This window comes from Carassius carassius, chromosome 4 (genome assembly GCF_963082965.1).
Source record: "Carassius carassius chromosome 4, fCarCar2.1, whole genome shotgun sequence".
NCBI classification, from domain to species: domain Eukaryota; kingdom Metazoa; phylum Chordata; class Actinopteri; order Cypriniformes; family Cyprinidae; genus Carassius; species Carassius carassius.
In genome coordinates this window covers 18,288,020-18,360,108 of record NC_081758.1, presented here as the reverse complement: position 1 = coordinate 18,360,108, position 72,089 = coordinate 18,288,020, and the positions used below count along the sequence as shown (strand labels likewise).

The 72,089-nt window shown below is 39.9% G+C and overlaps 2 protein-coding genes and 2 pseudogenes across 2 annotated transcripts; all 4 read right to left on the bottom strand.

The window, feature by feature from the left end:
* Positions 1-36,547: 36,547 nt before the first annotated feature.
* LOC132138886 (arrestin domain-containing protein 3-like) lies at positions 36,548-44,803 on the bottom strand. The gene is made up of 8 exons (XM_059547712.1): positions 44,321-44,803; positions 41,864-41,945; positions 41,617-41,764; positions 41,421-41,523; positions 40,603-40,859; positions 39,470-39,632; positions 39,057-39,199; positions 36,548-38,947 (listed from the first exon to the last, which is right to left on the bottom strand). The coding sequence occupies exons 1-8, from the start codon at positions 44,598-44,600 to the stop codon at positions 38,879-38,881; spliced, it is 1,245 nt and encodes a 414-aa protein (XP_059403695.1). The 5' UTR covers positions 44,601-44,803; the 3' UTR covers positions 36,548-38,878.
* A 4,420-nt stretch (positions 44,804-49,223) lies between these two features.
* On the bottom strand, positions 49,224-56,786 carry LOC132130465 (arrestin domain-containing protein 3-like). Its single transcript, XM_059542181.1, has 7 exons — positions 56,119-56,786; positions 55,985-56,026; positions 55,467-55,527; positions 54,866-55,013; positions 54,315-54,411; positions 53,738-53,994; positions 49,224-49,532 (listed from the first exon to the last, which is right to left on the bottom strand). Exons 1-7 carry the CDS (start codon positions 56,378-56,380, stop codon positions 49,224-49,226), a joined length of 1,176 nt encoding a protein of 391 aa, XP_059398164.1. The 5' UTR covers positions 56,381-56,786.
* Positions 56,787-59,098: 2,312 nt separating this feature from the next.
* On the bottom strand, positions 59,099-61,965 carry LOC132130422 (arrestin domain-containing protein 3-like; annotated as a pseudogene).
* A 1,132-nt stretch (positions 61,966-63,097) lies between these two features.
* On the bottom strand, positions 63,098-66,078 carry LOC132130366 (arrestin domain-containing protein 3-like; annotated as a pseudogene).
* Between the last annotated feature and the right edge of the window lie 6,011 nt (positions 66,079-72,089).

Below are 72,089 nucleotides of genomic sequence, written 5' to 3'. Positions count from 1 at the left end.
CTGCGCTCTACCCCTCCCCGTCCCTCCGGGGGGGACCGCTCACGGGGACCTGCGGGAACCTGGGGGGTAGGACAGACGAGGCGAGAGAAAAAGAGATGGAAGGAGGAGCGACAGAGACGAGAGAGGGGAGAGAAAAAAAAAAATAATAATAAAATTCAAAGACGCACTGCTGCTCGGCCCTCCACCGGCTGGGCAATCTCCTCCGCGGTGCCTGGCGGTGGCACTGGACGGCCCTCGGCGGACGGCACGACACTCCTCCGCCGCCCGGTGGACGGCGACGGCTCCTCCGGTTTTGGGCAGCCGGCAGGAGTCCCCCGTTCCCTGCTCCTCCCCGTTCAAGCGGACGGCAGCAGGCTCCGGCTCTCTGGCGAACGGCGCCGACTCCTTCGCTCCCTCACGGACGGCAGCCGCCCCTCCATATCGTCCCCGGCAACTCGCTCCAGCCCACCGCCTCGAGCGTCCATGGCGGCATCCTCCTCGCCTGTTCTGTGGCACCGCGGATTCCCCACAGTGGCGAGGGATCTTCAGCAGCGCGTCCCTCCTTCTCCCGGGTTTCGGCAACACTGTAATGAATTAAAACTTCCTATTCATCCGGAAGAAGGAGGCGGGAGCCGGCGGACAATCAAAGGACATTTTAATAATACAAATTAAAGACAAAACAGCAAAATACAAACACAAAATAAAAACACAACTAAAAGCCCTGGCCTGGTCCTCTCTCGTCCTTCACTGTCGTCGCTCCAGTTTTATATCCTTCCATCTCCTACGTGGGACTCGAGACCGGCGGTGGGCCGCAGGTGCCACTGATTTGCCCAATCATTGCCGGCCTCACTCCTTGTTCCCACGTCCCTCGGCCCCGCCCCACTCGCCACACTAAGGCTTTTTGAAGAAAATTAAGACTATCTGAGAACAATAAGATGTCCTTAGTCAAATGAATAGTATCTTGGAACCGATTAAGGGAGAAAGTTTTGATAGTAAACAAAAGGACAGAACTAATTTCTTTTATGCTGTTGTGCATGGAACCAGATTGATTGTGGGTCTTACAGTCCTATTTTCTTTTTTCTTTTTTTCTTTTTTGTGAACAAAACGGTCAGAATGGAAGACTTAATATGCTTTCAGTGTTGCGACTCACTGTTTTCTCTGCATTTGCTTAGTAATGACTTGCAATGCTGACACTTGATCCCTAGGTCATGCATATTCACCACAATTCATGATTACATCAAATGTTTACTGCCTTCAGAGACGTAGAAGCAGGGTAATAGAGTCTTAATTACTGTTCATCACTATCCTATTCCAGCTGCTTCTAAATACATGCTCCTGGTGTATTTACAGGAGGATTTCACCCTCCTTTATCTCTTATCTCTATGAACTTGCTTAATTGCTTATATCACAACCACTATACTACTGTTCCATAATGTTCCCAGGATGTGACCTAAAGTCTAGAGTCTGGACCCATTTGTTCTGTTGAAAACAATCATCATAAATTGCCCCGCTTTGTTGAAACAAGTGTGACTTATTTGGAAACTGAGCTTAGCTGAATTATTTTTTTTAGGCAGTACATATACTTCTCATTTAACTTGTGAAAAAGACTTTATAAAATGAAAAGATTTATAAAATGCATTTATGTTATGCATAGCAACCTATTGCTTTATTTGATATACAATATTTAAAAATATTGTTTTTTTATCTTTAAATTATCTTGTGTGTAGAATTTTAAACACAGGCAAATCTCATATTTACTGTATTGTGAACTCACCTCTGTTTGAATAGTCGCTGGAACTGAGTCTGTCCAATCTCTTTTTTTATGCCAAACACTATTCATTTTCCCTGGAGAGGTCTCAGTTCTCGGAGAACACGCTGTATTGAATGTCTGGTCAGAATGTTGGCGTGAGGCCAGACACGCTCCCCACACCCACAGTTCAGAGGAAGGAGCAGGATGTCCAAATGTCACCCACAAGCACACGTACACACACAAAAGAATATCAAGTGTTTGATTCCAGAGAGCATGTTGATATAGTACTTCCATCTAAAGCCTTTGTTTGTTCTTCTCTCAACGTTGTTGGACACCTCTGGTGTTCCAACAGATTTACTGGAAGATTTCAGCTGTTCCCGCTCCTTAATTATTTCATCTCGTTACCAAGATCCCCTTCTTCAACCACCCATTTTTCTCTGAGTTGGGGATTTTTTTCCTTATCATTGAAGCTGTTGGCCGGGCAGATGTTAGCTCACTCAAGAAGGAGACAGAGGAAGGTCTTTCATCCTCTGAGCTGAACCACGGCTGAATGTTGTGGCAGCTGCTTTGGCATCTTACACAGGAGCCAGAGTGCTGTCTCACATTTGGTCCCTGCTGTTTTTCACTCCAGTGGTCCTTAGTGCTTGCCCTCCTATGCAGAGAAACTTATTTTTTTCTTAGTTGTCTGTTATGTATGTCATTATATACTGTATGTTAACGGATACCACTTTATCATTTCATGACTTCAGTCTAAATGCCCTGTGTTGTGTATTTATCTCTTGGACCACTATCAGCATTTAACATCACCATTGCAGAAATCTAGATTCTAATTGGTTGACAGGTTTTAATAGATTTTTTCTTTCTGTACATGCACAGCTAGAAAGTAGTTTCTGGCCTATTTACTGTTGGGCATTAACTTTGTTTATTGCTTTGCCACATTCTATTCACGGTATAGATTACTATTTAAGTCTAACAGAAAATATATAAGTGTAGGGGTCAGTGAGAGTTTTTTTTTTCTTTTTTTCAACATTATAATATAAGAAATGTTTCTTGAGCAGCAAATCAGCATATTAGAATGATTTCTGAAGGATCATGTGACACTGAAGACTGGAGTAATGGCTGCTGGAAATTCAGCTGTAATCACAGGAATAAATTACACTTTAAAATACATACTTGTAATAATATTTCACAAGATTACTGTTTCTGACTATATTGTTGAACACTGGTGTATGTAAAATAGACAGTAAAGTAAAAAAATGTTGAAACTTTTAAAGAAAACCTTGTTTAGAAAACCCTTAGAAATTACTTTCATTGGTATAAACTGATGCAGTGAGGTTAATTCAGTCAAATTAAACTTATTTTCTGAGTCACTTCAGTTGTTAAAATATGAGTGGAAACATCAGAGGTATTGTACATCACTTTGTGTTTAAGCCATGGCCTCATGAGAGCCTGGTTTTCATTGAGAGAGGAAGTGCTCTAGCCAGTTTCATTCCAACAGAGCAGTGGTTCCTCAGGGTTTGGGAACCTGCTGCTTCAGAGGCAGCCAGGCCCAGACCACAGGCTGGAATGTGCTTACAGAGATGGAAAGCAATGGCATTCAGGGAGAGGAGAGAGAGAACAGCGCATACAAAGTGAACAATAAACTAAAAAAGAGATCAAAGAAATTCTGAATGGAAGTAAAGTTTATAAAAATGAAAAAGTGTACCAGTACATCAGTTTACATTACATGCAAAAATAATTAATTACAGTAACAATACAATGTTTATTTGGGTAATTAACATGAAATAGATTGACATGTCCTGTGTTAAAATGTGCTATACCTACTCTTAAATGATTTTAAACAGCATTTTCCTATTTTATTATATATATAATTACTCTATGCCTTTTTTCACAGCATGTCATATAAGTACTTTTAAATAAATATATAATTTTGAATTTTTCATTATTTAAATTAACAAATTAAGATAAAAATGTGCATACAAATGATAAATAAAATGACAACCAGTTACAGGATCTACACTTTCTATTGTACATCCATATAGTTTTTATGTAATTATTGACAATATAATATTTAGAGGTTTCTCTCTCTGTATTGGATGGTTACCGTCTGACTTGTATCCAGTTACACTGTAACATGAACACTGTAAAATTGACCAAAGTTTCTATGGCAATAGCATCAGTTAATGTAAATAGCAACCAAAACATCATTAAAGTAAATTTAAGATAAACTCAAACTGCAGGTAAATTTAGACAGGTGGAAGCAACGACCATGGCATTTTTGTGCTAATCTGGTGTTAAACTTTGGCCCTGTGCCATGTGTTGTCTATGAGATGAGGAATGTGTGGCCTACTTTTCATAGCCATGTCTTTCATAATGTTTGCCTGCTTCTGCTAGCAAGTCTTCTGCTGGCTCACCGCAGAGATGTGTCCGTCATGTATGACCTATGACTCTGCTCGTCTTTGTACTCATTGTGTCATCAGAGCCATATAAACATCAAAGCACCAGCAGAACAGATGTTGAAACTCAATGGTGAAACTCCCCGGGACGGCACTGACACTGAAGGCACAGGAGTCCGTGTTCTCAAACAGCAAGTCTGGTCCCTAAAGGAAGCTCGATATTGGGTTGGACTGATTCTCTTCACCCTCATTCACTCTAATGAAAGCCAATTATAATCTCATTTGCTGTATTTTGTTATGCATGCATGGATATCAGCAATGATGCTTGTATTTGAGGATTATTTGAAATATCTCCCTTGAACTTGCAAGGTGTTTGCTTGGCTTAATTTGATTACACGCTAGCATGTCCAAACAAGGCTGCAGGTGCATGCATAATCGTCTAACATCATCAGGGATGCAGTAAGCGCTCCCAGGGAAGCGCCGTGTTGTGGAGGTTAAACCGATGAATATTCTTTTTTCCTAGATGTGGGTTCTGCACATCTGATGCTTCATCTAATATGTTTCAATCATGTGCTAAAACAAATAGAGCTAATATGTTGTCTAATTTCAGCCTCTAATTGTTCCATTTGTTCACTAATTGTCCTGGTCGCCTCAGTGAACGGATGCATGAGTTGTAAATCAAATAACCGCCGAATGGCTTTATTAAAAAAGCTAATTCAGGTCTTCTGCCATTGTTTGGAGCACTCGAAATGCCGGGCTGAGCTCACGTCCATGTTTATGTAATGAAAGGAGAGCATGATGGATGAGTCAGCCTGTTCTCTATTCTGGAGTCGTACTTGTTTGTTCTCTCATTAAATGTACGAATTATAAAACAGGGTTCTCAGAGGGTCGAGGAGGTGAGTGGATGCAAATAAGGCCTGTTGAAAGAAACAATGACACAGACAGTCTCTACCTCTCACTAATTATCAGCAGCAGTTTTGCCTGATTGTGTACTATGGCCGACAGAAATCATATTGCCAGTGGGCGAGAGGTGTTAGTAGAGCCAAAGGAAGTGGTTTTAGGTAGAGCCCGACCGATATATCGGCCGGCCGATATTATCGGCCGATATAAGCTAATTGCATTTAAATCGGCATCGGCATTTATAACGGCCGATGAAACATGAGAAACAGAGTCTCATGCTTCACTCATGTTATGAGTGTTGCATAGTGTGCCCACCAGAGGGAGCTCTGCAGCTCCAGAGTTAACAACAGCGCCAGAAGTCCACTACAGAAGAAAGCGATCAACTGTTTTGACGGTGAGTCTGTCGTTCGTCATGTGAAATGATTGTAGATTTAGTTCATACCCTGTATATAAAAACTGTGTGGTAGTTCTAGCTAACGGTCCTATCATTTTCACTTCTAAATATTCTGTAACATCACTTACAGCCGCTAATGCATTGCTATATTAGATTAGCCACAAAGCTAATACCATGTTTATCAGTGGAAGAGCGCGAACGTTAATAGGAGGTCAAACTATAACGTTAGCGTTTAACTTATTCTTATTCTATTGCGGTGTGTTTCCCACATAATGACCGCGTAATTGGGCCTTTCACACGGTACGCGGTATGCACGGCGCTTGCCGCTGGGCTCAGCGTTGCCCTTCAGATACAACGCGATTTGCGCTGCGCTATGGCATAGGCGGAGTTTTAAAAACGTTTAGCGGGAGCTCTTTCATAGTCTGTTCCTCCACCTTTCGGTCAGAAGCAAACATGTATCTGTCCCGTTGTAAGAAGCGAGCGATAGCGCTAGTCCTGCTGATGAGAATTAAGAGAGAAGCAAGGAAGAAGAGGCTATCCTCAGGTCCAGAGAACAATTTGGTGAATTCAGGCTGGTTACGTTACTCTAACGCTAATAGCCTCCTTTTTAGCAGGCCCCTTAAATGCTTGCTATTAACTTGTTTGAAGGTGGTTCTTCTCAAAATTGACAGCGGTGTGTTCATGACACTAACTTTAACCATTCAACTTCGAATTGATTCCGTAATCTTCCGGTAATAGTAGGCAAGACGATGTTTTGATTCAGACTGCACAAAGAGAAGAGGAGAAGATATACGGGTCTGTTGTGAATGTGTCTGTGAGAGCAAATATAGTGTAGTTACAGTAACTACAGTAGGTGCGTCAGAAATGATTAAACCAGAGGGGACATGTAAATAAATGTGAGCTGAATAAGCGCTTTTTTTTTTTTTTACATATTGTTTCAAAGCAGCTTTACAGACATAACAGGAAAATGTTGAAATAATATTGTTAAATATAAGTAGGTAATACCTATTGCTTGACAAATAAAAAAAATATATATATTTCTCATTTTTACCTATGTAGGAGATCCCAGTTTATTATTATTATAATTCTAATTATGACATGAGTAATGATACATGGTGATATTATTAATACACATGCTTATTCTTTCTCCGTCTCTCTTTCTGCCTACAGATGGCTGAAAAAGGTGAATGCTGTAGCAGCAAAGTGTGGGACTACTTCTGCAAATACTTTAACTTTAGTATTATAATTTATTTACAGTAAACACACAGACTGTTAAAACCAGCTTCAACTGGAAGAAAGTAAAAGTGTTAAATGTTTAAAACCAGACTGTTTTTTGATCATTAAAAAATATATACTTTTGATGTGCAATTGTTTAGTCATTGAGACTGTAATCTAAGGCTTTTTTTTAACATAGTCCATTCTGGAAAATGGTTTATACAGCCCACATACATAGAACAGGCAGATATTTTGCTATTGAATGTTGTGTAAATGCAGTTTATAGGAAATGGGTCTAATATCCAGATTATTTTTCAAATCAAAATATCGGCTTATAAATCTGCTCTTTTCGAGTTAAAATCGGCATCGGCATCGGCCCCCAAAAATCCATATCGGTCGGGCTCTAGTTTTAGGTATAACATACAAAATGATCAAAATGCAAAACCCCAGTTTTTATGTTCATAATGCCATGGCTTTAAGTAAATGATTATTTTACGTTGATGCTAGAATGAACTATCGTGTTTGCAACATTCCCATTTTCTCAAGCTGAATGAATGTTTCAGCAGTTAAACTGTTGTAATGACTGTGACCTGCTTAATGAGACAACTCATTATATTCAACATCTTCTGTTGTTTTGGTTTGTTTGTTTTTGTTGGCAGCCATCTTGTACTCCTGCCCCAGGTCAATAAACGTGGCCACACAGCTCTCATGCCAGAGTGAGATCGGCTCAAAGAGCTCCAGCTGCATGTGAAAAGCTTGTCTGAACTATGGAAAAACTGAAGCATGCCTGGCCAGCTGTCTCTGGAACTGAAAACAGCACCCATGTCTGCTGGCACCGGTGCATGTAGCGTAGATAAAACGGCACAGTCAGCATCCATTCATCTGAAAACTGATGAGAAAGCGTTTGTAATGTTTCTTTTTTTTTCTTTTTTCAAATAGGCCTATTTGATCATGCAAACTCAACTGAAGTTTAACTCAATTTCTTTCTGTTTGTTCTTCAGAGGTGCCCATGATGTTGTGTCTGTTTACCCTGGTCCCTCTGGTCTGTCTTTGGGCTGGGCTGCACATGGCCTACAGACACCTGTGGATGCTGATCTTCCTTGTTATCTTCAACATCTTTGTGGTAAGAACATACAAACAGTATGATGTAACTTTTATTAAAGGTCTATCTTCCTTTTTAAAGCCCTTTCATGTATATATTTAAGTTCGAGTTTATACTAGCTAGTAAGTTCATCAAAGAATCATGTAGAAAATGTGTCACGTTTTCATGAAAATATTAAGCAGCACAACATTTCTAAAGGATCATGTGACACTGAAGACCGGGGTTCTGCCCTTACATGAATAAACTACATTTTAAAATATATTAAAATAGAAAATGGATATTGTAAATGGATTTTATATTTCACAATATTACTGTTCTATATATATATTAATTAAAGGGGACATCAGATGCCCATTTTCCAAGTTGGTATGATTGTTACCTTTTTTTATTTTTATTTTTTAAAATAAATAAATAAATAAAAAGCTAAAAAATGTAACGTTTCATCCAATGTCCCTTTTAATAAATGCAGCCTTGGTGAGCACAAATGGCTTCTTTCAAAAATGTAACGAAGACCTTTTTGAATGGTAGTTTATTCATTTAGTTAGTTATGGAAATGCGATTATCGATGATGCTTTTTACAAAACAGAGCAAGTTGTGACTGATTAATTTATCAATGCGCTCAATCTAATCTTATCTCTATAGTTTTTGTCTCTGAACTCTGTGTGAAAGTGATAAGGTTGTGACCCCCAGAATCACAGTCATTTAGATTTAATGGTCCACAGAATAAAACCATTAAGTCCTAATCCTGAAGATTGATCGGTACAGGTAATCTTCCCATTTGAGGGCCCAGTGGGATCTTGGAACCTGCAAACAGCTGTTTTATCTCTGAATACAAATGTATTATTCTCACAATCACCTTGCTATCACTGCAAAAATGTGGAGCTTCGAGCTGCGTCAAGCGCTTTGGGGAACGTCCCTGACGAGACCGACTCTGAATTTCATGTGCAATCTTTCCAATGGAAGGGTGTGACATCACTGGCGGGTGACGTAGCGACCAGGAAGCTATAAAGGCACCTGCCACGCAGCTGGCTTCAGCTTCTTGTCCTTCAGCAAGCGCTTTGTGTGTGCATATCTTTCTGTCTTGTCAGTCTTATTTATTGTCTGGGCCAGTGACTTCTCAGCCTAATCCGAATCCGATGGAGCGTACTTCAGTCTGGGAGGTCCACGGCCAAGAAGTCATGACGCATTTCGGTCACGACTACAGAGGGCGGCCCCTACTGGGGTAGAGCGGTGTCCACCTCATTACACAGTGCCCATCTCACCTCAGTGCCCTCAGGAGGTGGGTCTGCCAACCCTGCCAGAGTTTCAGGGTGCAGCGGCTGTATGTGTAGATGCGGCTCTGGTATCCTTCCATATGCAGGGCATCCGCATTCTGAACTATATCAACGATTGGTTGATTTTAGCTCAATCAGAGCAAATGGCGGTTCGACATGTCGTTCTCGCACATATGGGGGAGCTGGGTTTGAGACTAAACGCCAAGAAGAGTGTACTTTCTCCAGTTCAGAGAACCACCTATCTAGGCGTAGTGTGGGATTCGACCACGATGCAGGCACGTCTGTCTCCTGCTCGGATCGACTCGATCCTCACATCAGTCGAGAGTCAAAGAAGGCCAGTCACTCACTGTCAAACAGTTTCAGAGACTGTTAGGGCTTATGGCAGCTGTGTCCAACGTGATACCTTTTGGCCTCCTGCACATGAGACCCCTACAGTGGTGGCTCAAGACCAAGGGATTTTCCCCGAGGGGGAATCCATTACGAACTATCAAGGTCACGCGGCGATGCCTTCATGCCTTAAACATGTGGAAGAAACCTTGGTTCTTGAATCAGGGCCCGGTGCTGGGAGCTCTTGGTCGCCGTGTAACGCTAGTGACAGACGCGTCCCTCACCGGTTGGGGTGCGGTCATGAGTGGCCACCCTTCCCGCGGTCTGTGGAGCGGTCGCCATCTGACATGGCATACCAGTTGTCTAGAGATGCGAGCGGTGCATCGAGCATTGAAATATTTCCTCCCACACCTGAGAGGTCACCATGTGTTAGTGCGGACCGACAACACATTGGCAATTTCTTATATCAGTCACCAGAGAGATCTGCATTCGCGCCCCTTGTACAAGCTGGCACACCAGATCCTTCTGTGGTCCCAGTCAAACTCCTCTCATTCGGAGCAGTATATTCCTGGGAGATTGACTGTGGGAGCAGACATACTGTCGAGACAGGGGCCGAGGCCCGGGGGGCTTAGCCCCAAGGTGGTGAAGTAGATATGGAGAGTTTTTGGCTCTCCGTGGGAGATTCCGATCAGGACAGATCTACTCTCTCAGGCGCAGGGCAAAATAATTCACCCTCGCCCGGAGTTGTGGAAGTTGGGTGTGGCCCCTGAGGGGGCACAGTTCATAGCTTCCGGTCTCTCAACCGAGGTTGTTGAGACCCTCCTCCAATCCAGAGCTCCCTCTACGAGGAAACTGTACGCCCTGAGGTGGAAGCTCTTCACCTAATGGTGCAGGGACCGCCAGCTTGACCCTGTTAACTGCCCAGTTGGTACAGTTCTTGAGTTTCTCCAAGTGGGTAGACATCCCCTAGTTACACGTTTCCTCCGTGGTGCACTGAGGCTGAGACCTCCAGTACGGTCCCGTATTCCCCCGTGGGACTTGGTTGTGGTGTTATAAGCTCTCTGTAAAGCTCCATTCAAGCCAATTCAAGATATATCAGATAGACATCTGACCCTTAAGACTGCCCTGTTACTGGCTATTACTTCCCTAAAGAGAGTTGGAGATCTTCAGGCCCCCTCGGTGGCCCCTACCAACTTAGACTTTGCCCCTGGTATGGCCAAAGCATTCTTATACCCTCGAGCGGGTAATGTTCCTAAAGTTCCCTCTGTTACTCCACAACCCATAGTACTGCAGGCCTTCTGCCCTCCTCCCTTTCGGGAGCCAGACCATGAGAAGCTAAACTGTATGTGTCCAGTTCGAGCGCTGGACGCATACGTCCACAGAGCTGCCCTGTGGAGAAAATCTGACCAATTGCTTGTTTGCTACGGTCTTCCTAAAAAGGGCTTTCCTGCCTCTAAGCAGACCCTTAGTCGTTGGAAAGTCGAGGCTATCAACGTATCCTACGAGTCCTCTGGTCTTCCCCTTCCTTTGGGAGCCAAGGCTCACTCCACTCAGGGTATGGCTGCCTCTAAGGCCTCTCTAGCAGGTGTGTCCCTCTTGGACATCTGCAACGCTGCGGGATGATCCACGCCCTCTACATTTGCCAGATTTTATGACCTTGATATGCGAGCCACTCCAGGCTCTTCTGTTCTCTCGTCTTTGCTGTGCTCTTCGGATACACACTAGGCAGGGATTTGGAAGTCTGGCAGCATGGGCACATCGTTCCCCAAAGCGCTTGACGCAGCTCGAGTTCCTGAAAAGGAACGTCTCAAGGTTACGAATGTAACCCTGGTTCCTTGAAGGAACGAGACGCTGCGTCGCAGAACCATACTCCCGGCATCCCTGCCGGCGCTTGCTTCCCTACTCGAAGCTGAAGCCAGCTGTGTGGCAGGTGCCTTTATAGCTTCCTGGTCGCTACGTCACCACGCCCGTGACGTCACACCCTTCCATTGGAAAGATTGCACATGATATTCAGAGTCGGTCTCGTCAGGGACGTTCCCCAAAGGGCTTGACGCAGCGTCTCGTTCCTTCAAGGAACCAGGGTTACATTCGTAACCTTGAGACGTTTCTTTCCAGCTCTAGATTGATCAAATAGATAGTTACTGTTGCCCATTGTTTCCTAAAGGCTCTGTACCTCTTGCATAACATCTTAAAGATATTGGCCAGGCTCTTAAATGGAGGTGGTCAGGGTCATTGTATGATGATGAGAGTCTGTTTATCTGTTGACTAGATGAGTGAAGTCCTCCACGGTCAATAAAGCTGGATAGAGTAATCACTTGACCAACTGCAAATGATGGTTTCTCTCAAAAACTCTTTAACATCAGGGTTGTGTTACAAGGAAGAAGAAAGTTTGAACTTTTTTTGAATTTTTGTTAAAATGTTACATAACATAAGCAACATTTTGCAGGCAAAAACAGGTTGGGAAACAGTGTAGCGAAGCTTGAAGCACAGCGTACAAAGAAACTATTTCAAACCAAGCAGATTTCTCTTGGTCAGTGTTGAGTTTGCAAGGGGAAAATGCATTTTCGCTCTCATGCTAAAGTCCTGATCGCACAGGTTCCTATTGAAATGGCTTGAAATCACTGATGAAGTTTTGCCGAGTGATGGTGAATGTGAATGCATCTTTATGCTGATGACCCTTTTCTGCTTATGAACTTAACACTTTTTAGTCTTTTCTTCCTTGAACAGATACAGGTTTTTATGAAATTCATGTTCTATTGGTACTCTCTTATTTTGTACTCAGTATTTTTTTATATTTATGTAAAAAAGATAAAACTGCATCATATAGAACTGCAGTAGAAATAGATGATTGATATATTAAACATAGCAAACAAAATATGGCTTATAACATCAAAATTTACATGGCCTTGTTCAGGTTTCTCTGCACCAAGTTTGAGTAACAAGTAACATTTTAACAGTCCTAAAATACTTCCTATCAGCAGAAAAGATAAAAAACATTCATAACACTGCTTCCTGCCTTTAATATTTCATCACTGTTACAGTTAGTGTAAACAACAAATAAACACACAGTTGATATGGTTGAGTATATTTGTTCTGTTTCTGTGTTGCTTGTCCTACATTAAAGACTGACTAATAGCAGGTCAGAGAAGCTGTTGTTGTTTCTGACATAGTCAAAACGTGACAGGGTTGGACATGATGCCCTTCACCTAGAAAGAGCATAAATAGCATGGAAATTTGTTTTGACTATGTTAGTCAAACTCTAACATAGAAATGTCTGCAGTGCCTACAACAAAACATGATCTCCTCCTAGGGAAAATATTCACAAACATGTTTGTGAGGCCAGTACAGACATCAGTGGACATGCTGATATATGCTTTATACTAGTTTTTCTATTCTCTTATTTCCTGCAAACGCTTCAGTCTGTTTTCAATAACCAATCCTTGAGCGTCTGTTTTTATGGGTGCTGTTTTTTCCTTGATGCAAATTTTCCATGCAAGTCCTCTTTTTTTTTTTTTTTTTCAGTGGCTGTTGCCATAAAAGCAGTTAAGCTGCAGTAATGTAATTTAAATGGTGCTAGTTCCTGTCTGATTTGGAAGCCTGTAAACAGCTTCATTTTAACCTCTGCTGATTTCAGGATGTAAGGATATGTACCATAAAGAAGGTGAAAAAGCTATAAAGATATATGTCTGCTTATGTGTATGCAAAAAGAAGGTCTTCTTTTAGATGCATTAAAAAATAAATCTCATGTACCAAAAACTGTTGAACGGTATTATGCATGATTTCTATTTCAGATGTGAAGTGATTTTGAAACATGACATCTTCAAGCTACTCCCCTTCACCTTTACCAGTGAATATGTTCATATTCGTTTTGTTCATATTACATTGAGTTGTATATACACATTATTTGAATTAAATTAATTTGACAGACAGCATTCTGTCAACATCAGACAGCTGATGTTGACCAAGCTAGCGCCAACCAACGTAACCAGAGCTGCCAACTCTCAAGCATTCACCGTGAGACACACGCAATTGACTCTTTTCACACGCTTTCACGCCACACATCAATTTTCTCACATACAGAAAAACCACGAAGCAAAGAGGACACGGAGACCAACAGACTAGACAGAGCAGGTTACTTATGATATAAAAAAATGGGTAAGTTATAGCTAGCTAATTATCAAATGCAGCTACGGTTAGCCATCGCTAACATTAGCACGTTTATAGAACAGCCTTCGATACATTTCTATGTTATAACTTCCCGAAAAAAAAAATACACAAACATATAAAACAAACTTCTAGCGAAATACTAACAGCATCTAACTTACCAATCCAAAAGAAATGTTGCAAGTTCGGTGTCGAACCTCATTTCTTTCAGGTCCATCAGTTGTCTCCAGCGATTGAAAGCAGTGCCGATGTTTACTCTGGTTCGGCTCCTTTTCTTATCGGATTTGTGATTCCGAGCGCGGTTGTTTCCCTGTAGCGGGTGGTGGTCTCTTGCCAAGGGCTTAAGTCATCCTTGCGCTCTCTTCCCTGAACTGAAATGAAGTAGTGGGCTGTACTTTCCACATGATTGACATCAGGTTCAGGTACGCCCACAAGCCGTGTGAGTTATTCATGTATTGCAGGTTGGCTGGTGGTTATGTTGCCCGCATACTGCCTCCCATGGCCGAAACTGGTATTACGACACCTGTCGGGCCGGGGCTAGTAATGCTACTGCTAATTAAGGTTGATATCTCTGCAGCACTATAACTTTACATTTTTTTAATGACATCATCGCCCTTATTTCTTCTCATACTTTTGATGCGTGTAGGTCATTTTTTGTATATTTTTTACCTCAATTTTTGCACATGGCACCTTTAAGGTGGACTATTCATTTAAGGGCAATCCTTTAATCAGTGGTCTCTCTCTGTTTTTTTCCACACCATTTCTCGCATGGTGCATCATGTCAGCTCATTTCCCTTATATCAAAGGTAGTAAAAACCACACCTGTCTATTCAGAACTGAGAACAGTTATGTAATTAGCAGAAGTAAATGAGCGTATTGCTCTGGTCTGTCAGGAATCAGTGATAAAGATGCCCAGTGAAGCAAGGGCTGTCCTCTTAAAGTCTATAAATAAGACCTGAAATAAATACTCTATTTCTATGAGTGGTATGTGTGTGCATTTATATCCACTATTTTCTTTACCTTTCACTGATGCTGAGCCACAGTGGTTTCAGTGAGGGCTGAATTAAGGTCATTTGGATGAATTTCAACTAAAGTAAATCTAGTCCCTAAAACATATATGTTATTATATGTTATCTGCATTCTCTTCTCTCCAGATATTTTCCACACTGTTTAAATCATTAATATAATGCAAGAACCCATATCACATCATTCACTGTCTCTATTCTTCAGAAACATTCTCTATATTTCTCTGTATTTCCAGCTCAGCACTTTTCCCCTCATTTTAGTTTCACCTGCAGTCTGTCACCCATATGTTCCATTTGTTATGACATTTCTGGTATTCATGAGATATTTGGCACAAGTGTGTGTACAGCAATATTCGGTTGGGTGCTGCTGGCCAATATAAATCGTGGTTGGTCAGACCCTCATTGACAATGATGTCAGAGAGAGGGAAATTATATCATGCTGTCACAAAATCTGGATTTTGAGACCAAATGATTAATTGGTGATATTTGTTATTTTTGTTTAGTTTGCACAAACACATTTAGAATGTCAACCAAAAGTTCACTTTAGATCACTTTGTCACTTCCTTACTCAGTTTGAAATGTTACTCCCGAAAGAATTTTAAATGAGACTTTAATGATTTCTTTAAACACTATGTATATATATATATATATATAGAATAATTATGTTCCAAAATGCTGAAACATAAATCAAATATAGTTCAATCAATGCTAAAATGCAAAATATATATTACATTTTCTCATTTAAAAATCAGTAGGGTCTCACATAACTTACTGTTTAAGTATCAGATCTATTGACTAGCATCATATGGCATATAGCACCCTGCACTTCTATGACTCTATTCATCTGCAGTGTCAGTATGCTCTGCTCATCTAACTTGTGATTCATCTTTTTCAGGGTCTGTATGTGTTTTCTGTCTATCTCATCATGCATAATCAGCACTTCTGGCCTGCTAAGGCAACCTACACCATGTACCAGGGCACTGGTGCTGCTACTGTCGGTAGAGGGGAAATCAGCAAGTCCAAACAGAACCTCATCAGTGCCATGGAAAAGGTGTGTCTGTCACTGCTTGATATAGCAGTGGTATATAACAGCATTTAATACCACACATGTACTGTATTTGTAAGATTACATTGATAGCCTTTAGATTTATATGTGTTTGCATAACCACATATTTATCATTCTCCAGCCAAGATAGAGGACTTTGTTCACTGATTCAGCTCATGCACACACATACTGTAAAAGTGTTATGTAATAAAGAGGCCTGGTGTAGAAGCTCACATTCCTCTGAGCCCTCAATGTAAACTATTCACAGATCCGGGAAAGAGGGTGTACGGGAGGTTAGGAGGGGAAACGTGGGACTGTGAAGTGAGCAAAGGCTGCCTGGGAAAGATGGGTAGAGATCAAGAAAGGCTTTTAGAGGAGATATTCCTTCGGTCTGCAACTTTAATGCTGAGCTGTTCTCAAGACACTATACTTTATTAATTTAAAAGTATACTACTGCAGAAGCTTTACATTGAGTAGAATGTATATAGATTTATATATTTTTCAATCATGAATAGAAATAGGAATAGAACAGATATATATGTGTGTGTGTGTGTGTGTGTGTGTGTGTGTGTGTGTGTGTGTGTGTGTGTATATACTATTTATTATTATTTTTTTATTTTTCTCAGAATAGTTTTAACATGTTAATGGATATGACAGTGTTAATGTATTTGGTCTTGGTGGACTGGTAAAGTTGTATTATCATGAAACTTAAAGGATGAAAGTAAAAACCCTTTAGAAGTGCTTTATTAAACCTTTACATATTTCACCTTACTTCTTTGTACTTTGTTTTTGTGCCATCAGAGTGCTAATGATGAGACTTGGGTTAAGTCTCCAATCAATCCAAAAATTGAATAAAGTTTATATAGGCTAAAGGAGAAAAAATCCATACAAAGTGGCTTGAAATTGTTCGTAATATATTGATTTATTCAGGTAAAGTCAATTTATTCCTCAAACCCCTGTCGATTCTATAGTTTTCCACTCATATTGAGTTTTGATTTGAAAATACAGCATGAGTGTACAAATCCATAAGATTGTGGCTTGACTCTAGTTTTAGGGACACTGACCTCCAAGTGCAGATTTGTCCATGAGAGCACTGACTCCTAGCTTAAAGCAGCTCGTAGGGTCCCATGTGGCCTCGAGACAAGAGACAGTTAGACTCGGAGGAGGTGACTGTGAAGAGAGGAAAGAAAACAGTGCTCTGGAGGGGTGGCCGTCTCCTCAGGCTCTTCAAACATGACATGACTAGGTGCCTGGTGGTGCTCAGTTCATCCGCTGTACATTCTGTTCTGATAACAGGACTGTTGATGGACTATTGTATCAGAATGAGGTGCCTGGGACATGGGGGACTGGAGTGGCCTCTCTCTCCATCCTCCTGGGAAAAAGCACCCAGCCAAAGGAAATGTTGTGTTTAATGGGGTTAATTATTCTTTACTTTCATGACTGAAATGAGTGAAAGAGTAGGTTTATATCACAGGATAGAGTCAGAAGGTTACTGTGATGAGTATCACTGCCATACTGTAAGTGAGCAGTTTCTGCGGTATTTAGTTTTGTATGTCTCTCAAGTGTGAGATTGTTAGAAATGTGTCAGCTGGTAAAGAGTTTCTTATGCCATTTATATTACGATTCTGCATGACCACTAGTGGGATAACAACAAAATAACAGGCAAACATGTGAAAATATAAATCGACCTGTCTCAAATCAGCCGTGTTGTTGTTAAGTTATTAAAGGGTGTTTGTGTAGCAGAGATAGTTGGCTGTCTAGTTTGTTGCATAATGTAATTTAAATTATGTGAGTGTGCATTTACTGTAACTTGAGGTGTTGTTGAGGTGATAATGTGAGACGTATCATTCATTGATTAGGAGTAATTACAGTCTATTAGGGGTTGTTCAAGTATAGAAATAAAAAAAAACATACTGGAATAAACCTCTTTTGTATATATATATATATATATGTATATGTTCAAATTAACTTAATTAAAAAAAAAAAGAAAAAAAGTGTTGTAGCATTATAAACTTTCCTCACATATAAATCTCATCCCCAGTTAAACCACAATTCATTACGAAACGTCTGAATGCTTGTGAATGCTGACTCACCCCCACAGACTCATCTTTATAGACATCCAAGCCTTCTAAAACTCTGACTGACCCCTGCACCAGACACACCGGTGAATGGCTGATTTGCGTGGCTCCTTTCATCTCAGACTGAGTGCACAAACTAGATCAACAACAAAAGGCATTTTAATTTGGTGAAGCTTTGAAAATTGGTAGTTATTTGCTTTTTATTGTGACATTTAAAGATCTTTTTTGTAATGTTTTGCAGATCTCTGCAGACTGGGAGAGAGCTTCACTGAGGCCCAGCAGTCAGCCTAGCAGTGTTTTCAAAGAGATTCCTCAGGACGAGACCTCCTTCATCAACATTAATCTGGTGCAGGACGAGGAGTAACAGGAGGTTGATGACCTCATATTTGCCTTAAAACCGGTAAGTCCCTCTCTCTAAAAAAAATGCACCTAAATCCTTACAGATCTATTCCTGTGAATTTTTTGGGAGAATACGAGTTAAGATTTGTTTTTTCCTATCGCAGACACACATCTTTAACCTCACTATTTTTTGTACTGAAAATTGTAAAAAGAAACCAATAGTATTTTTTTGTTTTTACTGTTTCTTCATTTGCACTAAATCTTGTTGCCGTTTAAGTTGTCTTTTTATATGTGAATTTAATTATATATATGTGTGTGTGTGTGTATGTGTGTGTGAATATAATTATCACAAAATTAATTTGTGGAGGTTTTAGTATTGTTTTGAATGGAAATGTCTTGCAGATTGAGTGGCAGTCTGTCCAGTGAGTCCCATAATTCTGCTGTTATGTGTAACACAAATAATAAATGATTCAACCACCATTCGATGTGTAATGACTGGATATTTATCCCACTGATGTACTTTATAATAAACAATGAAAATATCTTCCTGGCATTAAAATTATAGTACATTTTCAGAACTGATTAAGGTATGTAAACTGGTTTTTGTGTGTGCACATATCGTATCAGTCTGGAGCTTGACAAACCAGTTCTACAAATTTGCCAAGTGAAACTGAAAGTTGTTTATATCATAATATGTCAAACTAGGCATTTATAGTTTTATATATATATATATATATTTTTTTTTTTTTGATGTTTTTGTTTGAATTAAACATTTATAATAAAAACAGTAATAGTAGAGGATCAGCACCTCACTTTGTGTGAAAAACAACCTGTTTTGATTGTGATTGTAGCACATCAGCTGCACATTTGAACAGACCAGCAGTTGTTTTATATTCAGTCACAGTGTGGTATATTGAAGAAAAAAGTCATTCTGACTGCTCAGTTTCATTTCCTTCATCAAGTTTCTCGCTGGTCTGAGGAGACAGGTGGTAAAGCTGAATAGATGACCTACTGAATAATTGCTCTTATATTTCTGGAGAGATTTCAGACATGGCAAAGACTTTACAGTGTGTGTGTGTGTGTGTGTGTGTTGGACTGAAATGGGCAGCAAGGGAAACCACTGCAGACCAGAGAGGTTTGCGGTCTGACCTTCTTGGATGATACAAGTGTGGCACACCCAAGACTAAAGAGCTGCTGTCAGCTACATCAACCCATGGCTCTGTAAGAGCTAAAACAGCCACTATATGTCCTCCCATTAGTTAAACAGGTTTTTTTTTTTTTTGAGGAAATGATTTTACAACATAACACACCATATGAATGGAAATAAATATTTAAAAGATTAAGATTACTGTTCAGTAAACCAAACTGGAGTGAAGCTGAAGTGACCTCTGCAGAAGAAGTCCAAAGGTAAGAGTTACAGTAGCTCCACTCATTCAGTTATGTTAATATTTGAAATGCAAAGGACTGTGAGTTAATGATAAGAGGAGCACTAGTGCTGCTCATTTAGACTTGACCTTATGGGTCAGTGAGGCTCAACTAATGACCTGGACGTGTGTATTGTGGACTCTGTTAGTCGATAAGATGCTGTCTGATTAACTTGATGCTTTTGTGTTACGTTTTCTCATTCTCTCTTTGCACGGTTAAATTTTTTTTGCTCTTTTTCACTCTCTCTAATGGGTGACTATACAATTTCTTTTGCATCTATTGTAACATTTGTAATTTTTTAATTGATGATGTAATTCTTTTCTTTGTTATAGCCATTAAGTACAAGTCTTCAACCTTAGTCTTTTTGTCCAATTTACTTTGCTTTTTGTACTTTTTTGCATCAAAACAGAGCTTGTAATGTTGTGGTTCACCTTGTAGCTGGTTGGTTTGGTCTCTTTAACAAATTTAACAAATACTTTTCAAAAAACCTACTGGATTTTAATGATGCTTTTGTACTACTGAAGTGAAAAGTATATTTTGTATACTGAAGAGAGTTTTAACCCTCTGGAGACTTTCATAGAGTCTGAGTTTATTTAGACAACACTTCTCCTTTCCAATGCGATAAGCCCAATGTGAATATCAAATACGGCTGCAGTTGTAGTGAAAACATCCTACACACAGTACAGACATGTACAGCACAGAAGTGTGTTTGTTTTTTTGTCCAGACAATCAAAGTAAATGGGGCCCAATATTATTTTTCCTATTGACACTGCAATTCAAAAGTCTCTTATGCTCACCAATGCTGCATTTATTTAATGAAAAATACAGCAAAAACATTATTATTGTGAATTATTAATTTAAAAGAGCTATTATCTATTGTAATAGATTTTAAAATGGTATTCATATCTGTGATGGCAAAGCTGAAATTTCAGCAGCCATCTTCAATGTCACACGACCTTTCAGAAATCATTCTGATATGCTGATTTATTCAAAAAATATTCAACATATTTTCTTTTGTGTTACACAGAAGCAAGAATACCATACAGGTTTGGAACGACATGAGGTTGAGTTAATGAATTTCATTTTTGTCTGAACAACATATATATATATATATATATATGTATATATGATTCCAAGCCCAATCGGAATATGAGCAAAGGTTTTTAGTAGCAAGAGTTGAGCAGCTTGAAAACATGTAAAGCCTGTTTCTCAAGCGCACTCCACATTCCAGCTTGTGCCGAACTACTCACACTGTGTCACAGCAGATGCAGATCAGATGGTAAGACAGGCCATATGGTGAAGTTTAACCGTCTCCCTTCTGACTGGAGCACACTCATCTGGAACTGATCCGACTCTGACCGTGCAGAATCTAAGAGATTGCAGACTTCTGACCTCAAAAATCATGTGTTTGTTTCAGGGGTGTTGCAGCCGCCCTGGACCACGAGAATGTGTTTTCTTTAGCTGGGGGAGATGGAGGGACGATAAAGAGGTTGCATGATTTAAAGAAGGTAGACATCTCTGAGAGGATGAAATCTGTGGACTTCCTACGTAGGCCACGTTTCCTAAGCATCATTGACAATCTCCTACACAAATGCTGCTTCAGAAGATTATCCTGATTTCTAAGATCCCTTCTTTTGGAGAAACAATATGTCAGCATTGCCTATATTTTGTTTGTAGAGAAAGCAATCCCAGAATGTAGCCTAACTAAAAGTGAACACCGAGTACATTCTGTATTTATTTTTTCATCCAAATTAGTGTAAACAATAAAGCTCGTAAAATTTCCGTGTGACTGTTAGGAAACACACCTCGTTTATAAATAAGAGAGTAGCACATTGTGTTCAAAGTGCAAAAACCTGAAGGGATAGTTCATCCAAAAGTAAACATTTGCTTAGAAGTATTTATTCATTCACACAAGTATTTATACATCCAAGATGTAGATACATTGTTTAATTGTTTGTTTGTTTTGTTTTTTAATCGAGCAGATTTGGAGAAATTTTGCAGTACTCACCAATGGATCCTCTGTAATGAATGGGTGCCATCAGAATGAGAGTCTAAACAGATTATATAAACATCCCAATAATCCACAAGTGATCCACACGACTCCAAAACATCAATTAATGTCTTGAGAACTGAAAAACAAAACAAACAAATTCCTCATTTAGGCATTTGAAACTTCAATACCTCTATCTTCTATCTATAATGTTACTTTCTCCACTAAAAAAGGTTGTCTTATCTGATACAGGAGAGAACTATACAGAGATCAAGCACAGTTTACTAGCGAAAACAGTCAAAAACAGTTCTAAGCAAGTGTGTTGAAGCAATAGTTTGAAGTTTTAAATATCTTGAAAAAAAAACTGTTTAAACTCTGATTCTGACAGCACCCATTTACTGCAGAAGATCAGGTGGTGAGAAAGTAATGTGATGCAAAATTTCTCCAGATCTGTTCTGATGAAGAAATTAACCCATCTACATCGTGATTCTTGAATGTCCTGAGGGTAAATCTTCAGGAAATTGTAATTTTTGGGTGAACTATTCCTTTCTAATGTTCTAAAAAAAAAAAATTACTGCTTTGCACACTCTTGGCATTCTCTTGATGAGCTTCAAGAGGTAGTCACCTGAAATGGTCTTCCAACAGTCTTGAAGGAGTTCCCAGAGAGATGCTTAGCACTTGTTGGCCCTTTTGCCTTCTGTCTGCGGTCCAGCTCACCCCTAAACCATCTCGATTGGGTTCAGGTCCGGTGACTGTGGAGGCCAGGTCATCTGGCTCAGTACCCCATCACTCTCCTTCTTGGTCAAATAGCCCTTGATGCCTTCAGTGTGACTCTACAATTTTCATAGTCATGAAAATAAAGAATACTCTTTGAATGAGAAGGTGTGTCCAAACTTTTGGTCTGTACTATATATATATATATGATCTGTGACACAAACACACAAAGTGATGTGACAGGTCATAGCATCCTCAAATAGTATTTTGGTAAGAACGAACAAGATGAGACATTATGGGCGAAAAGGATCGAAAAGGAAACTGATACTTTTTTCAGGTGGGGCTTGCCAAGATGTCCAGACGCTTGCTTTGGTCTAGATTTCCAGACCTTCAGCCCTTAGACATCATGGTGGTGTGTGATTATGTGGTATTGGCATTGAGAAACATGGCTCTGATCTGGGTCTGAAAACACAGTATCAACTTATGGACCACAGTCTACTTGCACTAAAGATAATATTTACTTCAACCACAGGTCGATATTGAATGATCTTCATTATAGGGAATTCCGTGGAATCCATCCCGTGATTCTAAACCACTGTATAAAGTAGGAATGAATTTAGAATTTTCTCAGTTTAGTTCATTATAGTGGACAGCTAGATCTTGGCCTTAAGATTTCTAGCTTTGTCTGGATCTTTGGGTATGCCTTAACACTGGCATGCAGAAATCATGTTAATGGCATGGATAGCCAATGTGTTGTGCACTGAGAGCAAGAACATTGATGTTCTGTTTATACTTTTAGCACCTCTTCACAGAACAAATAGATTCAGGGTTTGGAGTCTGTCTTACTGTTTTGTTCCAGATATTGACCTCAATTAGTAAAAGTCAGTCAGTCGTTGAGTCCAAAGCTGCTCTGGCATTCTGTTCAGCACTCTCTGGAATCTCTGCTATATTTAGTGTGGCCGGTACAACATGCTATGAATCTCAAACAACTTTGTGCACAGTTGGCACATTGATGCTAAATCTGCAGAGCAACAACAGCCTGCAAAACATTCTTATAAGTTATCAGTCAAGCCAAGAGTGTTGGCTAATGTATGATTACATGGTTTGCAGGAGCTGCCCTTTGTTCTCTTATCTTCAGCCAGTTGTAAAGTAGGTCACATCTTCAGTGGGTAAAAATATATCACTGCTGGTGGATGCCGGATTCCGTGTTGACTGATGCTGCAGGTATTAAGTGGTCTGCTGTGGAGAAGACCCTGTTTGCAATGATTCTAGAATATGCTTGACCTTCAGCTGAAAATTTCTTTACCAATAGGCTACTGTAGTCTCTCGTTTTTAAAAACAACAATTCAAAGGTCAATGATTAATCCATATCACATCAACCATTTCAACCAAATGTTAGTTCTTTCCTTGCATGACTGGTAATTATTTCAACATCCAACATAATATTGCATATTTCCAATAATAGTTTACCAATCAATGCTTGACAGTGTGGTGCTAAACTAAACATTTGTTGAATCTGTTTAAGTGTTACAGGAAAACAGAAAGATTTCCAGTAAAGACTGTACCTGGAATTGTTTGTCGCTTTCTGCTTTACCCTGTGGCATATTTTAATGCACCTCATACCAGCTGGGTCAGACCATTTGAAATGGTTCACGCACTTGTTGTCTCATTATTCAACACTTTACAACAGTGAGTGAGCAGTGTACAGACAGTACACCATGAGGACAAAAATGAAAACTGACTCCTTGTCTTTGTTCAAAAATGACTTGAACAGTTTTAGACATGCATAAAAGGTTTTAATGTCATTACCTAAAATTCCAATGAAGTTAAAGTCAGTTTCTCTCAAGTTCACACAAGTCTCCCATCCTATTCGTGTTATTTTTTATTTTTTGAAAAAATTTCACTTTTTTGTTATAGAATTATGTTATATAAGGTGACACTAAAGCGGCCAAATACTGTAGATTTAGGGGCTGCTGTATGTGTGGGATTCTGCACCTTACATAGTTATGCAATACTGTGCTGTTTTCCTCCTACGCCGCTTTAACATTTATTAATCTCATGTGCCTATCGCTTCAAAGCTACATTGGCCTGTGTTGTATGATGTAGTAGTTGTTGTTGTTGTAAAAACATGAAATATCCTTCTCTTAACCTTTGGCAATAGCCTGAAATTCACATTCCTTGAATATGAATGTGTTATAAGCTAACGCCCACAACAGAAAAACAACAGACCAGCTAAAACTAGACTGCTGTTTTCATTGTGGTTAAATAGTTTTTTTGCGGCAAACACAATTGTAGTTGAAGCTTTTTCTGCTTTGTAGGCTGCGACTAAACTTAAGATTTTCCAATAATATGTGGACATTCAAACAACACACGCATATTTACTTGTTGAACATTTCATTTTTAAACCACGATGGGCTCTTTACCACTTTGCACTGATAAAGCAAGATTGTTTATTTTTTATTTTTGTTTAATTAATTAAAAAAAAAAAAAACATTTGGCCAAGTTTTAGCAACTTGCTTCCTCCAAACTAAGCATTTATATGTTCTTTTATATATGTTTATATTATTATTTTTAATACATTAAAATTTATAATAAAAAGTAGCTACATATTTTGGACGCCCCCTTTAAAAAAGGGGAATTTGGGCCATAAATCCATTGTGGGTTAAAATGTTCAGGGCTAATCTGACTAGTTCTATACTTCATTCAAAACCGAGAATAGAGCTAGTAACTTCAGCATGGAGAATTTCTAACTAAAGAAACAGCTCTGTACTTTGAAAGGAGAAACAGCTCTATACTTTTAATGAGGAGTTCAGTGTGCTGGCATACAGTTGGGGAAAGTCCTTAACTGAGTGTAACAGGCACATGTGTAATACTGTACATTCCTTTCACACAACTCTCAGTGCTGCTGACTCAGCCTGTCACAATCGCTCTCTGACTTTCAGGATGTGAGAGATTGAACTTCACACATGGAATTTTTATCTTTTGGCAGCACCTCCAGAGGCTGATTTTAAAGAAACTGCTTTCGACACTGAATAACCCTCAGTGTTATCCAAACCAGAAGAAATAACTTGAAGCAACAGAGGAGGAATGAGAACTATTAATAAGCACTATGGTCTTAGAAAAGACCATGCTGGAATCAGTTTTTAGAAATCTGTTATACTATTATATATATTTTTTTTTTTCACAGATACGATCAGTTAGTTTGCTTTCATGGACTTTCGATTTGTTTTCTTTAGCCACATGTGTTTCTTTGTCTTAGTTTCCCGCCAGTCATCGGTCATCATCTACACTCATCTAGTCATCACACCTGTTCATTATCACTGTCTGTTTAAGTTATTCCTTCTCGGTCCCTCATATGGTTCAGTCACCGTTTGCGTTAATGTGTGTTACTTCAGCATGTTTAGATTATTCTCGTGTAGATTAAAATTCATGTTTGAACGCTATTAATCGTCTTTGTGCCTTCTTCTGGGACGCACGTGAAAATTTTGAATTAGGTTATGTTTTTTTATTTCATTTAATTTTTAATTCCAATTAAAGTTTAAATAACTTTTTGTGTGTTTTATGTCAGTTTTTAGTTTATTTTTTTATTTATTTATTTTTTGGGAGAAATGTTTCCTTGGCAATTGCCCTAGCTAAAATATATTTTTAAATATTATGTTATTTCAGTTAATGTATTTTATTTCAAGTGTGTGTGTTTTTTTTTTGTTTTTTTTTGTTAACAATAATCCTGGTTAAAACATTTTAAAAACTTATAACAGAGAGATGATGAGCAGAAGTTCTACAGAGTAGCGTCAGTGATGGATTCCTGGGTTAAGGTGGACAGGAAGTGCTTGTTTTCTCAGAGACTAGAAGGAGACCATGGGGCAGAGAGTGGAATCATGTAGGTGTGTCTACTGTCCCGGCTCCTCATTGGTCGGCTCTGAGTGCATAGTATTATTGCATATCATTGACTCTCAGATTCAGTGCTGAATCATGTTACAGCTATGCATGGGAAGAGAAAATGAAGTAGGAGAAGGAGCTGGAAAGAAAAGGGTGGGGGGTAAGCAGACAAATCATTTGGAGCTGGAGTATGGTTACCAAGTTTTAACATTCAGAGCTTCCTGTTTATTCAGCATGTATGTTTATAAACTACATAATCACATTTAAGTAGATTCAATTAACTTAAAAGGTTCCCCTCTTGGGATCGCTCTCTCTTTGTCACTGGCTATCTCCTTGTGTCAATCAAAATCAGATATAGAGTCAAAACAATGCTTTGCTTTATTTTAAGAGCACATGTTGCAATTAAGATAAATGTAAATGTTTACTGGGACGTTATGTATGCAATGCAGGGACGTTACACAGAGACATTCCACCATTTACACACTTGCAGGGCTACCTTTCTGCATTCATGATGTGGATATCGATTGTGCTGCTACTATCTGGCACCTGTACAGCTGATAAGAGGTCCTTGTACAATAAAAATGTACTTCAGAACTCAAAACTTCTTCACCAGTGAAAAAACAGTTTATTAAAACTAAGCTGCAAAAACAGCTCATTTTACAACTGTCTGGTTATTACAATATGAGGTTGTTAACACTGGACAACTGCAAAAAGCAAGTTTAATTTTAATGGTCAGTGAAAAAGTGGGAATTGTCTTTAAAAGATGAATTATTACTACTACTAATAAATGAAATGTTGAAATAAAATGTTAAAATTTTAAAATCTATATAATAATGAATTTATTATTCTATAATTTTAAAAATATATAATTAACCTTGAACAATATTATAACTAATTATAACAACTAATTATAACCAATTATATAGATAATAATAAGAGTTATTATTATTGTTGTTATTAAAAATGTAGACAAATTTATGATATGCTCCCTTTAGTTAAAAAATATTATGGTCACATTTGCTGGGATTAGAAGATGCTCTCTGCGGTTGGTCCTCTCTGAAGAAAAAATAAAATAAAAATAGATCTGTCTATTAAACCTCTGGGAGGCTGAGGTGCTGGACTTATTGAGCTGTCCACATTTATAGACCTTGTGTTGCTCAGCCCCTTTTCAGCACTGTTCAGAATCAGAATGGGCTTTATTCGTCAATTTTGCAAACACGCAAGGAATTTGTTATGTTTTTTTTTGGAAGCTCTTGGTTCAAACATAAATATATATAAATATATATCTCCTTTTCTTTTCAAAACAGTTTGAAGACGTCTGGGCATTGAGGCTATGAGTTGCTGGAGTTTTGCTGTTGGAATTTGGTCCCATTCTTGCCTTATACAGATTTCCAGCTGCTGAAGAGTTCGTGGTCGTCTTTGACGTATTTTTCATTTAATGATGCGCCAAATGTTCTCTATAGGTGAAAGATCTGGACTGCAGGCAGGCCAGGTTAGCACCCGGACTCTTCTACGACGAAGCCATGCTGTTGTTATAGCTGCAGTATGTGGTTTTGCATTGTCCTGCTGAAATAAACAAGGCCTTCCCTGAAATAGACGTTGTTTGGAGGGAAGCATATGTTGCTCTAAAACCTTTATATACCTTTCAGCATTCACAGAGCCTTCCAAAACATGCAAGCTGCCCATACCGTATGCACTTATGCACCCCCATACCATCAGAGATGCTGGCTTTTGAACTGAATGCTGATAACATGCTGGAAGGTCTCCCTCCTCTTTAGCCCGGAGGACACGGCGTCCCTGATTTCCAACAAGAATGTCAAATTTGGACTCGTCTGACCATAAAACACTATTCCACTTTGAAATAGTCCATTTTAAATGAGCCTTGGCCCACAGGACACGACGGCGCTTCTGGACCATGTTCACATATGGCTTCCTTTTTGCATGATAGAGCTTTAGTTGGCATCTGCTGATGGCACGGCGGATTGTGTTTACCGACAGTGGTTTCTGAAAGTATTCCTGGGCCCATTTAGTAATGTCATTGACACAATCATGTCGATGAGTGATGCAGTGTCGTCTGAGAGCCCGAAGACCACGGGCATCCAATAAAGGTCTCCGGCCTTGTCCCTTACGCACAGAGATTTCTCCAGTTTCTCTGAATCTTTTGATGATGTTATGCACTGTAGATGATGAGATTTGCAAAGCCTTTGCAATTTGACGTTGAGGAACATTGTTTTTAAAGTTTTCCACAATTTTTTTACGCAGTCTTTCACAGATTGGAGAGCCTCTGCCCATCTTTACTTCTGAGAGACTCTGCTTCTCTAAGACAAAGCTTTTATAGCTAATCATGTTACAGACCTGATATCAATTAACTTAATTAATCACTAGATGTTCTCCCAGCTGAATCTTTTCAAAACTGCTTGCTTTTTTAGCCATTTGTTGCCCCCGTGCCAACTTTTTTGAGACCTGTAGCAGGCATTAAATTTTAAATGAGCTAATTAAGTGGATAAAAGTGTAAAATTTCTCAGTTTAAACATTTGCTATGTTATCTATGTTCTATTGTGAATAAAATATTGACTCATGTGATTTGAAATTCCTTTAGTTTTCATTTTATTAAAATTTAAAAAACGTCCCAAGTTTTCCGGAATTCGGGTTGTATATATATATATATATATGACATTGAGAACAGAAAGATCATTTAAATGAGAAAGAAAACATTTAACTAATAATAATAATGTGGTATACATCTGGAACAGAATATTTATGTATATATTTGTGGATTATTTACGGTATATAAAGCTGTATAAATAAAAATATGTATATGTATTAACATAATACTCGAGAGAGAGGCAATAGTTAGTTATTAGGAAATGAATTACAAAAGACAAGTGGTCATTTATGTATTAGCTGTTAAGCTGGAGATGACATGAGGGGAAAATATGCCTCGGCAGAAATCTGTCACGTCTGCCTGAGGGGAGAAGTGTAAACAGGTTGTGACCGGTGTGAGAGGGGTCTATGATGATTGTACCTGCCTGATTTTTCACTCTGGAGTTGTACAAGTCCTGAAGGTTGGGCAGGTACACACCTATTATCATTTCAGCTGTTCTAACAGTCTGTTGCAGTCTTCATATATCTGATTTGCTGGCTGACCCAAACCAGACAGTTAAAGAAATGCACAGAACTGTTAAACTGTGTCATCTGCACCTGTGGAAGGTTGAACATTTTTAGTTGACAAAGGAAGTAGAACCTCTGCTGGGCCTTCTGCACAATGGAGTCAATGTGATTGCCCCATTTCAGGTCCTGTGTGATGGTGGTGTCCAGGAATCGGAATGACACTTCTGCAGCCACAGTGCTGTTCATGATGGCGAGTGGGGGGTGCAGGGGGGTTTCTCCTAAATCTAAAACTGTGCAGCATTCTGTATTTAGGCAGTTTGCAGGTAAGATTAGCTTTATTAAAATCAAAGAGAATGATTATGAAAGAGTCTGGGTAATGCTGCTCTCTGTGTGCGATCTAATCTGCCAGCTGTTCTTGCGTCGTGCTCACACTCGCATCAGGAGGAATGTACGCACTCACCAGAATAAATGAGTAAAACTACCGTGCCAAATTAAAAGGCTTACAGTTAATAAAGAAAGTTTTCAAATTTGGGAATCACATCTTCTTTAAAATGGTCACGTATGTACACTACCGGCCTTCATTGATATAAAAACATAATCCACTGCGTCTCGTTTTCCCTCGTTTTCTGGAAGCCCCTTCAATGAAGCACACTGTCTGGAATGGCTCCGTTCAACCAGGTTTCCGTGAAGCAAAGTGCAGCAGAGTTTAAAAGTCCTTGTTTGTGTGGGTGAGGAGTAGTAGTTTGTCTGTTTTATTTGCTAGGATCCGAGATGAATGCCAAGTAGAGGCAGACAAATGCAGCTCTGGAGCGCACACTGTTCCCCCATTAGATAACCACCAGTTGTTATGATATGAATCTGCTTAGATCATACCCTTACTCAAATCTTCATCAGCATTTAGCATGATGGGGTAATACTTTTGCAAGCTAAACTCTAGCAGCTAATCAGCTATTATCCACAAACAAGATTTTATATAAATTATAAAATAAAATAACGCACAATTCTTTGCAAAACATTTCATTCCCATCAATAAGCTGCCACATTTCCACAAGTGCTTGGGTGCAAAAAGAAAAGAACACAAGGGAATTATTAAAGGTGTGGTGTGTATATTTCATGCCACTATCAGCACCTAACCAAATGTTATTTTGACTCCTAACCCTAGGGTTGTGGGTTCGAGTCTCGGGCCGGCTATACCAAGACTTCGGTGCCTTTGAGACAAGGCACCGAACCCCTAACTGCTCCCCGGGCGCCGCATCATAAATGGCTGCCCACTGCTACAGGTGTGTGTTCACGGTTTGTGTGTGTTCACTGCTGTGTGTGTGCAGTTTGGATGGGTTAAATGCAGAGCACGAATAATGAGTATGGGTCACCATACTTGGCTGATTGTCACGTCACTTCTTCACTTCTTCTACCCTTCACTAGGCCAGGAATATACAGCGGTTTTGGCACAAAAAAAAACTGGGTTAGTGGTTCATGTGAGTCATTTTACCATGGCAGCATCGACCTCATTCTCGTTTTTCTCTGCACAATAGCTATGGCAAATCGTCAGTTTTAGCACATTTATTCAGAATACAATATAATGCACATTTTAAACTTTTATCTCCAGCTTGCAAAAGCAGTTTAACAGACATGTAAATGGAGTCTCAGGCAGTAAAATGTGAGTGTTTGTGCGTGCATGTGTTGGGATGGTAGTGGGAGGATTTCTCAGAGCTGTCAGCTCCTGCTGCACCTGCTGTTTTGCAGCTCAGAGGCGCAGGAGGAGTCAAGGCTCATCATGACTAAGGAACAGAGGAGAAACAGAGGGTATGCGAGTCAGCCTGTTGCCTGAAAAGGAAGAGAAGGGAACTCACTTTTCCTAATAAAAGAGCTGCTCAGTCCCTTTTTGGTGTGATTTAATTTTAGAGATTAATTAAAATGTTACATAACGCACATATGATTCCTACTATAACTGAGAACATTAATTCAGTGGGATTAACTGTTTATGCATTTGGTCATTCAGTATTTATGCCCACTAGGTTTCCAAACAGGTTTCTCATACACTTCCCCAATTTTTCGCACAGACACTTAGTCCTGCCCCAAAAGTCATGCCATTGCTTGAGCCAGTGAACTGATTGCAGAGACATAAAGTTAAGACTTTACTGGTGTCACCATCATGGACTTTCTGTTCCTTTTGTGTTTCCTTATTTTGGTCAGGAAACCAAATCTCCTGTTTCTCCGCTGGTTCCGCCCAGCCCTGAATCTCCTGTTTCTCCACTGGTTCCGTCCAGCTCTGAATTTCCTGTGTCTCCGCTGGTTCCGTCCAGCCCTGATCCTCCTGTGTTCCCTCCCAGCCTCCCTTTCCCGCCTCCTCCAAGACCAGTCAGTTCCTCTGCTCCGTTTCCACTGGTTCCGTCCTGCCCTGAATCTCCTGTATCTCTGCTGGTTCCGTCCAGCCCTGATCCTCCTGTGTCTTCGCTGGATCCATCCAGCTCTGAATTTCCTGTGTCTCCGCTGGTTCCGTCCAGCCCTGATCCTCCTGTATTCCCTCCCAGCCTCCCTCTCCCGCCTCCTCTTAGACCAGTCAGTTCCTTAACCCCATCTCCACTGGTGCCAGTCAGTCCCGCAGCTCACCTTCAGTCGGCGCCATCTAGGCGTGAAGATTCGCCATGGGAATTCCAGTCTCCAGCTCCACCTTGGTGTGAGGATTGCCTGTCTCTGCCTCCAGCCTCTGAGTCCTGGACTCCACCTCGGTCCTTCAACCCAGCTGCTCTGCCTTGGCTCTTAGCTCCCTTGTCTCCACCGTGGCCCGGCATCCCACCAGCTCCACCAGGTTCCCTCATCCCTTCGGCTCCACCTTGGTCAGTCGTCAACCATCCGCCGCCTCGGGAATCCATTCCTCTGGCTTCACCTCGTCAATCCATCCCTCCGGCTCTGTCAGGCTCCTCCTTCCCTCCGGTTCCACCTCCATCCTCAGTCACTCTGGCTCCGCAGCATTCTTCCAGGGCCCCGCCTCCACCTTGGTAGCCTGAGCCTTCTGCTCCACCTTGGCCCTCCGGATCCTCTGCTTCACCCTGGCTCTCCGTCTGCTTGGCTCCAACCTGGACTCCTCATCCACCGGCTCAGTCTCCATCAGTCGGCCCCCTGGTGTTGTCGGCTCCTCCTCCACCATGGCTCCTCCCACCGTCGACTCCACCGTGGGTCAGCATCCTGGTTGGTCTCTGGATGACCATCTGGCTTCTCTTGCTCCGGGCTCCTCCCTGGCTCCTCACTCCATCCACTCCACCCTGGTTCCATGCTCCATGCTTCCTCTCCATTGCCTGCCCCACGCCTGCCTCCAGAACCCCCACCCTCCCTCCGCTGGAATATCTCTTTCGGTGCGAGGACGCACCATTCCGGGAGGGGGCGAACTGTCACGATCATGGACTTTCTGTTCCTTTTGTGTTTGGTCATGTCCCATATATAAATACGTAAATACCCTGTCTGTTTAGTTCCTCCTGGTCCGCAATTGATGCTAAACATCTTATGTATCCTGATGTTATGTCCTGAAGTTCTGATGGTTGAAGATTTGTGTTGGATGTACCCTTTTCTCCCGTGATAATTAAAATAGTCTTTTGATGTATATCCTTCTCGTGCATTGTATGTACAGTCCAGCATACATTTGTAACAACTGGAGAAATTAATGTAAAAATGTACAGTAAAGGTGACACCTTAAACATAAGATTTGACTATTTTAAAAAGACTATATGGTTCAGTATCATAAACGAAGTAGGTACATTTAATACATTGTACATTGGTACATTATATATATATGTATATATAAATATATATATATATATATATATTTTTTTTTTTTTTTCAAAACACTTTGAATGCTTATACAGTAAACCCTTAAGTCAGATTTATAACTGTAGGCCTATTAATGTTGCTGGCCACTAAAGCTACACTGTGTTCTTGTTCACTACCCTGTCCACAAACCTCTGCAGTCGCATTCTCTATTTAGTGTCCTATTAATCATCCACTGACATAACAGTTGTATTTGTGCCATAGTGTGAATTGTCAACCCTTTGTACAGCACAGCCTCAGTCTCCTTATCATCAATGCATGACACATCACAACCCCTGGGTTTCCTATACTGCTACTCTGCAAGAGCTCAAAAGTATATTCAAAGCATGACTGAGGAAGAGAAAGTATAACTGTAAACTGTAGGTAGTAGATTAATAACTACAGTAAAATAAATAAATAAAAATCAATTAATGTTAGTTAATTAATTCATGCACTTTAATTACCTGTATTAAGCAGAATCTTTGCATAGAGGCATTAAACCTATAATACATTTGCCATCACTGAAACTATCCAGAAAATAATGCTGATTACTATCATAACACTAAATCAAGAAATCAGACAGCTCTTCACAGTCGGGAACTTGAACCTTTGCCCCTATGGTTTAAGAGTAGACAAGCCCAAAGTTATGCAGTCTATGCTGGGAGTCGTAAACTCTGGGACCTCAACTAGCCTGAGAAATCTCATACTATCAAGTTCCCTCCTTCTTATCCAGAGCCATGATGCAAAACAAGATGAAGCAACTGGCCTGTGCATGTCAATAGCTCAGAGAGCTCTCACAGCTGTTCCCTTCACTAGTTGTGTTTGCTTTGTTGCTGTGGTCACAGATGGGTGTGAATGTTTGGGTTTTACAGTATGTTACATCATGACACACACACATTTGGATGGAAAACTGACTTTCATGTAGATTGACTTATGACTATATTATTGGTTGTATATGTCACAGCATAAAGTGAATTGAGATTGAGAAGTTGTAAACAAGTTTAAAAACGGTTTCTTTTTTTAAAGCATCAAACAGATGAAATAGTACTCTAAAAGTACAATCACAAAAATCACTTGTCTCTGCTATACTGTAAATTTTAAGAAAATGGTTCCACTTCAGAGTTCTTGAGTATCTCAGCAATTTCTATTTATCTATCTATCTATCTATCTATCTATCTATCTATCTATCTATCTATCTATTTTTTCATTTATTTATTGAAAAAAAATTTAAATGTTATTTGTTAAAATTAAATATAATTTAAAATTCATTGCTAGAGAAAATAAAATAATTTTAACCTGAGGTAAATCAACATTTTCTAAAGGTTAAGCACCTAATTTCACTGACCATTAAAAACTAAATAAATAAATGTATTAATATTTCATGCCTCATTTTGTATAATTTGTGGAAAGTGCCACTTGTACTACTATATACAATTTTACGAGTGAACAATATATTTTGATAGACAAAGTACCTGAGGAGGCTCTCAATGTTCTCCACTCCTGCTCTTGATGAAAACATTGAGAAGATATTAGGATAAGGATAAGCAGAAGATATGATGGAATTACATGAGGAGCCTTTATTTGCAATTTTCCTCAAACTGGTGTCATAACAGTTTAAATAAAGGCCACAAGATATGAAATGTACTAAACACAGTTAAGGGAGCATGATCGTATCTTCTAGAAGCTCCATTCCCCTTTGAGCGTGAGGCTCGTGGTAAGAAGGCACGACAGAAGGATTTAACAGTTATTAGGAAAAGCTGAGACCTGTATAGCGTCAGCATGGACTAAATCAGCAGCTGCCATCAATAGTAATCCCAGCTCTCTTTTTGTTGGGGCCCAGGGTCAGCACAGTACAAAGGGCCTGACCTGCAAGAGTCAATGGAGTAGAGGCCTATAGCAGGACAGAATAAAGTGCTGGGTCAAAGCTGAGTCATCATAGAGCCTAGAAACAGCACTAGACTGCCTGTAGAGAAGACAATACAGTTGTAGACTTATGTAATACACCTGCCAGCTGCAACCAGCTTATCTGGGTGAGGATGTACCCAGGCATTTCACATTTCAGTGCCTCTTGTTATCTTGTCCTCATTTTCCGTTTGCGAAACGTCAGCCCTTAGGTTAAAAATAAGATAAGATCTTTCAGCATGATAACCCAAAGCAAACTAGCAAAACAACTATACAGTGGCTGACAGGAAGGAATATGAATGGCTTTGAGAGCCCTAATCACAACACTGACCTTAATACAAATTTAAACCTGTAACAACTTCTGACAAATGTGTGTAAAGTTAGAAATATAATAATTCAAGTATATGCTGTAATGTGTTACTAATACTTTAAAATAAATGTTATTTAAATATGTGTTATTTCATAGAGTTCATGTTAATTAGTATTTAGTTCATTTACATTCAATTTTATACATTTATGATAATAAATATATATAAATGTATTTTTATTGTGTTTGTTTTTTGTTTTTTCCCACTTAGGCTCTGTCCTGCACGTGTGAGCCTAAAATTATGTCAGTAATCATAACACATGAATGACGCAACTACCATGGCTTTTCTAAATATGTCACAACTGAGCGGCAAATCAATAATCAGCTTGTGGTCCAAATTTATGCATAACCTATCACACTTACCCCCAGCAATGCAAATACACATTTAAAAATGACCATAGATTAAAATATGTATTGGCCTGGCTTTAATTAGGACATTTAGTCCATAGTTAAATTAGGACAAGTAATTTTTATAAACATTTCTTAAACATTACTGGTGTGCATCTTTTGACAAAACAAGGGCACTGACATATTTTAAGATCAATCAGTGCAAGTTACTTTCAGTTGAAAGACTTAAGCTCAGACTTACGTCTGGGACTAGGCTTAAGCCTTGTCTGTGAAACCGGAAGGTCGTATGAAATAAGCCATTTGAGCAATAAGTTGGCATAAAAGCATTTCAGTGTAAATTATGATTATGAAAAATTTAAATTCATTAGATGAAATTATGGTAAGGAACTAAATTCAATAACTATTATATTAATTTAAGCCACAGTTTATATATATTTTTGTATTATAACAAAATTCTTTATTTGGGTCTGTTCTAACATGAATCTTAGTTTATAAGCTAGTATTTTTTAACCAACCCTGCTGGTCAAAGTTTATTACCTCACTTGACCCCATGGTCACTTCTTGACCCTAGTGCCACCTGATAAGCTGAGGTCAGAAGGTTAACCCCTATAAACCAAGCTGGCGTCTTGAAGTCCAACACCTTGAGGTTTCAGTCTTATCTTGAAATGTTCTGCATCTTAAAATAAAGCAATGAAAAGGACTAAAAGAGAAAACGTTGGTTCTGTAAAAGAGAAAAACAGAAAGATTCTGATGGAGGATGGTGTAAATTAAATTTGTGGTATTTGATGTGCACTCTAAATTAAAGAGGTATGTTTATAGAGAAGTATCACCTAAAACTCTTCATTGACACTATTTGTGAAACTACTAGAACATCCTGTGGGTGCACTGTTTTTAGTGAGAGACCAGGAATGAAGTTATTTCAGATTTTGCTCATGTTTTAAATTCTAAGTAGGAGCCTGTTTCCTTTGATGCTCTACTGCCAGCGTAGTTTTGTTATAAATAAAACAGAAGTACAGCTGAAGTTATGGATGGAGGTTTATTTATTTCCAAGGAAGAACTAATACAAAAGTTAACACCATTATGAACATACATTTCAGTATCTAATGTTCATAATGATCTCTGAAATGAAATCACAATGAAATAAGACAAAATATACCACTGAGGCAAAATAAACTCAATAAAATATTGCACTTAAATTCTAAAACACATCATATTTCCACTAAAGGTGTTTCCTGACAGAGTCAAGAGTTTAGCTTTAACACTGGACTACACGGAAGGCCAAGCGTTGGATTGTAATATTGACCAACCACAAAAAGAAGCACTTTTCTTTTTGCATTTAAAGCTAATTCTTTCTTTAGTGGCCAATTTTGGTTCAATCCTAAACTATAAACACAATAGAGAAGCAGATCTTCTTAAAATCATCTCTTCAGTTCTGAAATGGGTCATCCATTTCTCTAAGGTGTGCTACAGCTACTGTTCCCATAATAATTGAGAAGACAGGATCTATCTAATGGTCGTTTGCCTGAAAAACAAACACAATGAATGCCCAACATAATCATCAGAACCAATAAATGAAAACAAATCCAAAACCCGTTCAACTCAAAAGTGGCATGATCAACACTCGCTTTGAAGGACTTTTTGTTTTTCCCTTTTTGTCGCTTTAAACTGAACAGCAATCTCTAGGACTAAAAGAAAATAGGATGATTATTAGTGAGGCTTACATAAATGATAAAGCATGGTAAAATCAGTTCTTCATCAAGGCCACTGTTAAGACAACTTTGCTCCAAACAAAAACAAAACAATTGCCCAATTATAAACCCTTTACGTTACAGATGAACCTATAACGCACAGACTGTGTATGAACACATATGACTAATTCTACTATCTATAACTATCTACATTGGTATTGGTTTAAACTTTCTCCAGACCTCAACCAGACATGAGCAGATTTCTTGTTTCAATTCAGTAAAAAAAAAAGTGCTTAATGAAAGCCAAGCATGAACAGAGCCTTAACTACATTATATAGTAGTTGAACGAGTTTTAAAAACAAATGTACAACTCATTTCAACTGGATTTGGACATCTCTGGATCGGATCCATAGTCCTTGTATTGCTTTACAACTTGGCTTTTAAAGCATCTGTGTCATCCTCTGGGTCATATCTGGCTTCACTGGTCTGCAGAAACATTATGACTTCTGGTGCAGCAGGACAAAAAGGGAATGTCATAAGTCTTTGAAAGCCGACTTGCATCTTTGTGCATATCTTCTTCTCTCTTTATTGAATGTGTTTTTCAATATTGAATCTAATATTCCTTCTATAGACTTCTTTGAACTGAAACAGTGCAATCAAAACATAATCTACACCATTTTTGTTTTCATCATTTGGCAAAGTGAGAAGATCACCTGAGAATGAGTGCTTTTTTGCAATTTTAAAGCCTGCACTGCTACACCCAACAAACAGAGAGACAACAAACTTTTCAGGCTGCCTGCCCGGACCCCACCCCGGTTTTACGTATCTCTCGGCTCCTGTCACGCACATGAGCGGCAAGAGCTGCTGGAACAGGACTGTTGCACCATGATCAAACAACATGTGCAACAAATTTAACACCAAGCAAACCATGTTTGGCTTAAAGGCATTCTACATTTAGAACTGAAAATAAAGTCCATGTGAACAGAAGAAAATAAAATAAAAGCAACACTTATAAGTTGGTGAGGCAATGTCACAAGAGCGTCAAGATAGCATGTTACCAAGAGCAGATTATTGAATGAGGAAACACAATCAATGAACACTACAGATCTCAAAAGAGCTTAAACAAGATCAGTGCATTACGTCAGTCTGTTATTCTTCAGAATCAGTTCTCTGTGTTGCTTGTGGCTCAAGTGAGAGCATTCCGTTGCTTAGTCCAAAAGGCTGAAAACTGAACTAAAACAATCAGCGATCTTAAAACCCAAGTGAGGAAAAGGAATGTGCAAAAAAAACAAAAAACTGAGGCAAGAGGATGACACGTTTCTCAGCTGTTCTGCGAATGGTTGTGGTTGTAGTGTGCATTTCTCTTCAGATCTCGGACAAGGCCTGCATGTTCTTTGTCAACCTTTACTGAAAAGCATGAGAAAAGTGACTACTTTGACAAAGCTCTGCAGGCTTAGTCCGATGGGCCGTGTTCCATCCAAGGGGCTGAATATCTTGGTCAGGTAATTTGACAGTAACTTCCTGCCCCTTACATCTGGATTTTTTCCCATAGAGGTTTGTTTTCTCTCGGTAGTGACAGCAAAGTGAACAATCGCTGTCATTGGGAGATAAACAAAAGTGAAAGCTCCTAAAGCCCAATCCCTTTGGACTCATGCCATGCATTTCTCAGCGTGATGGGCAGGTGTCGAGTCGCTGCTCCGCGGTTGATGTGTCTTGATCTGGATTTGGATCAGTCTGATGGAGAGGGGAACAAAGAAACAGCTGCCATGAGATAAACGCATTTAAACAAGGCTGAAAGCTGTTCCCTGATAGAAATATTTTAGCCACTAAACTAAAAGCTTACCTCAGAATAGGGTGGAGGGGGTCGGAAGCGGAACTCCTGGATGTAGGCGAATAGCGGGCCATCAAAGTTGTCCCGCCGTGATGACACTTCCAGACAGCTCTGTCTCTGTTGTTCTGTGACCACCTCTGCATATTCTGGAGGAGCTGCGCACAGCAAAAGCGATGTATACTGTTACCGTGTCAACCACATTATCTGTTTCTTCTTGGCACAAAATGTGATCTCCACATCCTCTTTAGTGTCTTATTCAAAGGAACAGTAAACAACAATTTAGAAGACTTCTACAGTCTTTCCTATACTGTATGTGTAAACTGAAAAAGGACAGATTCAAATCCCATTGCCTCCATGAATGCAGCATCTTTGCTATTACTGCAAACATCCCTCCAAACAAGTAGCACTAAGTGAGTGTTCCTTACCTTCAGGCCTCTCAGTGAGGGTCATGCCTAACCAGCTCATGGTCATGCTGCATTGACTGCTCACAGAAGATGTCCGGCTACCGAAGGGGTGGAGAGGGATGGTGCCAACCACTAGAGGCAGGTTTAAAGACAGGTTCATGGCTCCTGGGATGTCTACATACACCTGAAGATAAAATGATTGGAATATTAGGTTAATCTTTTCACAAACAATGCACCTTGATTTGTAAATACAGCTTTTAGAACCATTCGGTTGTTATGTCTGACATCAAGTGTTACTGTGTCTGGGTCCAAAAGCAAACAAATGGTTCTAATATACAATCACAGTGCACTGTAGGACTACTGCAAATCATAAATCTAACCTTTAACGTTATACTGAAATCTCAGCTGGCCAGACAGTAATTCATCTTTTCTTAATCGTTAATAAAATATTGGTGTCCAGGATTGTGGGTTTTTAGAGTGACAGGCATGAATAGTGCTCATAAACAGCTGTTGAGATGGCATTGAAATAAAGCAGAGATTTAGACCTTGAAACAGTATTCGATACATCACAATTCAAGTTAACAAGCAGACTCCAGGATCCAGCTTAAACAAGTAGGGATGACCCATTCATTGAGTCAGCATATTTTCAATCATTTAAGATGAAGAGCGTCTGCCAAAAGGCAGGAAACTAAAGAATTTGAAGGAGGCAATACATATAACATTGCTTATGTATTCATAGCCTATGAATCAACATTTCCTCAATATACTTAGATATGAGTAGGTCCTAACCATTACACAAGAAGGGCACTAACAGATTGGTTAGAGGGGATAATAGGCAATTAACACTCACTGGCCTGAATTTCATCAGATATTTTAGGCTGATCTTCTTATCAGTATGTGCAGGAGAGAACTTGCCATAATCTTGTGTAATCTTATTATCATTCACAGGGCTGCATCTGTGGAAGCGCAAGAAGAGCCTTCAAGGAAATTATCCTTCAGCTGCTTGAAATTGACATGGAAAGCTTTCCAATTACTGCATTACTAGCATTTTGAAGCTATAAAGATGACCAGCACTTGTAGAGATTATCGATAATCACAATGTGTGCCCCAGAAGACTTCAAAGTCAACCCAAACTATAAAAGCACATGACTTACCATGAGTGAGTACTCCACTCTAATGATACTGCAGTCAAGGATGGAGGGTGATACAGGCGGGATCTTCAGCATCTTTCCATTCCACGTTTCCGTCTTGCCAGAAGAAAGTGACTCCCCTCGGATGTTGGCCACTAATTGTTTTATCTCCTTCATCTTCCCTTTGGCAAAGAAGGTCTGTGTTTGGTAAATGGCGGCCTTTGGCACAACCATGCGCGAGGAGCAGTTTTCAATTTCAGCAAAGATCTGAATAGACTCTCCTGTATAAAGATATTGTATAATGTTAATGGTACAAAATAGTATGAAGGGGAACATGTAGGGCTGCAACAACTAACTGATTAAATTGATAATAAAAATGATTTTAAATTAATTTGATTATTGCCAGTCACGTTGCTTTACAGTAGTGACTAACAATTCTGGCTATGAGAAGACATTAAAGGCAAAGTTTAAAGGTTAAAGTTAAGTTCACACAAAAATTCACATTTTGTCATAATTTATTCATCCTCATGTTGTTCCAAACCTGCATAAATTTCTTTCTAAAGAAGATATTTTGTACAATAGAAGAAAAAAATTCATACGTGTTCGGGGGTAAGTTGAGGGTAAGTAAATGATGACAGAATTGTAATTTTTGGGTGAACTATCCCCTTAAGAGCTTCAAACAAAGTTAAGAGTTTATTGTGGCTGTACCTGTCAGATGCTTTTTTATTAATTGAAAAATAATTAATAAAACAGATTTATTGATTATGCATATTGCAGCCATCATGTAAAAGTACAGTGGGGTCCAAATGTCTAGTGAAAATGTTAACTGATTGAAGATTCACCTGGAGTATAACCCTTTCGTTCAATTTTGGCACTTAAGGAGATTGGACCTGAGGTGCAAAACCAGCAGCATAGCGTCTTTTCTTTAGTTCCTGCCTGGGGAGACTGCCAAATAGAATAACAAAACTTTAAAATGCAAGAACCTTAACTGGTCATTATTCAACACTGCATTGATGAATAAGTGATGCAAAAACTCACCAGCAGGAGAGGAGTGTTGATGTCAATGTGCTCAAAGACAGTGAACTCTTTCTTGGTCTTCATGGGCAGAAGCCACGGCCTGTGCAGCTCAGCCTTCACCCAATAGCGCACACTGCCATGCTTTCCTTCGAACGAGGTAGCCAGAGGTCTGTACGTGCACAACACAGAGAACATTTGAATAAGAATCACAACATATAGTGAAGGTGAATAACTATTAGGTTTGGGGCAACATCCGACCGACACTCACGTTTGTGGAAGCTCAAAGCTGAATGCATACTCATGTCTTCCTGAATGAATAGTGGTGAGTCCCTCCTCAGAGTTATCATCATCTGAAACAGAAGAGAATAATATTCCAAATATACCTTACCTGCCAAAGCAATGAAAGCATCATCTTCTTGTTTATTACATTATCTATATCAAACACACACATTTCTGCTAAATGCATGAATGTAAAACACCCTTTGATAAAGAAGTTGATTCTCATAAACCCAAGCAAATCATGATATGCATCAATATTATGTCATACCCGTGAATGAGTGTTTTATCACATGTATTATGATGGTGTATTCACTTTCAATATTTATTCTGAATGGGAGAGACATGCTCAAGATCCACTGCAGTTCAAGTGAAACTAAAGGTACATTTTTAGCAAACTTCCAATGTTAAATAATTTGTTTGTGTAACACTAATGAGCACCGGTGGCTTTCGTTTTGCCAGCTCAGCGCTCAGCTTAGCGGAGCCATGGTAAACAGGCACGAAGCTGTCAATCAAGGGCAGAAACCAGCAAGAGAAGACCGGCTTAAACCGGAGCCGTCGCGCTCATTATCCAGTCAGTGTGCTGCAGCCTCCCATTGAATCCCGTGTGCTGCGGCGTGGACCTCAAGAGTATTCTCCCATTCAGCAAAACACGTGAGATACATATGTCAAAAAACACACACCAGAAATCACAAACGACAGAAAACCGACCAGTTTCCATAATATATCGACCTTTATTGTAACCAGTCAATCATACAGGAGCGGCAAAGACAAATTACACATGATTTAGATTCGAATTTTACATGGGAATACATTTCTTTGAAATTACAACACTGCATACAACTAACAAGGTCATAACATGCACTACTTGATTTGTATACAAAGAGTTTCAACATAAGGCAAATAACGTCGCTTTTCCTGTACTAGAAGCCACCTCAGGCTAACAAATATACAAAATAACGAATGACTGTATGTAAAATACAAGTCACGTTTTCCACTGGGTTAAGCAAACTTTCACACTTGTAATTTTGTAACCCGGTGTTTTGATGCCGGCGGTACAGTGGGAAACAATGCGGTGGTAGAACCATAGGCTGTATAAAAACAGATAGAAAGTAAAAGCAATTTTTTTTTGGCAAAAGACGACCAATTAACTGCCTTATATTTAGCTCATTAAATATTCATGAGCTCCGTGCAGTTGCAGAAACTGTAAAGCGCGCTGTAGCTACGGGAACATTACAAATATCAAACAATTTATTGCGTTAACTGGGGTGAAAATAGACAGTTGTTTTTGATTTTGTACGTTAAAAGTGACTTAGAAAGTCGGACAAACTTGAAACGTCATACCGAAGTTAGCAGTTATCAAAACAGCTTGCAAGATGCATTCATTTATCAAGTTTTCGTCTTAAATATACAAACGAGAGTTTATAAATGTACAGCGTAAAAGAAGATAACCGGGGAATACATTTACCCAGGATTTAAAAAAATATATGTTTTTAACAATTTCAAGTGTGAAGAGTCCAACAGTGTATGCAAAAAAAAAAAAAAAAAAAAACCTTCCAAAGAACCTAGGTTGTCAGTCAGCATTGACAATTGAATATTGGACCACTGAATGCATTTAAATTTAGCTACAGTATGTGCAGTATGTGCACTACAGCCCTTGGTGCAAAGTTGCTGCTGTTTCTCTCACTTTCCGCAAAAGCATGATGTCATAGAAGACACGTTGACGCCTCCACCAATCAGAGACAAGAACGGCTAGACACTGCATCAAAACAGGATTGAACCGCTTCTAACAATGGGTGGAAACTTAAGACATAATGCCGAAAGGTCTGCCATTATATATCTGTCATAATATATAGAAATCATGGACGTAGTTTTTTTTTTATTTTCCCAAAATAAATATACTGATGGAGCACCGAAACTAATATTGATTTGGCTGTAGCAAGAGATGAGCAAACTGTGTGGTCACCATTCATTCAAGCTACTTCACTGACAGCAGAAAGAATGCATAATAAGTATAATCAAAATAGAAAAAAAGGCTGAATATCACGCATTTAGGTGATTTAAACGGGATAGTAAAAATGGGTCATCTACGTCTATTGTCAAATCATTATTTTGCATGATTGATGAGTCTGCCATGTTATATTCTGTGTATGGTGCATTTTTTGTTTTGATTAATTAGCCAGTCGGTTTTAATAAATGAATACATAAACACAATAGAAAAAGAAAATAATATATATATATATATATATATTATATATATATATATATATATATATATATATATATATGAATGCACACAATAGTCTATACAGGTCCACTAGTCAACAAGTACTGTGCAGCATCCAAAGTATGTCATGTCATCCTGGACCACTGAGCATCCCACCAGTACATTCAACAGCTCTTTTCGGAACAAATCTACACAAAGAGCATGTTTGGTCTTTATGCTTACCTCTTTCATGGCCAATAAGGATGTCTCTATGATTCAGATATTCAACTTCTTCTGTATAATTTTGAGTGTAGGCAGTGTTGGATCCAGCATTTCGTGATTCTGTCCAACGAACTTTTGCGAATCCTTTTGCATGAATATTAAGTGACTTCACACGAATCTCTCCGGTGACTTCAATAATAACTCTTCCTGAGACTGAGTCCCCACTGGAGAAAACAGGGACATTGCTGTCATTTAGACAGTCGTAGGTTACAATGAAGCTCTTCACCTTTCCTAGCACCATGGTGGCAAGAAAATAAAATGTACAAAGTTCTATATAGACAAAACAAAATCACAAGGCAACGTCTATGAAAATATTCTCTTATGAAAAAACCGAGAGTAAACACTGGATAGTGTCATTGAGATGCGAGAGCTAAATAACAGCAAAATATGCTGTTATCGCGTCTCGGTGAAGGCTTGACGGTCTGCAATGAAAGACGGTGAAATTTCGCCACCAGCTCACTTTAAGCGCTGCTCTTGTGAAAAACAAGTCAGTGCGCATGCGCGCGGCTCCTGTCCGTCCCCCTTCTTCCGCTTTTTGTGCAGCTCTTTGACCTGGACTCAGGAGACAAATAAGAGCGAACAGCTGAACAGTGTATTAAAAGAATACGTGGAAGTCTAGACATTTTTCGCACGTTTATGTAGAGCCCACATTAATATTTGAACAGTTTGGTTATAAGAGTAACATGTTTTAGATTGTTAAACATTTGTGGTTCTGTTACTCAATGGAGATGCACAACAGGAACATAAGCAGTTTAGAGCATTTATTTATTTTTTATATGTATTTACCCCCCCCCCCCCCACACACATGCAAACATGGTTTTAGATGTTGATAAAGAGATAACTTTTATGTCATAATATATGTCACTTGAACTGAGTTTTTGCAGGAACCCTCTTTCAAATATATACCCCCACCCCACCCCATATATTAGGTCAATTGAGTATCCTTCCCCCATATTTTTATATATTCTTAATTTCATATATTTCATTTCAAATTTTATAATTCGAGTTTAAATTGATTTGTGTTAAACGTTGTGTAAATAGGCTATTCCTTTAAATGGTATATGCAGAATCAGTATCAGCCTTGATGGCACAAGGAGTAGGAAAAAAAGATCAGTATCAGTATTATAATAGAGATCAGTATTATAGAAGATGAGGTTGATTGAAATATTTTCACATGCAGATTTATCCGCTATGCTGGTTCAATATGTCAAAAACGGATGCGCCTCCCAGCGGCTGCACAAACTCTTTCGTCCTTCTGTGTCTTGCTTTAGTCGCTGGGTTCTGCTGCCCTCTAGGGGTTTGTTGGAGAACAGTAATTTAAAACCATTATTGCACCCCTGCCGAAAATTCTAGGCAACAACAAGGTGATGATATTGCTGGTTGAAGCAGAATTGTATTGTTTACATTTATTTACTTTTGTTAACAGATAGTTTTGTTTTAGTGTGACTTTTAGTAAAGTCATAATAAATGTCAAATTACAGGTTTCCTGAGAAAAGTTGCTAAAAAGTTAAAGAGTAAAATTGTCTTTAGACAACCTTTAGTCTGTGCACAACTCAAAACCGTTTTCAAAAGTGAACTGTTTAAGACAAGTGTTAACTGGAAAGCAATGTTGAAATGGCCAAGAGAGGCAAGTAAACATGGTTCAGGGTGATGTGTCAGATATTATATTATTCTCATTTGAATTACCTGAAGCAAAACAGACTGTTTTGTAAACGGTAAGATGTGTTGGATTTTCATGTCAAGATGTTCCAAGTTTTATTTTAATACTTGGACTTAATATGGAGATAAATTAGTAAAAATGCAATTATTGGATGCTATTAGATGCTATTATTTGTGAGAAATTTAATTAATTACTCTAAAACAGTGGAGCAATTGTCTTTTATTTTCATAGATATTTGAACAGTTTTGTTACAGTGTTGAAAATAATAATAATAATAGTAAAGAAACTCATACAGTGGTTACAGTCCATACTTATTTGATTGATGATAGAGGTTAAAAGCGCAAATGCAGTACTGAAAAGCTGCAATATATTCTGAAATTAGGGAAGACTAAATAGCATCTTGAGTTGGTACTGCACTTTTATGATTCTACAGTTTTCAATGGTAACAGTATAAACAGTTACATTATCTCTCTATTTATGTGAGAGAAATTATAATTCATTAATGTGATATTATAGCATTTTAGTTGATACCAGTAAATGATCATTAGTCACATCATTTCTGGGCACAAAGGTTAATTCCAGATGTTTAAAAGATGTTGAATTCGGTGGCCTCTTCAGTTTTACCATCAAGACATACTTCACCCAGCCATGAAAGTATGTGAAAGATGAAAAAATATTTCTGAAATCAGGGAAACAGTAAAAAAAAAAAAAAAAATCTTTAGTGTCTCACAAATGACTGAAAGTGAAAGTTGTGACAGGTATGGTAACCCATACTCATGCTCTGCATTTAACCCATCCAAGCTGGTTTATTAAAGCAAATGTCTAATAATATGCAGACAATATGACTGGAACCTCTTTATATATTTATTTTAGAGGATGGTGATGATTTGTGGGGCATCATAATGTATTGTTAGTAAATTTGTTCTGTGTGTGGTGTGGCTAGCGAGAAAAGACCACACGTGTCTAACTATTACTAAATATTAAGAGCTCAACTGTACTGAAACCCGACTACACCACTCTGATATTTTATACAGAGAAAATGGAAATAATATGGAATATGGAAATAAAATTAAAGCACATAAGTTTGTGCACTAATATGGACCAGAGACACGAGCACCATACAAGAGTATCTTTATTAAGACATAAAAACCAAGTCAATAACACACAGGGTGGAAGGCCATGGCCTCAAGCTGGACCATAAAAGATTGTACACACAAAAAGGAGAATTCACACAATCACTCATTGAAAACTGTAACAGATTAACAAAAACACCAAAACAATGACTCTAAATTACATATAGTGCTGAGGGCTTATCAATCAATCCTCAAAAAACCAAACCTCACTCACACCCCAATCCGTGCTGCGTGCTCCATACTGCATCGCCACACTCAGTGTTCAACCCCACACCAGAACGCAAACGGATCAACAGAGCCCTCAGCTCCTAAATACAAAACATACACTCTCACATACAACCAGTCACACTCCCAAAAGTACACACATAAACAAATGATCACGAGGATAAATTGGTATAGACCAGCTTGGTACACTAACCCACCCAACACTTTCACACAAAGAAGCCACGAAACAACCCCAAATACTACAAGATAGCTCAAATGGACATGATCACTCCCCCTGATAGCAATCTGTTCCTGGATGTGGTTATTCCTGTTCTCGTTGGTGAAGCAGGAAGACAAATTACTTTTGGGAATTTTTTTTTTTAAGGTGTGGCACTTCATACACCTGCCTGCTCAGCACTGATCTTTGAAAGGATCCAAGGTTTCTCAGCTGAACATTGTAACAAAATAGTCAATGATATTCACTTCACCTGTCAAAACTGTAAACTGTAGAATATAGTTATAGTTTTGCTGGTGTGAGGTAAATTATTTTCTCACATTTGCTAATTTTCAAAGCAGATGGTTTTGTATCAGCGTGACTTCCGAAATGCCAGTTACAGGTCCCTCAGTACAGTCAGTAAAATTTCAACAAGTAGACTTATATATATCAGTGTAATAAGGACTGCTTAAAGTTAGGGAAATATTAGAGCGATAAAAAGAGAATAAAGTCTGGGTTAAAAAGAGCTATTACGAGTAAACTACGAAAAAGAACTCACACAGACTGACTGACATATACACACCCAAAGCACATGCACAGAAAGCTATTGGTCAAAATGCCATTTTGTTAGTTGTTAATGTAAACACAATCAGTTACAGTATGTGAATTTAAACATTTGGGAAAGAAACTGGAAGTGCATTAATATGCTGGATCTGTATGCATTGGACATACAGTCACATCTGACTCCAGAATAACCAACAAGACTGACTACAGTAAAACATCTTATGAAATAATCATAACTTAAGTATATTTGCAGTAGTAAATACAGTCTACAGTATAGATTATTTCATCATGGATGGAGGTCAAAAATGCAAATGCAGTACAGTACTAAGAAAAAGCTGTAATATATTCTTAAACAACATGTAGTACTATCAGCAAAATATTTAGTAGGAGTGGTTAGTGATAACGTTTATTTATTTATTTTTTCTGCTAATTGTAGACTTTATGCTCCAGAGAAACAAGCATGCAGCCATCTTTAGAATATTGTATTTAAATATCTGTTTTTGCAGAAGTTCTGCGTTTATTTCTACATTGCTGTCAAAGACTAATTAGCTGGTGAAGTGGAAAACGGATTTGAAAACAATGAGTGCATTGCTGAATGGGGCAGGGCTACATAAGGTCAATACATTCCCTGTGAAATGCTTAAGCTGAAAAGGCATAATAACCAGCATTGGGCTTGCAGATAAAACCATGAGGTTCTCACTGACACAGCATAAAAGGTGCTCAGAGGTTTGGCTGGTGAAGGAGACTAATAAGGTACTTTAGGAGAGAATTCTTTAAGTGAAGTGACATTCAGCCAAGTATGGTTACCCATACTCAGAATTCGTGCTCTGCATTTAACCCATCCAAAGTGCACACACACAGAGCAGTGAACACACACACACACACACACTGTGAACACACACCCGGAGCAGTGGGCAGCCATTTATGCTGCGGCGCCCAGGGAGAAGTTGGGGGTTCAATGCCTTACTCAAGGGCACCTAAGTCGTGGTATTGAAGGTGGAGAGAGAACTGTACATGCACTTCCCCCACCCACAATTCCTGCTGGCCCGAGACTCGAACTCACAACCTTTCAATTGCAAGTCCAACTCTCTAACCATTAGGCCACGATGAAGGAGCCGGATGGAAACCAGACTGGACAGCGTTCAGATTTGGATTTGGATAGACCCCTGCAGCAGCTCCTAGGTGGGGCAGCACTGAAGGGGTGTACAGATTGGGGTAAAGCCCTGAAGTTGGAGGAGGTAGTTCACCAGGATAAGGCATAAGGCTAGGCTGAGGTGGTGAATATGGCTGGAATCCTCCAAGTGGGCCTTGCCAGGGAGGACAATGTTGATCAGCTGGAAGAATTACCACAGGAAATATGACCGCTGGATTTGATGCAAAAGATAAGCCCAGAGAGATCTGAAAGACAGTCATGTTTTTGATTTACTTTTTGGTAGAAAGTCTTGTTTAGCTGTGAAACTAACGTTGTTATAGACCAAAAATACTTTTATAGACCAAAAATTAAAAAGGACTTAAAAATTACAGGGATAGTTTACTCAAAAATCACCACCACACTGTTTGTTTCTTCTGCAGAACACAAAAGAAAATATTCTGAAGTTAAAAAAAAATGTTTCAGCTGTTTGTCCATACAGTACTACGGGCCCCGCACATGACACGCAGGAAAAAATATAAGGCTAAATCGTGTCCACGATTTACTAATTCGTTCCCTTAATGTACTAAAATATGCACACGATTACTATAGCATCGCCTCGATTTACTACTGCATTCACTCGATTTATAAATTGTGCGCACTAGGGCTGAAACGATTCCTCGAGTAACTCGATTACAAAAAATGATCTAGGCAAATTCCTCTGCCTCGAAACCTCTTTTAATTTATTTTAAATCTCACGTCAGGTTCTTTCACAATGATTTTTTACATGTGGCACAACGCATTTACGTCACCCACAAAGTGGTCGGAGACACAAGGAGTCAGGAGTGTTTTGATTTGAGGGCGCGGGCAAACGTAAAGAGAAAGTCGTGGCGTGTGTCCATTGCAAGATAGAGCTGGCATACCACAACTAGGGCCCTATGATTTCCGCGATGCCGAAAACACGGAGGGAATCGCGGAATCCAGTCATAAAAATTGAGTTTACAGTTTAAAGCGGAATGGCAAGGAATTTGCCAAATTTTGAATGAATTAATCAAAAATAGGTCATTGCACTTACATCTAATCATGATATAGACTAATATATGTAAAAACTAAGCCGGTACAGTCTATTTAAATATGAATCCTGCATGTTCTGCAAGTATCTGTTAATGAATGGAGCAGAACTGAGTAAAACTAGTGTCACATCATACACAGAACTGTAAAGTATGGAATGATATTCCGGACATTATTCAAAAGGAATTGCAAATTGTATTTGCAATTGCGTTTTCAATTTGTGGATGCAAAAAATGTGACATAATCCAAACGCAAATGCAAATCACGCATTACCGTTTGCATTTTCGTTTATACGCACGGTGTCTGCCAAATTTAAAATGGAAATGCAAAGTCCGTTTGCAATTGTGTTTCCCATATCTTACGAGCTATGAGCCTGTCATATTTAAATAGAAATATTAATTTACACTGTGCATGTAAATTGCCAAAACTGAAATGGAATCGCAATTAGGGGTGGGCGAATCGATCTAAATATCGATAGTATCGATGCCAACACTGGTATTGGTATCCGATCGATACAATTGTAATTGAATCGATATTTTAATTTAAATATCTCTCATCTACGTTCATTATACTTTGCTCGTGTCTTCTACCTCTACAATGAGCAAACGCTACTTTCACATCCTGGCCCACTTTGCTACTCCTCCCCCGCCTGCTGCTCTGCTGTGATTCGTTGTTGTGTCGTCACATGACTCACTGACACAACGCCCCGAGGAGCAGCGAACAGAGTGAGCGAAGCTGATAGCACATTGAAGTCCTGAAGGGGGGCTCAGGGAATGTAATTGCACAGGTACATTTGTTCTTTGTTTGTTCTTCAGTAATAATTGTGTGCACTTTATTTCATTTGTTTTTAAAACCAGAAATAAGGGAGAGATTATTTTTCTTTATTTTATTGTATTTTTATTAAAGGCTGTAAAGAATTCATTCTACAGTGCCTAATAACTAATAATTTTGTGGACTTCAATACATTAATAAAAATTATTGCCGAAATAATTGATCATTCATTCACCTCAGAAATAATGACATAGACCTATGTACTGCTCTCCCCTACACAAAAGTTTTTTTTTTTTTTTTAAGTAAAAAGTATCGTAATGGTATCGGTATCGATACCATACTGACCCTATATGTATTTGGTATCGGATCGATACCAAATTTTGCAGTATCGCCCACCACTAATCGCAATTCCTTTTGCATTTGAATTTCCAACGTCTACACGGAAACCTGTCAATCAAGTGACAGGGGTGGGGCCATTTTATTGGGCGTGTTTGCATTGGGAAGTGACGTCACTCACAGTCGACGGTAATAAATAATTATTAATTAATTAGTGTGGACTTTGTCATCTAAATACTTAATAACCAATAAGGTTAAGGATGTGTCTTACAAATTACTTCATCTTTTCTATCCTGTGAAGCTTTACTTAAAATAGATGTTTCCTGATATTGACACTTTATGTACTTTTTGTGGTGCTGAACACGAATCCATTTCTCATCTCTTCTAGGAATCCACATATACAAGTCTGTTCTGGAAGAATTTTTGTATCTTCGAATCATACTAAAATGTACCATTAAACCACAGTAGCTACAAATGTACAGTTGTCTGAGATGTTATGAAATGTTCTTTAACATCATGAACCATAAAATGTAGTCAGTGTTCTGCTATATGGTTTATTTATAATAGGTAAACACAGGTCACAAGTTAACACGGTCACATTTCCTTGATTCAGCAGCTGCACGATGTGAAGCCGAGAGTCCCGTCTTAAATCTAGAGATCTGGAGCTGATTCGGTGTAGATCGGTAGCTCGGTGGTTCGTGACTGTTGTCTCGCGGTGGGCCATCTTTTAGCGCGTGTTTGAAACCCGCGCCAACACAGACGTACTTTATTTTTTTGTTTATCCTGCTTACTTCTGCCGCGAAACGGGCGATCATACTAATAACTTGTAATCTTTACAAGAATATCTGAATCATGCAATGAGCAAGTCTGCGTTTATTAAACACTTAATATCGCGTCAGTTTGTGCTTTCAGAATCGCCGAATCTGCTGCCGTCGTTCCAGCACATCTGCAGCGGAGACCTGAACCAGGAAGTTGGTCACCAGATAACACGGTAACCAGTTAAACCGTAACACCGGGAAGATTAGGCAAATAGACTGGTGACATACTGTATAGGTCTGCGAGCATTTCTCAATACAAAGTTCGCTGATTTCGGACTTGCATCCTCGGTAGTTCAGACTTTGTGCATTCGACTTGGGAGTGTGATGTCTGCGAGGACGCAGGCCCGTAATTCTGCAAACAGCAGCGTACTTGATAACATGTCAGCTTGCCTTGACTGCTGCAACTTTCCTCACTGTATATTTACAATAAAACGAAAAAGGATATGAAATACCACTGCCTCCTTTCATTTTTCATTTAAACATAATAATAGCAGCAGAAATGTACTTAGTTCAGGGAAATGTGTATATATACGTACAGTCATTACAAATGAAACTAAATATTATATCAATTGCCTCTTTTATTACCGTCGACTGTGAGTGACGTCACTTCCCAATTCAAACACGCCCAATAAAATGGCCCCACCCCTGTTACTTGATTGACAGCTTTCCGTGTAGACGTTGGAAATTCAAATGCAAAAGGAATTGCGATTCCATTTGAGTTTTGGCAGTTTACATGCGCAGTGCAGAGAGAGTGAAAAGGCAAATGTGGTAATTAATATTGTTATTTAAATATGACAAGCTTATAGCTTGTAAGATATGGGAAACACAATTGCAAACGGACTTTGCATTTCCATTTTAAATTTGGCAGGCACTGTGCGTTCGCTTAAACGAAAATGCAACTGGTAATGCGCGATTTGCATTTGCGTTTGGATTAGGTCACATATTATGCGTCCACAAATTGAAAACGCAATTGCAAATACAATTTGCAATTCCTTTTGAATAATGTCCAGAATATCATTATTTAGTAAAGGTACGTCAACCCGTCAAAATAAAAGTCCGGTTAAAGACTATTGTTCAGCAGAATGTACATAGCCTACTACTAAAAAAAAAAATCTAAAATTTTTTTTAAGGTTTAATCATACAACATTTCTTCCACGTTTTATTTTCAAGTCGTGCGCACGATTTAGCAAATAGAGCGAACGCAATAGTAAATCGAGGGAAGGCAATAGTAATCGTGTACACGCTTTAGTAAACTAAGGGAACGAATTAGTAAATTGTGCACACAATTTATAATTGTTTTCTTGCTTGTTATTTGCGGGGCTCCATACAGTACATTAAGTTTTTTTTTTTTTTTTTTTTTAAATATCTTCTTTTGTATTCTGCAATATTAGAGATTTGAAATGGCATAAGGGTAAAGTAGCATTTTGGGTTGAACTATTGCTTTAAACATGGCAATACTACAGAAGACAAAATAGCACCTTGAGATTGTACTGCACTTTTATGATTCTGCAGTTTTCAATGGTGACAGTCAGGTCATGTGGAAGCATCATGTCCACTATGAATTTTGACTTTTCTCCAGATGGGATGCGATCTCTAGTCTCTTTGATTATATGCTTGAATCCTCCATTAGTGCGCCAGCCAGCGATGAACGTCTGTTGCTGCTTGAGGCTGTACTTCAGCCTGACATCACGAGATGAAGAGTTGTCAATATCGACAAAAACTCTGATCGTTTCACCTGCAAAAATGGTCATAATTAGAGCCAACAAAAATCAATAATAATAATAATAATAATAAAACTGACTATAGTGGGTTTCATCCAAGTTGCTAATTTAATTTATGTGATGTCTGTTTACAGACAAAGCAGTATTTCCATTCAGTGTGTTTAGGACAACACACTAGTCATGTCTGGAGGAACTGAAGTTGAATAATTTTGATGTCAGTCTTTCACTGTAGAATGACTACAGTTTTGAGATGCTATACAAAGCTCTGCTGTTATTTTCTTCGCTAAGCAAATTTTATTTGCATTAAAAGCTACAGTATACATGACATCTTCACCTTGCATATAGCCAGTTTTTTCCAATGTTACAGTCATTGACATTTTTCCTGAGCCAAAAAGTTTCATCTTCTTGTCTTGTGTGCCAGATTGTGGTTGCTGTATGGAAAAAGAAGAAGAAGAAGAAAGAACAGCATACTGAGATGAGCAAACTAAAATCACGGTTCGATTTCATCTAAGCTCTAAATCACAAAGAAATGGTTTAAATCAAATGAGTTCTGATGACAGTTTATAAAACAGATCCAGTCCTTGACACCTGTGACCTCATTACATCAGTATTACTGTGCCACTGCGTCATTGTGTTACTTGGCAAACATTCTGCTATCAGAATTACATTTCTTGGCTGGACAAATAATATGTATTATATTTGATGCTAATAATTGCTACTGTGTGTTTACTTTATGAATAAAATAAACATTAACAATGCCCCTTAGCTGTTATTTCACTGTAAATCCACAGCTTCTTGGGGTTTATTGCTTTATTAAGAGGCTACAGTACATCATCTTTCTATTTAAGTGAATCAGTGAGTCAAACATGGTATTGTAAGTCATACCAGCAAGTGATCATTGGACCCATAATTTCTCAGCACAAAGGTTAATTCTGTATATTTAGTAGATGTTGGCTTCCAACGTCTGCTCAGCTTTACCATCAAGACATACTTCACCCAGCCATGATTTCCTTCAAAAGATGGAGGCATATTTCTGAAATTAGGAAAAAACAAAACTCTTTAGTTTCTGAAAAGCAGTGCATAATATAAATCATTATACACATTACACACAAACATATACAGGTATTTATTTATTCAGAATATACATATACCTTACTACTTCTTTGTAATATGGTAAACAAGTAAATATTTTTTTTTAACTCAAATATTCTAGATTATTAAGCAATTACTATGACTGACATTTGTTTTTTAGAGGATGATAATGATTTGTGGGGTAGTGTTACAACTGATTGGGAACTGAAAGGAAGCAGGATGTGGCACATTTTTTTTACGCTTTTTCAGTCTTGCTTATTTACTTCAATATACTGTGTTCATGGACTATAAATTAAACCTGCCGAGTATTATTTCACTGCACATAGTTACACAATAAGGAACAACATCAGTTCTATGTTGTTCAATCAGTTCAACAATCAGTTATATTACTCACTGTTGAGGCAGCTGAAATCTGAATGGGAAAACATGACTTCCTGGCCTAATCACTGGTCCATCTGAGGAACAATAAGGCATGTTAATATGGGTCACAATAGAAGTTTTCAAAAAGCATATTTACTATCAGCAAACAATCTTGGGCAGTCTTGGTACTGGTGGGGGCAGAGAATGACCAGAGCTCTCTTCCACCCTCAATACCAGGACTGAGGCGAGATTGAGGCTGCCCACTGCTCCGTGGTTGTGTGTGTGTGTGTGTGTGTGTGTGTGTGTGTGTGTGTGTATATAGTACTTACTGCTGTGTGTGTGTGTGTGTGTAGTACTTACTGCTGTGTGTGTGTGTGCGCACTTGGATGGGTTAAATGCAGAGCACAAAATTACTAGTAAGGAACACCTTACTTGGCCACGTCACATCACTTTCACATTCATGTCACTTTCAACAATCATTTCAGGTTTCATGTAAATTATAAAAAGTTTAATGTAATTAATTTGGTGCATATATGAAACCCATTTACTTACAAGTTTCTCCTTCTACAAGAGTTGCATTCTTTTCCCTTTTTCCTGTAGACGTTACAGCAAGAAATAAAAGTATTACACTTTTTTAAAATAATAATTTGTTTAATAATAAAGTTTTCTATATCGCGCAAGCTCACCTCTCTTCGAGCTCTTTTGAATGAAGTATTGCTTTAGTTTGAAGTATCTCTCATGGTCGCTATAGGTTGTTTCGTCGTCACCTGAGCCTTCAGTCCAGCGCACATTTGCATCCCCCCTCAACTTAACAAAAAAACTGTCCACCTTTATTTCTTTGGTTACTTCCAAAACAACTTGCCCCTCCACAATATCTCCACTAGTAAAAGTATTGCTTTCATTAATCGGGTCGTAGTGAAGACAGAACTCTTTGATGGATCTTGACATTGTAATTTCTATGTCTGTACTCTAGACACACAAATACAGCTCTGTTCGCAAGCGGAATGACATTCATGTGAAATAAAATAAGGGCTGAGGGCGTGACTCATGATTGCGTAACATTGGTTATTCCACAGGGTTTAGAAAAGTGCAGTTTACTCACTACCTTCGTTCCTGATATTTGTCATATGGTGTGTCAACCCGACGATATAATTTCCGTTTAATAAATAAATAAAAATACTGCAGACTACAGTTAACACATTCGCTTTGCACTCTTGTAATCATGTTAACAAATTGTTGCTGTTGTTAATTATTATCATCATGACTATTATTAATACAATTAATAACAATTATAATAAGAAATAACATGGAAGTGAAATATTAAAATTCTATAAAAGAAGAAAACGGATTTGAAACAAATGTCATAACAAACGCCAGTAGACCAGGAAGATTTTAAAATGAGCGATTCATTCATGAATCCATAAGATCTTACCTGCATGCTGTGTAAATATAAAATGAAGACATAAGGTCTATACATTCTCTGTGAAATGCTTAAGCTGAAAAGGCACAATAACCAGCATTGAGCTGGCAGATAAAATGTCTCAGGTTATGAATGTAACCATGGTTCCCTGAGTAGGGAACAAGACACTGCGTCCTCTAGGGAGCGCTATGAGGAGCACCACGTCGTGACCTGTGTCTGAAGCATACTTTGAAAAAAACACCAACGAGTTGGCCGGCGAAGGCCTCTGACGTAACTACCGACGCAACAAACAGGCACCGGGAGAACACGTCATTCATTTCATCGTCTGAAGCCTGCGTCCTCTAGGGGGCACTATGGGGAACAGTATACCCACGCTGCCATGCTGAGGGGAGTGCAGGCCAGAATCATGGCGAACACTAAGTACCCACTAAGTACCCACACTAAGCGTGGGTGGGTCGGTGTGTACACGGTTGCGATGGGTCGGGTATTGGTAAACATAATGATCGCTCACCGCTGTCAATGTTTTTTGTGCCTTTGAATCATGTCGTCATGTCACTCCGCAAGTAGTCCAATAATTTGTCACGATTGAAGTTCAAAGTGTACGCGCACCGTTCTGAATGCGCACACACCCAACCATCTACTCATGTGAACAGCTTCAGTTGATTGACGAAGACCGTGAACACAGGTGATTCATGTAAGCAAATCCAATATATTGTCTTTCATTTTTATATGCAGGTCTAGTAAAATTTGACCAATCAATTGATCACTTTTGTCATGATTCCATAACATTAATGTTAAACGATTCTGGGCTAACTTAGCAAAGTAACGCCATGTTGGTTATTGCTTACTTCTAGCTAGAAAGTTTAGCAGCTTCTACAAGGCTCGAAATTGCCAACATTTTTGTCGCATATGCTCCTGAAATTTAATCCGGCGCGACCTAAAAATATATTTGGGAGTAACTTAAAGTTATATGCGCGGAGCATATGAGCATATCTGTCCACTAATGACTCGTCCAATTTGCGAACTAATGACTCCTTTGAACCGATTCACTTTAATGAATGCTTAAATCTGATCTGGGTCGAGTTTCCCGATAACAATGTATCTTAGCTCTGAAGAGCGCTCTCAACTTGCAAGGTTATAAACACTCGCCGCAATTCCACGCGCTTTTCCCTAAAACTTTACTTGACATGAACGCGCTCTACGTGCTACTTAAGAGTCGCTGTCCATTCACGAAATTCTAGCTGAAATATAACCTATGGAATCGTATTCTGAACGTTCAACCTAATCGTCTTCTGTTGTGAATTAGCAATCCTAGAAGTCTATAATAAAGCACTGACAAAATGGCTGAACAAAAACACAAGAAAAGATACCTTTCAAAAAATATAGAGGCAAATAAATATGTTATTTTTAATAGATGTAAAGGACACCATAGAAATAAGGAAAAACAAAACATCTGGGAGGACAAGAAATGCCCAATAAATTGCTAGTTTTCGTGCACATCAGCAGCAAGTTATTGACAGATTTTTGGGATTTCATCCCTATTTTGCCCAGTCTTTGAAGCATATTTCCCATTTAAACAAAAAACAAGTACAATATTTTTTATTAATTTATTATTATACTATATAAATTATCTCACTGTGTGCGTGTGGTTTTGGGGGGGGGTGGGGGGGGGGTGCACCGTATAGTTTCCTGCTTTTTTGTCCTTTGTCGATCACACCTATGAGGGCTGTGGTCAGAAAGATAACGCTCATCGAGGCAGCCTCACGGCGTCACCTTATTAGCGCACTTTCATGGCAAGTCCAACTTTACCGTGGCGTGATCCATAACCTCCAACAGCTCTACATACGCAGGTCAGGAGAATTGAGAAGGCTCAGCCTCAGCTTCTTCACCATCCTCAAATAGCTCCTGCTTTTCCTGGGTAAAAACCCAGCAGAGCACTAATCTCAGTATCAGAAAGTGTTAAAGATATAACATCATCCTCCTGAGGCTCTCTCTCATCCTCCGCCATTAGGATTGCAAAAGAGAAAGTCCCTCTCTAAACCATTCAGACAGAGCCACCTGAAATTCTTACAAGCTCATTCTCCTCCATGCCTCAGCAGAGAGATCTGAAAGACAGTCATGTTTTTGCTTTACTTTTTGGTGGAAAGTCTTGTTTAGCTGTGAAACTAACGTTGTTTGGGACTTATCACAAATTAAACACCAAATTAAAATAGACTTAAAAATTACAGGGATAGTTTACTCAAAAATCACCAGCACACTGTTTGTTTCTTCTGTAGAACACAAAAGAAGATATTCTGAAGTTCAAAAAAAAATTTCACCAGTTTGTCCATACAGTACATAATTTTTTTTTTAAATATCTTCTTTTGTAATTCAGCAATATTAGAGATTTGAAATGGCATGAGGGTAAATTGACATTTTGGGTTGAACTATTGCTTTAAATATGGCAATACTACAGAAGACAAAATAGCACCTTGAGATTGTACTGCACTTTTATGATTCTGCAGTTTTCAATGGTGACAGTCAGGTCATGTGGAAGCATCATGTCCACTATGAATTTTGACTTTTCTCCAGATGGGATGCGATCTCTAGTCTCTTTGATTATATGCTTGACTCCTTCATTAATGCTCCCGCCAGCGATGAACGTCTGTTGCTGCTTGAGGCTGTACTTCAGCCTGACATCACGAGATGAAGAGTTGTCAATATCGACAAAAACTCTGATCGTTTCACCTGCAAAAATGGTCAAAATTTGAGCCAACAAAAAATCAATAATAATATTAAAACTCACTAAAGTGGGTTTCATCCAAGTTGCCAATTTAATTTGTGTGAAGTCTGTTTACAGACAAAGCAGTATTTCCATTCAGTGTGTTTAGGAGAACACACTAGTCATGTTTAGAGGAACTGAAGTTGAATAATTTTGATGTCAGTCTTTCACTGTAGAATGACTACAGTTTTGAGATGCTATACAAAGCTCTGCTGTTTTTTTCTTCGCTAAGCAAATTTTATTTGCATGTTCCCTCAGAATATTTATGCAATATCTCAGTTTTGATCTCATCTCATTTTATTTGCATAAAAACATGTTGATGGAAACCCCGATAATTGACATTACAGGCTAGTTTCTTCAATTTGAGTCGCTTGAGAGCTACACATGACATCTTCACCTTGCATATAGCCAGTTTTTTCCAATGTTACCGTCATTGACATTTTTCCTGAGCCAAAAAGTTTCATCTTCTTGTCTTGTGTGCCAGATTGTGGTTGCTGTATGGAAGAAGAAGAAGAAGAAGAAGAAGGCACAGCATATTGAGATGAGCAAACTAAAATCACGGTTCGATTTCATCTAAGCTCTAAATCACAAAGAAATGGTTTAAATCAAATGAGTTCTGATGACAGTTTATAAAACAGATCCAGTCCTGGACACCTGTGACCTCATTACATCAGTATTACTGTGCCACTGCGTCATTGTGTTACTTGGCAAACATTCTGCTATCAGAATTACATTTCTTGGCTGGACAAATAATATTTATTATATTTGATAATAATTTCTGCTGCGTGTTTACTTTATGCATAAAATAAACATTAACAATGCCCCTTACCCTTGTAAATCCATGGCTTCTTGGGGCTTATTGCTTTATTAAAAGGCTACGGTACATCATCTTTCTATTTAAGTGAATCAGTGAGTCAAACATGGTATTGTAAGTCATACCAGCAAGTGATCATTGGACCCATAATTTCTCAGCACAAAGGTTAATTCCGTATATTTAGTAGATGTTGGCTTCCAACGTCTGCTCAGCTTTACCATCAAGACATACTTCAACCAGCCATGATTTCCTTCAAAAGATGGAGGCATATTTCTAAAATTAGGAAAAAACTAAACTCTTTAGTTTCTGAAAAGCAGTGCATAATATAAATCATTATACACATTACACACAAACATATACAGGTATTTATTTATTCAGAATACACATATACCTTACTACTTCTTTGTAATATGGTAAACAAGTAAATATTAGTTTTTTAGAGGATGATAATGATTTGTGGGGTAATGTTACAACTGATTGGGAACTGAAAGGAAGCAGGATGTGGCACATTTTTTTACGCTTTTTCAGTCTTGCTTATTTACTTCAATATACTGTGTTCATGGGCTATGAATTAAACCTGCCGAGTATTATTTCACTGCACATAGTTACACAATAAGGAACAACATCAGTTCTATGTTGTTCAATCAGTTCAACAATCAGTTATATTACTCACTGTTGAGGCAGCTGAAATCTGAATGGGAAAACATGACTTCCTGGCCTAATCACTGGTCCATCTGAGGAACAATAAGGCATGTTAATATGGGTCACAATAGAAGTTTTCAAAAAGCATATTTACTATCAGCAAACAATCTTGGGCAGTCTTGGTACTGGTGGGGGCAGAGAATGACCAGAGCTCTCTTCCACCCTCAATACCAGGACTGAGGCGAGATTGAGGCTGCCCACTGCTCCGTGGTTGTGTGTGTGTGTGTGTGTGTGTGTGTGTAGTACTTACTGCTGTGTGTGTGTGTGCGCACTTGGATGGGTTAAATGCAGAGCACAAAATTACTAGTAAGTAACACCTTACTTGGCCACGTCACATCACTTTCACATTCATGTCACTTTCAACAATCATTTCAGGTTTCATGTAAATTATAAAAAGTTTAATGTAATTAATTTGGTGCATATATGAAACCCATTTACTTACAAGTTTCTCCTTCTACAAGAGTTGTATTCTTTTCCCTTTTTCCTGTAGACGTTACAGCAAGAAATAAAAGTATTACACTTTTTTAAAATAATAATTTGTTTAATAATAAAGTTTTCTATATCGCGCAAGCTCACCTCTCTTCGAGCTCTTTTGAATGAAGTATTGCTTTAGTTTGAAGTATCTCTCATGGTCGCTATAGGTTGTTTTGTCGTCACCTGAGCCTTCAGTCCAGCGCACATTTGCATCCCCCCTCAACTTAACAAAAACTGTCCACCTTTATTTCTTTGGTTACTTCCAAAACAACTTGCCCCTCCACAATATCTCCACTAGTAAAAGTATTGCTTTCATTAATCGGGTCGTAGTGAAGACAGAACTCTTTGATGGATCTTGACATTGTAATTTCTATATCTTAGAAATTTATAAACACTCACCGCAATTCCACGCGCTTTTCCCTAAAACTTTACTTGACATGAACGCGCTCTACGAGCTACTTAAGAGTCGCTGTCCATTCACGAAATTCTAGCTGAAATATAACCTATGGAATCGTATTCTGAACGTTCAACCTAATCGTCTTCTGTTGTGAATTAGCAATCCTAGAAGTCTATAATAAAGCACTGACAAAATGGCTGAACAAAAACACAAGAAAAGATACCTTTCAAAAATATAGAGGCAAATAAATATGTTATTTTTAATAGATGTAAAGGACACCATAGAAAAAGGAAAAACAAAACATCTGGGAGGACAAGAAATGCCCAATAAATTGCTAGTTTTCGTGCACATCAGCAGCAAGTTATTGACAGATTTTTGGGATTTCATCCCTATTTTGCCCAGTCTTTGAAGCATATTTCCCATTTAAACAAAAAACAAGTACAATATTTTTTATTAATTTATTATTATACTATATAAATTATCTCACTGTGTGCGTGTGGTTTTGGGGGGGGTGGGGGGGGGTGTGCACCGTATAGTTTCCTGCTTTTTTGTCCTTTGTCGATCACACCTATGAGGGCTGTGGTCAGAAAGATAACGCTCATCGAGGCAGCCTCACGGCGTCACCTTATTAGCGCACTTTCATGGCAAGTCCAACTTTACCGTGGCGTGATCCATAACCTCCAACAGCTCTACATACGCAGGTCAGGAGAATTGAGAAGGCTCAGCCTCAGCTTCTTCACCATCCTCAAATAGCTCCTGCTTTTCCTGGGTAAAAACCCAGCAGAGCACTAATCTCAGTATCAGAAAGTGTTAAAGATATAACATCATCCTCCTGAGGCTCTCTCTCGTCCTCCGCCATTAGGATTGCAAAAGAGAAAGTCCCTCTCTAAACCATTCAGACAGAGCCACCTGAAATTCTTACAAGCTCATTCTCCTCCATGCCTCAGCAGAGAGATCTGAAAGACAGTCATGTTTTTGCTTTACTTTTTGGTGGAAAGTCTTGTTTAGCTGTGAAACTAACGTTGTTTGGGACTTATCCCAAATTAAACACCAAATTAAAATAGACTTAAAAATTACAGGGATAGTTTACTCAAAAATCACCAGCACACTGTTTGTTTCTTCTGTAGAACACAAAAGAAGATATTCTGAAGTTCAAAAAAAAATTTCACCAGTTTGTCCATACAGTACATAATTTTTTTTTTAAATATCTTCTTTTGTAATTCAGCAATATTAGAGATTTGAAATGGCATGAGGGTAAATTGACATTTTGGGTTGAACTATTGCTTTAAATATGGCAATACTACAGAAGACAAAATAGCACCTTGAGATTGTACTGCACTTTTATGATTCTGCAGTTTTCAATGGTGACAGTCAGGTCATGTGGAAGCATCATGTCCACTATGAATTTTGACTTTTCTCCAGATGGGATGCGATCTCTAGTCTCTTTGATTATATGCTTGACTCCTTCATTAATGCTCCCTCCAGCGATGAACGTCTGTTGCTGCTTGAGGCTGTACTTCAGCCTGACATCACGAGATGAAGAGTTGTCAATATCGACAAAAACTCTGATCGTTTCACCTGCAAAAATGGTCAAAATTTGAGCCAACAAAAAATCAATAATAATATTAAAACTCACTAAAGTGGGTTTCATCCAAGTTGCCAATTTAATTTGTGTGAAGTCTGTTTACAGACAAAGCAGTATTTCCATTCAGTGTGTTTAGGAGAACACACTAGTCATGTTTAGAGGAACTGAAGTTGAATAATTTTGATGTCAGTCTTTCACTGTAGAATGACTACAGTTTTGAGATGCTATACAAAGCTCTGCTGTTTTTTTCTTCGCTAAGCAAATTTTATTTGCATGTTCCCTCAGAATATTTATGCAATATCTCAGTTTTGATCTCATCTCATTTTATTTGCATAAAAACATGTTGATGGAAACCCCGATAATTGACATTACAGGCTAGTTTCTTCAATTTGAGTCGCTTGAGAGCTACACATGACATCTTCACCTTGCATATAGCCAGTTTTTTCCAATGTTACCGTCATTGACATTTTTCCTGAGCCAAAAAGTTTCATCTTCTTGTCTTGTGTGCCAGATTGTGGTTGCTGTATGGAAGAAGAAGAAGAAGAAGAAGAAGGCACAGCATATTGAGATGAGCAAACTAAAATCACGGTTCGATTTCATCTAAGCTCTAAATCACAAAGAAATGGTTTAAATCAAATGAGTTCTGATGACAGTTTATAAAACAGATCCAGTCCTGGACACCTGTGACCTCATTACATCAGTATTACTGTGCCACTGCGTCATTGTGTTACTTGGCAAACATTCTGCTATCAGAATTACATTTCTTGGCTGGACAAATAATATTTATTATATTTGATAATAATTTCTGCTGCGTGTTTACTTTATGCATAAAATAAACAGTAACAATGCCCCTTACCCTTGTAAATCCATGGCTTCTTGGGGCTTATTGCTTTATTAAAAGGCTACGGTACATCATCTTTCTATTTAAGTGAATCAGTGAGTCAAACATGGTATTGTAAGTCATACCAGCAAGTGATCATTGGACCCATCATTTCTCAGCACAAAGGTTAATTCCGTATATTTAGTAGATGTTGGCTTCCAACGTCTGCTCAGCTTTACCATCAAGACATACTTCACCCAGCCATGATTTCCTTCAAAAGATGGAGGCATATTTCTGAAATTAGGAAAAAACAAAACTCTTTAGTTTCTGAAAAGCAGTGCATAATATAAATCATTATACACATTACACACAAACATATACAGGTATTTATTTATTCAGAATACACATATACCTTACTACTTCTTTGTAATATGGTAAACAAGTAAATATTAGTTTTTTAGAGGATGATAATGATTTGTGGGGTAATGTTACAACTGATTGGGAACTGAAAGGAAGCAGGATGTGGCACATTTTTTTACGCTTTTTCAGTCTTGCTTATTTACTTCAATATACTGTGTTCATGGACTATAAATTAAACCTGCCGAGTATTATTTCACTGCACATAGTTACACAATAAGGAACAACATCAGTTCTATGTTGTTCAATCAGTTCAACAATCAGTTATATTACTCACTGTTGAGGCAGCTGAAATCTGAATGGGAAAACATGACTTCCTGGCCTAATCACTGGTCCATCTGAGGAACAATAAGGCATGTTAATATGGGTCACAATAGAAGTTTTCAAAAAGCATATTTACTATCAGCAAACAATCTTGGGCAGTCTTGGTACTGGTGGGGGCAGAGAATGACCAGAGCTCTCTTCCACCCTCAATACCAGGACTGAGGCGAGATTGAGGCTGCCCACTGCTCCGTGGTTGTGTGTGTGTGTGTGTGTGTGTGTGTGTGTAGTACTTACTGCTGTGTGTGTGTGTGCGCACTTGGATGGGTTAAATGCAGAGCACAAAATTACTAGTAAGTAACACCTTACTTGGCCACGTCACATCACTTTCACATTCATGTCACTTTCAACAATCATTTCAGGTTTCATGTAAATTATAAAAAGTTTAATGTAATTAATTTGGTGCATATATGAAACCCATTTACTTACAAGTTTCTCCTTCTACAAGAGTTGTATTCTTTTCCCTTTTTCCTGTAGACGTTACAGCAAGAAATAAAAGTATTACACTTTTTTAAAATAATAATTTGTTTAATAATAAAGTTTTCTATATCGCGCAAGCTCACCTCTCTTCGAGCTCTTTTGAATGAAGTATTGCTTTAGTTTGAAGTATCTCTCATGGTCGCTATAGGTTGTTTTGTCGTCACCTGAGCCTTCAGTCCAGCGCACATTTGCATCCCCCCTCAACTTAACAAAAACTGTCCACCTTTATTTCTTTGGTTACTTCCAAAACAACTTGCCCCTCCACAATATCTCCACTAGTAAAAGTATTGCTTTCATTAATCGGGTCGTAGTGAAGACAGAACTCTTTGATGGATCTTGACATTGTAATTTCTATATCTGTACTCTAGACAAACAAATACAGCTCTGTTCGCAAGCGGAATGACATTCATGTGAAATGAAATAAGGGCTGAGGGCGTGACTCATGATTGCGTAAATTTGGTTATTCCACAGGGTTTAGAAAAGTGCCGTTTACTCACTACCTTCGTTCCTGATAGGAGTTTTGTCCACTTCTTTAGCCGGTCAGGCTGGTTTTAGAGGAGTTTTGTCCACTTCTTTAGCCGGCCAGGCTGGTTTTAGAGGAGTTTTGTCCACTTCTTTAGCCGGTCAGGCTGGTTTTAGAGGAGTTTTGACCACTTCTTTAGCTGGTCAGGCTGGTTCTAGCATGTCAGACTGGGAGACCAGTTGACTAAACAGCTAAAACCAGCTTGGCCAGGCTGGGAGACCAGTTAAATCCAGCTATACGTTCATCTTAAAACTTCTTTCTAGAGGTCTGCTAGATCATTTGCCATCAGAGTTCAAGCCTTGTTAAGCTGTAACTAACTGATCGTATTTGAGTGTGATTTCTGGTTTCCGTCACCATAGGTCTATACTTTATTGAAATGCAGGCTCATGAAACCACTTGAAAAACTTTGGTTTCTTTCATGTGGTGACATATTTTCTACCAAAACAGGAAGTTTATGTGGGTTTTAGTTATGTTCACTAATTTTGAAACTTGAGTAATGGTGCTTGGGCAAAAAAAAAAGATTCACAATATTTAATAATAATAGTAATGATAATAATAATAATAATAATAATAATAATAATAATTTGCATTGTATATGTTTGTTTTTACTGTATTTTTGATAAAATATGCAGCTTTTGTAAGCATAAGAGACTTCTATCATAAGAGACAACACAGGTGGTGTATGTAATATCAAAGTTTAGTTTATGACCAAGTCACAGGAAATCCCAGGAAACTGTTTTACATAGTGTTCCCTTTCAAGAGTACTCTCGTACTGCGTAAGCTAGCTTACGCTATGGGAAAAGGTCCCCTTTTCTCGAGAATATGAAGCCAAAAATTATCCTTAATTTTTAAATAATGTAAAACGCAGTGCTGCAGCACAGCAGACCCAAGCGAAGCGGCTCGCGCGCTTATTGGCTGTGCTGCGGCAACTGCAGCAACCTATGGTGAGGCGGCGGAGAGGAACGAACCAATGGGGGCGCTTCGCGCCCATTGGACGTCAGAGCGCGCCAAAATAGGCGTGGCTGGAACTATATAAGCCACCTCTTCACCATAGGGATCAGATTTCATCTCCTTCAGCGATCTCACCTGCACTTCGCTGTCTTCTCCGGAGAAGCCTCTGCACGCCGTCGAAAAGCCTCTCAGCGGGATAGCACTGCAACGCAGATCTGAGGACGCCGGCTCGTGCTTCATCTCGACGCCGCCTTCAGCACTCGCTTCCTGCTGCGCCATCCGGCGTGACTAATATCCTTTACAAAGCTAGTGTGTTTGCCGCTGCATCACACTTTTTTCCTCCAGAATTCGAGGCGTTGTTTCAAATGCCTCGGGCCTGTGCTTCATGCCGAGGCCCTCTGCCCAGCGAGGACCGCCACATCATCTGTGTCTCCTGCCTGGGCCGCGAGCATGCTGAGAGCGCACTCTCCAAGAGCGTGCCTCGCCCGCTCTCTCTCCTTCGCCTGTCCTCTTCGTGGACGAGCAGCGCCAGTCCCTGCTCACCAGCGCCCCCTTCTCCTTCGGAGCGCCTGAGGCGGAAGAGGACAGACACGACAGCCTTTCTCTCGCCGCGTCCAGTAGTGAGGAATGGTCGGGCTCCATTGCGGACCCCCCCCCCCCTCTACAGCACCCAGCTGCACCGGACAACGCGCTGATATCGACGCAGAGCTTACTCGCGTGCTTACAAGGGCTGTCAGCGACCTTCAGCTCGACTGGTCTCCTCCAGACGAGCCCGCTAAAAGCAGGCTGGACGAATGGTTCTTGCAGGGGCGCCCTTCGGCCCCTCCGCAAAGAAACGCCCCCTTCTTCCCGGAAGTTCACAATGAACTCACGAAGTCGTGGAAAGCCACATTCTCCGCACGCTTGAAGACTTCTGTCTCGTCAGCGCTCTCCTCTGTCGACGGCGCCCGAGACCACGGTTACGGATGGCGGTCGAAGCCTGTGCATCCATCCAAGCCGTGCCGCACCACCTCAGCTCTCGCTGGCCGAGCTTACACCTCCGCTGGTCAAGCTGCTTCGGCTCTACACACCATGGCTGTGCTGCAGGTTTTTCAGGCCAGACTTCTCCGTAAACTGGACGAGTCTGCCCCAGATACCTATGACTTTAAAGATCTCCGCAGCGCTACTGATCTAGCCCTGCGTGCGACAAAGACCACAGAACAAGCGATCGGCCGAAGCATGGCAAGCCTCGCTGTTTTAGAGCGACACCTCTGGCTCATGCTCACGGAGATGAAGGACGCCGACAAATCCGCCTTTCTTGACTCTCCTATCTCGCCTTCCGGCCTCTTTGGCCAGTCGGTTAAGGGTTTTGCTGAACGCTTCACTGAGGCTCAGAAAACGTCACAGGCAATGAGGCACTTCCTGCCGAAACGCTCAAGCTCTGCTGCGGGACGCCGTAGAAATGCGCCGCCCCCTCAGACCTCGAAGCCATCGCAGCCAGACTTACAGTCTCGCCCAGCGACCAAAACCCAGCACCGCTCTCGCTCTACGAGCCGCAAACCGCCAGAGAGACGGGGACCTCGGCCCAGGATTGTGCTGAACCCCGAGCCTCCGAAGCCCTCCTGACCTTCGGGCTGAAAAGACCGTGGTTAAGTCCCGCTGCGGCCGGACCACCACACAAGAAACCTCACATGCTTCCTCCAATCCCCTCACTAAAGGCGGTTGGAGATGTCTATACTGCAGTAAACGAGCCTGTTACAATGCACGCACGCCTGCACACAAACGCCGTTTTCACGGCGACCTCAATAAAGCACAAAAAGAGCTTTTTCTATGTAGGCAGTGTGCCCACTACACAGTACGCACCCCTACATGTATACACACTCCCCCAAGTGTCACAAAGACTCACTCGGGTCTCCTTTCATGCCCACCTTCCCGCTCGCGCCGGAGGTGCTCTAAATGTAGCGCGCGTGCCCACTTCTCAGTGCGCAACCCTACAAATAAGCGCTGTCACCACAGTGTCACAAGCACAGCATACTCGAGCTACTGGTCCCCTCATAACAGGCGGCCAGTGCCCGAAGCACATTCAACCCATAGCCGCACGAGCCGCTGCATGGCAGGCCATCCCCGGCATATCAAATTGGGTTTTGAATATAATAAAACGAGGTTACTCGCTCCAGTTCGCTCGCAGACCGCCGCGCTTTCGCGCCGTGGTCGAAACGAAAGTGAAAAGCGAAATGACACACGTCCTTCGCGCCGAACTGATAAACCTTCTTGCAAAAGGGGCAATAGAAACTGTCCCCCCTGCGCAGCGCGAGTCAGGCTTTTACAGCCGCTACTTCCTCGTACCAAAAAAGGATGGCGGTCTCAGACCCATCCTAGATCTCAGACGTTTGAACAAAGCGCTTATGACGCGATCGTTCAAAATGTTAACTACCAAACAAATACTCGCGCAAATTCGCCCGAGGGATTGGTTTTTCTCAGTGGATCTGAAAGACGCTTACTTTCACATTCAAATAGCACCCCATCACAGGCCATTCTTGAGATTCGCCTTCGAGGGGCAGACTTATCAGTACATGGTTCTTCCATTCGGCCTCTCCGTAGCGCCCCGTACGTTTACACGGTGCATGGATGCCGCTCTCGCACCCCTGAGAATGCGGGGAGTGCGAGTATTGAACTACCTCGACGACTGGCTAGTTTTAGCCCATTCCGAGGAACTACTGACGACACACAGATCCTGGATCCTCAGCCATTTAGAATGCCTGGGTCTCACGATCAACACTGTCAAGAGCGCTCTGTCTCCCAGCCAGAGGATTTCCTTTTTGGGGATAGACATAGACTCTGTGACATGTACAGCGCGTCTGACGTCACAGCGCGCTCTCACTATTCAGCATCTAGCCGTGTCGTTCAAAGCCGGGTCTCTTTACCAGCTCAAACGATTTCAGGAAATGCTAGGTCTGATGGCATCAGCCTCTGCGGTTCTCAAACTGGGCCTGCTGCGCATGCGCCCACTACAGCGCTGGCTGAGAGACCGTGTTCCAGCGCGCGCCTGGATTTCCGGCCGCGCGCGCATCAGGGTGACCCACGGCTGCATCACAGCTCTGGCCCCTTGGAAAATAGCCAACTGGTATCAGTTAGGCGTAAGCACGGGCGCTGTCTCGAAATGGAAAGTAGTCTCGACAGATGCATCCAACCTTGGTTGGGGCGCCCTGTACGAGGGCAGGTCTGCCTCCGGCCTCTGGTCGAGCCCGGAGCGACTGTTACACATAAACTGTCTGGAGATGATAGCGGTCGAACTATCCCTGAAAGCTTTCCTCCCATTTTTAAAGGGCCACCACGTTCTGGTCAGATCAGACAGCATGTCAGTGGTGGCCTACATAAATCGCCAGGGTGGTGTCAGGTCAGAAACCTTGCACACCCTGACCGAACGTCTTCTGACATGGGCACATTACAATCTGCGCTCGCTAAAAGCAGCGCATGTACCTGGCATCCTGAACCGGGGCCCGGACATGCTTTCCAGGGCGAATGTTCCCCCTGGGGAGTGGTCTCTTCACCCACAAACGGTTCAGTTGATGTGGAGCATCTTCGGCAGGGCAGAGGTCGACCTCTTCGCCTCAGAAGACAACGCTCATTGCCCAATATATTTTTCAAAGAGCAGGGACGTGCTGGCCCTCGATTGGCCCAGACGCCCGCTTTATGCCTTCCCACCGGTCGCGATGCTACCGCAGGTCATCGATCGGCTCAGGAAGAACAGATGTGTTATGCTGCTAGTAGCCCCACTCTGGACGACCCAACCTTGGTTCTCCGAGCTGATGCAGCTGTCCAGTACAGCCCCATGGCCAATACCGCTGCGGAAAGATCTCCTCACGCAGCTGAAGGGCGCGCTCTGGCATCCCCACCCCGAACTTTGGGCCCTTCATGTATGGCCCCTCAACGGGTACCCGGGAACCTCCCTGAGGGAGTGTTAAGGACCATTACGGAAGCCAGAGCGCCCTCAACCAGGCGCCTGTACGCGCAGAAATGGTCAGTGTTCTCCACCTGGTGCGGGACACGGAACCTAGACCCTCACTTATGTGATGTGACGGAGATACTCTCCTTCCTACAGGAGCGTTTAGATGCGGGCAGATCCCCGTCTACGCTCAAAGTGTATGTGGCAGCCATTGCAGCTTCTCATGCTCCGGTGGCCGGCCTATCACTGGGAAAAAACGAACTGGTCATTCGTTTCCTTAAGGGAGCTCGTCGGATGAACCCTCCCCGACCCCCTTCAATCCCTTCCTGGGACCTGTCTACGGTCCTAGAGGCCTTAAAGGGCCCCCCTTTTGAACCGCTTCAGTCTGTCGATATGAAGCTTCTTTCGTTCAAAACCGCTTTTCTACTGGCTCTGGCCTCAGTCAAGCGAGTGGGGGATTTACATGCGCTATCTGTAAGCGCTGACTGTCTCGAGTTTGGGCCTAATGACTCCAGAGTCATTCTCAGACCAAGACACGGCTATGTCCCCAAGGTGCTCTCAACACCGTTCAGAGCGCAGGTCATCTCGCTGTCAGCCCTTTCCTCGCAAAGCGACGAAAGCAACGCGAGCTTCATCTGCCCCGTCAGGGCTCTCAAAACCTATATTGCGCGCTCCGCCTTATTCAGGAGGTCGGACCAGCTCTTCATATGCTTTGGTGGGTGCACCCGAGGTCTCGCCACCACGAAGCAAAGCCTATCGCGATGGATAGTAGACACTATTTCGCTGGCTTACAAATCTAAAGGCCTGCACTGCCCGTTCGGCATCAGAGCCCATTCCACCCGAGGTATGGCCTCGTCATGGGCGTGGTCCTGCGGGATACCACTGGATGATATCTGTGCGGCGGCAGGCTGGGCCTCTCCATCCACATTTATTAGATTCTATAATCTGCAAGTCCCTGCCCTGCAGGCCAGGGTACTTTCTATATAGACGTGCTAAGCCTTATCACGTCCCCCTTTTTTTTTTTCGTTCCCTATATAAAGCTCACTAAGGTTAGCTGTTGGGACTGG

Coding starts and splice junctions, on each gene's coding strand:
- LOC132138886 (XM_059547712.1), bottom strand. CDS start 44,600: ATGGTGCTAGGAAAGGTGAAGAGCTTCATTGTAACCTACGACTGTCTA. Junction 41,765..41,863: donor AGCTTTGAGCTTCCACAAAC/GTGAGTGTCGGT, acceptor GTGCACGTACAG/ACCTCTGGCTACCTCGTTCG. Junction 41,524..41,616: donor TCAACACTCCTCTCCTGCTG/GTGAGTTTTTGC, acceptor TCTATTTGGCAG/TCTCCCCAGGCAGGAACTAA.
- LOC132130465 (XM_059542181.1), bottom strand. CDS start 56,380: ATGTCAAGATCCATCAAAGAGTTCTGTCTTCACTACGACCCGATTAAT. Junction 55,014..55,466: donor AGATTTCAGCTGCCTCAACA/GTGAGTAATATA, acceptor TCCTAATTTCAG/AAATATGCCTCCATCTTTTG. Junction 54,412..54,865: donor GGTCCAATGATCACTTGCTG/GTATGACTTACA, acceptor TTTTCCATACAG/CAACCACAATCTGGCACACA.